Source organism: Amblyomma americanum, chromosome 8 (genome assembly GCF_052857255.1).
Source record: "Amblyomma americanum isolate KBUSLIRL-KWMA chromosome 8, ASM5285725v1, whole genome shotgun sequence".
In the NCBI taxonomy this organism is placed as follows: domain Eukaryota; kingdom Metazoa; phylum Arthropoda; class Arachnida; order Ixodida; family Ixodidae; genus Amblyomma; species Amblyomma americanum.
In genome coordinates, this window is record NC_135504.1 from 43,793,347 (window position 1) to 43,865,435 (window position 72,089).

At 42.9% G+C, this 72,089-nt stretch overlaps 3 long non-coding RNA genes and 2 other non-coding genes across 7 annotated transcripts; 3 read left to right on the forward strand and 2 right to left on the reverse strand.

Annotated features, from left to right (window-relative positions):
* Window positions 1–9,310: 9,310 nt before the first annotated feature.
* Window positions 9,311–44,890, forward strand: LOC144100270 (uncharacterized). The gene is made up of 4 exons (XR_013307583.1): window positions 9,311–9,341; window positions 35,901–35,956; window positions 40,273–40,330; window positions 44,678–44,890. It is a non-coding gene; the product is annotated as an uncharacterized LOC144100270 (long non-coding RNA).
* On the forward strand, window positions 13,917–18,549 carry LOC144100272 (uncharacterized). The gene is made up of 2 exons (XR_013307584.1): window positions 13,917–13,974; window positions 18,337–18,549. It is a non-coding gene; the product is annotated as an uncharacterized LOC144100272 (long non-coding RNA).
* Window positions 24,096–24,169, reverse strand: TRNAS-UGA (transfer RNA serine (anticodon UGA)). The gene has a single exon. It is a non-coding gene; the product is annotated as a tRNA-Ser (tRNA).
* TRNAS-UGA (transfer RNA serine (anticodon UGA)) lies at window positions 26,607–26,680 on the reverse strand. Its single transcript has one exon. It is a non-coding gene; the product is annotated as a tRNA-Ser (tRNA).
* Window positions 44,891–56,462: 11,572 nt separating the features above from the next.
* On the forward strand, window positions 56,463–65,722 carry LOC144100273 (uncharacterized). Of its 3 annotated transcripts, none has more exons than XR_013307587.1 (4): window positions 56,463–56,636; window positions 56,794–56,849; window positions 61,125–61,182; window positions 65,531–65,722. It is a non-coding gene; the product is annotated as an uncharacterized LOC144100273 (long non-coding RNA). The 3 variants fall into 3 exon arrangements; XR_013307586.1 differs by having other exon boundaries at window positions 56,467–56,561; XR_013307585.1 differs by having other exon boundaries at window positions 56,468–56,641.
* The last annotated feature ends 6,367 nt before the right edge of the window (window positions 65,723–72,089 follow it).

Below are 72,089 nucleotides of genomic sequence, written 5' to 3' on the forward strand. Positions count from 1 at the left end.
ACGGTGTACAAGGGGAGCTTTGAACGCCCCTTCCGTAAAACGCGAATCTGTAAAACGCGAAAACGGGAAATTTCGGCTCGTGCGCATAAGGCTTCTTAACCAATTCATTAAAAAAATTGTTTCATTCCAGCACATCATTGTGTAGCAAATATATTATTGTTTTCAATGATACGCAGAATACAGAATATATGTCGCTTAGTAAAGAAAATTATCTTTGATTCGCAAAATTTGAATGAAAGAAAAAAGGAGAAAAATTCACGATTTTCGTTCTGTGCGTTACAGTGCGTTCTGTGCGTTACATGTATTCAAAGTTACAAAACTCCTCACCCTAAACTTTCCAGCGAGCGAAAAAAATAGTCGATCACGTTCAGTGCGGTGCCAAGGTGGCCCATGAGCACAGCGGCTGTGCTGTGCCAAGGTGGTCCATGAGCACTGCTTGGTTTCCTCTCCCTTTCCATATTCTTATGCTTTTGTGTTTTCAGATTTGTCCGGTGAGCCCTGCAGTGCACTTTGGTGCGAGGATTGTTCTTCTGCTGTGGCTGCTGTTTAGAGCCGTTCCTGTTTTTTGGCCAGGGAGCCCTTAGTTAACAATATCGGGATATCATCCATGTAAAATTCACGTCTTATACTTTGAATGTATTGAAGTTTTCTTGCGAGGCCGATCATGGTGGTAGTGAAGAGAGTGGTTGAGATTACCCTTTCCTTACAGGTCCTCTGTTTCAGGAGGTGAAAAGTTAGTGTTCCCAGCTTTCCGAGATATAGCTATGCTGTTTTTTGGTGCAGGAATCTTCGTGCGGAATTTTTCAGGGGCGATAGAAAGAAAGGCGAACAGGGCGGTGCATACAGGCTCCACCGTTCGCATCTCCTTTCAGCATGTTCTTACTTCGGTTTTATCAAAAAGATGCTAAGTAGCCCATGACACATACCAGGACGGTTCTAACGTCTTTTTCTTACTACTCAGGATGAAAAAAATTACAACAGAGGAGCGCGTAGGCACCACGTTGTTCCTGTTTCTTTCCTCCATAATAGCACGTTTGCTCCCCACAGTTTGTGTTTACTAGTCCTTCCAAGATTCGTCGGTGGCTCACATTGTCATAAGCCTCTTTGTTATCTATCGCTAGGACAACGCGTTCGCCTCCACTACCTTGCGATCTGAAGCTGTACCGGGAAAGCCCGAATCCCGAAAACCGGGACCCGAAGCTTCCCAAGCAGCACAAGTAATTGGCCCAATATCGTAATCGTATTGGCAAAGGTCGGCCTTACAAAGGACTAGGATGGGGCCATCCTGTTGCAATATTGGGCCGATGACCTGTGCTGCTTGGGTTCGCCCCGGCAAGAGATTGAGACCAGCCTAATACACCGAAAAGGAATTCATATTTATGAATGCTGCCTCATTTGCAGGCGCCGCACTCTACGCAGGCAACGTTAAGAAAGCATTAACAGTGGTGACCTATCCCAGATAGCAATAACATCCAGCGTGTCGATATCTCGCAGATCAATCACGGAAGCAGGGTACGAAGTCAATGCTCTCGCTACCCAAGAGAGAAGAAAATCAAGGAACCGCTGCCAATCTTGACAGATTATACAGATTAGATGTATACTCTATAAAAAACGCAAAATATATATAGATTAATTGAAGTATTATTATCCCACTGAGCAGCACTACACACACACACACACACACACACACACACACACACACACACACACACACATATATATATATATATATATATATATATATATATATATATATATCATGTTTCTTCAATTTTTGGTGATTTTACATTATATATATATATATATATATATATATATATATATATATATATATATATATATATATATATATATATATATATATATATATATATATATTAAGGAAGCTAACAGTCACCGAAATTAAGGTGCATAGGGGAATGTTTCTTTTTTTTAATATCTAATGCCAATCAACTAGTTTTTTTAAAGAAAATTATTTATAAAGCAGCAGAAAAAACAACCATGCCGCCGGTGCTCTTACCAACTTGGTAAGTTGGTAAGAGCACCGGACGCGATATTCGGAGGTCTTGGGTTCGGATCCCACCGGCGGCATGGTTGTTTTTTCTGCTGCTTTATAAGCAATATTCTTTTAAAAAAACTAATTGATTCGCATTAGATATTAACAAAAAGAAACATTCCCCTATGGACCTTAATTTCGGTGACTGTTAGCTTCCTTAATATGTTTGTCAAACGAGCCCCTCACTTCATTTGCCTTGTCTGCTAATATATATATATATATATATATATATATATATATATATATATATATATATATATATATATATATATATATATATATATATATAATGAATGCTGGTTCTTCAAGGTGCTGGGGTTTCACCCTGCGAAGAAAACGAAACGAAACAGAAAAGAAGACATTTAGCGCTTCGACTACTTGCCTGCTACGGTGTAGCTACTTAGTGTATGTGCGAAGAAAGCCGACAGTCACCGAACGGAGAGCACTGATAAACAATCCTCTCCGTTGTTTCCCGTTAGTTGACGCTGTGGAGATGTTTACTACTTTTTAATCGGCCAGTGCCGTGCATTCGCGACCTACGACTTGCACGCCATTTACTCATTTCCCTTTCGTGTTTGAAAACAAAGTTCGACGTCAACGCGTTCTCATCAACCATCGCTTTCCGGTGAATGTCTGTGTAATCACTGTTGAGAAAAATAAGGGGTAGCGAATATGCCACTTCAAGACATCATCATCATCAGCCTTACTACACCCACTGCAGGGCAAAGGCCTCTCCCATGTCTCTCCAATTAACCCTATCCTTTGCCAGCTGCATCCACCCTTTGCCTGCAAACTTCTTAATCTCATCCGCCCACCTAACCTTCTGCCGCCCCCTGCTACGCTTACTTTCTCTTGGAACCCACACCGTTACCCTTAAAGACCAGTGGTTATCTTGCCTTCGCATTACATGCCCTGCCCAAGCCCATTTCTTTCTCTTGATTTCGACCAGGATGTCATTAACCCGTGTTTGTTCCCTCACCCACTCTGCCCGCTTCCGATCTCTTAACGTTATACCTATCATTTTTCTTTCCATGGCTCGCTGCGTTGTCCTTAACTTAAGCTGAACTCTTTTCGTAAGCCTCCACGTTTCTGCCCCGTAGGTGAGTACCGGTAAGATTATGCTGTTGTACACTTTCCTCTTGAGGGAAATTGGTAAACTGCCACTCATGATCTGCGAGAATTTGCCATATGCGCTCCACCCCATTCTTATCCTTCTAGTTATCTATCTCTCATGATCCGGATCAGCTGTCACTACCTGCCCTAAGTAGACGTATTCCGGCACAATTTCTAGGCTCTCGCTGCCAATTGTGAACTGTTGTTCCCTTGCTAGGCTGTTGAACATTACCTTGGTTTTCTGCATGTTAATTTTTAGACCCATCGATCTGCTCTGCCTGTCTAGCTCGTTTATCATGATTTGCAGTTCACCTCCTGAGTGACTCAGCAAGGCAATGTCATCAGCAAATCGCAGATTATTTAGGTATTCTCCATTTATTCTTATTCCCAACTGTTCCCAATTCAGGCCTCGAAAAACCTCCTGCAAACATGCGGTGAACAGCATTGGCGAGATCGTGTCTCCTTGCCTGACGCCCTTCCTTATTGGAATTTTATTGCTGACTTTATGGAGGACTATAGTAGCTGTGCAGTTGCTATATATATCTTCCAGTATTTTGACATAAGGTCTTCTACCCCCTGATTACGCAATGCCTGTATGACTGCTGAGGTTTCCACTGAGTCGAATGCTTTCTCGTAATCAATGAAAGCTATATAGAGAGGGTGGTTATATTCTGCGCATTTTTCTTTCACCTGATTGATAGTGTGAATATGACCTATTGTGGAATATCCTTTACGAAAGCCTGCCTGATCATTTGGTTGATTAAAGTCTAACGTTGCCCTGACTCTATTAGCGATTACCTTAGTAAATACTTTCTAGGCAACGGATAGTAAGCTGATCGGCCTGTAATTTTTCAAGTCCTTGGCGTCTCCCTTCTTATGAATTAAGATAATGTTTGCATTCTTCCAAGCTTCTGGTACAGTCTAGGTCATAAGGCACTGCGTGTACAGGGTGGCTAGTTTTTCTAGCACGATGTCCCCTCCATCCTACAACAGATCTGCTGTTACCTGATCCTCCCCAGCTGCTTTTCCCCTTTTCATTGCTTCTAAGGCTTTCTTTACTTCATCTTTCGTTACTGGCGGGATGACGCATTGCTATGCACTGCTGTCTTTCTCATTAGCGCTCTGATTACATTGGCTACTGTACAGGTCTGTGTAGAACTCTTCGGCTACGTTAACTATCTTATCCATATTGCTAATGACATTGCCCTGCTTGTCTCTTAATGCATAAAACTGGTTTTTACCTATGCCTAGTTTCCTATTCACTGTTTTTAGGCTACCTCCGTTCTTTATAGCATGCTCGATTCTCTCCATATTAAACTTCCTTATGTCGGCTACCTTGCGCTTATTTATTAACTTTGATAGCTCCGTTAGCTCTATTCTATCGGTAGTGTTAGATGCCTTCATGTTTTGGCGCTTCTTAATCAGATCTTTCGTCACCTGAGATAGCTTCCCGGTATCTTTTCGAACTGTCCTACCGCCTACTTCTACTGCGCACTCCGTAATTATTGATGTCAGGTTAACGTGCATTGAATGAACATCAAGATCATCTTCCTCAGATAAAGCCGAATATCTCTTTTGCAGCGCTATCCTAAACTCCTGTGCTTTCCCTCTTATGGCTAACTCGTTAATGGTCTTCTTCTTCGCTAGCTTCTTCCGTTCCCTCTTCAAGTCTAAGCTAATTCTAGACCTTACCATTCTATGGTCGCTGCAACGCACCCTTCCGAGGACGGCCACATCCTGAATGATGCCAGGTTTAGCGCATAGTATGAAGTCGATTTCATTTTTAATCTCACCATTGGGGCTCTTCCAGGTCCACTTCCTGTTTTCTCGTTTGCGGAAGAAGGTATTCATGATCCGTAAATCATTTCTATCCGCGAATTCGACTAATAACTCTCCCCTGCTATTTCTAGAGCCTATCCCATAGTCACCTACCGCGTGGTCGTCAGCCTGCTTCTTGCCCACCTTCGCATTGAAGTCGCCCATCAGTACAGTGTACTGCGATTTTACTTTATTTATTGCTGATTCTACGTCCTCATAGAATCTTTCAACGGTCTGGTCATCATGGCTGGATGTGGGTGCGTAGGCCTGCACCACTTTCAGCTTGTACCTCCTATTCAGCCTAATTACTATAGCTGCTACCCTCTCGTGAATACTGTAGAACTCCTCTACGTTGCCAGCTATATCCTTATTAATGAGGAAACCCACACCTAGTTCTCGTCTATCCTCTAACCCGTGATAGCACAGCATGTGTCCGTCCTTTAGTACTGTATACGCCTCACCTGTCCTCCTAACTTCGCTAAGCCCTATCACATCCCATTTAATTCCCGCTATTTCCTCAAACAGCACTGCTAGGCTAGCCTCACTAGCTGAAGTTCTAGCGTTAAACGTTGCCAGGTTCAGATTCCAATGGCGGCCTGTCCGGAGCCACAGATTCTTAGCACCCTCCGCTGCGTCACAGGTCTGACCGCCGCCGTGGTCAGTTGCTCTGCAGCCGCTGGGGACTGAGGGCCGAGGGTTAATTGGTTTATTCATAGAAGGTTGTGGCCAAGTACTACACTAGGGTGGCCAAATCCTGCTCTGGTGAGGGAGTGCGTTGTCGGTTTTGGTCACCGAGATCAGGCCGCACTCCAGGCCTGGTAATGCAATTCCATCGACACGCGGATTTTTTTTGTTAAACCCGGTGGAGAATTGCGCGGCACCAGGATTTGAACCCCGGTCCTCTTGCACGCGAGGCGGATGTTCTACCTCTACGCCATCGCTACTTTTGCTTTCAAGACAATGTCGAACAATTCGTTGTCTGATATTTTTTGACTACCTTAGCTGGACCATTTTACCTCACAAAAAATTCTTTCTTTCGGGGTGGCAATCCGTTCGAGGTTTTTCATTTGTTTTACGCACAGCTCAGACGACCGGTACACAGTGGACGCAGTGAAATTGGTTCCTGATACTATAGGTGAGCAACTGATTTCTCAAATTTTTTCAGAGTTATGAAAAATTTCATAAAGGTTTCTGTACTGGGTGCACAACACAATATAACCAGGCGGAAACGATTTTCTTTTTTGATAAGAATTCACAAGCACTCACACAGCTTTCTCGCTGAGTTCTGTAGCATAGCAGTGCATACGATTGCCGCTGAGCTCTATTCACAAACACTGAAAAGAACCTAAACGTCAAGCGCTGCGCATGCTCTTTCAAGAAACACTGAACACGATTTTATTAGGCGTGAATTTGGTGCAAGAACTGCTAGTTAGCTTATCTAAGGCGCCTTTTTTTTAAGTAGTTTCACCATTTGCTTGGACAGCAAATGTTTTTTGGATATTTAGTTTTCATTTCCAGCGTCCCCGTGTAGCAGTCGATGACCGCCGTGGTGGCTCAGTGGTTAAGGGGTTCGGCTACTGGGCCAGAGTTCCCCGTTTCGATCCAGGCCACGGAGGCCGCGTTTTGATTGAGACGCAACGGAAAGCCACCCGTGTACTGTGCGATGTCAGTGCACGTTAAAGATCCTCAGATGGTCGAAAGTATTCTGGAGCCCTCCACTAATGCACCTCTTTCTTCCTTTTTCCTTTCATTACCTCCTTTATGCCTTTCCTTACGGCGCGGTTCAGGTGTCCAACGATATGTGTGACAGATAGTGTGCCATTTCCTTTCCTTAGATATAAATATTGTTTTTTTTTTAAATTTGCAACATCAAAGCACCAATACGGACCGAGCAGTGCCATCAAGACTGTTCCAGAACCTGTTTTTCTTTGCAAATGGAACGAAGAATATTCCAAGCTGTGTACATACAAAAAAAAGCATAATACCGCTTTGGCACAAAAAAATAGCAGAAAATGATTTCATCGCCAGATGCTTTTAGAATTCTACTTATATGTGCCAACAAAACCTTAAGCTGAGATAAAAAATTGATGCTGTGTTTTCTGTTCTCTATGACATCTACAATATGCGGGAACAAGCGAATCCTACTTTTAGAAGGCATTTCAGCTCTGCATTTAAGACGCGTACGAAATTTAGGCTGGAGAAATTCGGCGCAATTTATTGAGGAAAATAAAATGAACTCGACATAAAGCCTCTCCTGACAAACTATTGATCTTTTTTTCATTTTCGCACGTTCTATATGCCTTTGAGGGGGCAATTGGCGAAGTAAATAGACAATATGGTAGTTATTTCTCATTTTTCAATTGATACTTTGCCGTGAACCTCGGGTCTTCTTTTGTCTCGTAGCAAAAGTCACAGCAAAAATACAGTGCAAATGGAAACGAAACGTTTTCATCATGTGTAGTGTTAAAACCCTCTGAGCAAATCGCCCTTCTCATGGTCCTGGCACATCGTGGATTCCACGACTTTCTGGCAAGCGAACTCAAAGATCTTAAAATCGTTCGGTGTCATCGTGAAGCGGAGAGATCAGAGCCTCCGTTATTTGCATTATTGAATTTCTTTGACAAAAAGGATAAACAAGCGAGGCCATTAACAAACTGAACAAACGTAAAAAAAAATTTACGTTTTTTTCTCAGATTTTTTTTGCGCGATTGTTGTTTTCATCCCTTGCGCATTTCGTAAACGATGGCAGTATAATTATTGCGTTTCTTTTTGCATGAATATTTTGACCTTCAGTAGTGGAATAAAGCTGTAGATTTTTTTTCATATATACGCGGTATTGCTTTTAAGTTAATTTTTGAAGAAATGTTAGGTTCTTGATTTGCGTACTTCAGTTTGCCTTTAATTTGTTAAGTAATATCGTCAGTAAACAGCACAGAAAGTTCTGAGCATGACGAAAATAAAAGTTCAACAATTTCTTTTTACTGATTTCCATCATCAGAGACAACTTGAATAGTCTAAAATCTATTTTACTAAGCATCCACAAATTCAATTGCAAAAGAAAAAGCCACTCTGAAATTTACATAAAAGTTGAGATAACGGTGCCAAATTTAGTTATACTTTTTTAAATAACCAAAACCGCTTCGTTTCTAACGTCAAATGCCAGAGAGGTGCGTTCCGCTGGACGTTCAACACCACTCTATGCAAGCATTTTTTAAAAGCTAGGATCATTACTTTACTGGATGTTGTGCTAATTCTGCGGCTAGAAGCACGATTGGAGGATGGCTAAGCATGTTGTTGCCGCAGTGAATACTGAATAAAATTATTCAATTTCAAAATAATAGGATATTCAGCATAATACATCTGGAATTTTCTATATGAATGCAAATGCAATTCCACGCCCGGGAAAATATCATTCCGCACAGAGTAAGCAATGAACGCACCCACCCCAAGAGCACACCCTTCGCACGGTGGTGCGACGGAACAATTTTTCCTTTTCTCTAGTGTCAGCTCTCGGCACAATTGTAGCTGGACAATATTTACATTTTTTACAGCTGCACAAAGGGCTGCAAAACATGCCGAAATGGCTTGAAATCGGTAACCAATGCATTCAAGCCGAACGTACTAGAACAAGGCGCTGGTCGATAACGTCGTCATCATCGTGGACATGTCTAAAAACGTCCTCAATCTGGGTATCCGGGTACTGTAAATACCTTTCTGTTCGCACGGTACACGGTCCCATAGCCCTCTCATCTTGCGCCCCTTGCATCGCCCCATTTCCAGCGGAGCTGCCTGGAGTACAGTTAGGCCTAGTGAGGCTGGCTGAAAGTTTCCTGAACGATTAGTTTGACCCCTAATATTCAATTTCTGTCCATCTCTCTTCTTTGCACTACTTTCAAGATTCAAATTGAAAACGCATGCTTGAAAGACAAAGTTCATCCTGAAAAAATTACTCTTCAAATTTTCTTCGCAATTACAAATCTTGCTGGAACGTCGACTAGAAACTCCGATTTGCACTGTTGCCATTTCGACGCGTGGAGCTGCGGGAACATGCAATATTGCTCCTCTGATGGCTATCTGACTATGAAAAGGATCCTTCTTCTGAAAGCTATACAATGCCCACGCACTTTACATAAAGCAAATGGGATGTCACAAAGAAGTTTCAATATTATGATTGGCATAGCGCATCTATTAACCGAGATTAATGTCATCGCATGCATCTTGAACATTTAGCGTCCTGTTGGTAGCGGTTATAACTTCTGTGAGACAAGTGAATTTTTTTTAAAGTCCGTGCTCTTAGACGTCGCTTGATTTTTTATTACGTATACAACCAGGCAGGCGCTGCAGCAACAACCAAGTAGGCTGCCTGTATTGTTATCTCTACCGGTGCTGTTGAGGACTTTGCACTAAATATTGCCGACAGGAGCCATCAGTAGGGTTGAGTACTGCTGTTATTGCTGTAAAGAAACACTAAATATGTTCTAATAAGCTTTAACAAGGAAAATAATTTGCTGACGACCGCTGCTTGAAGTCTATCTTTATCGAGAGAGCCGTCTTTTAATCCCTGTAACTTTTTCTTATCAATCTAGATGCGCCCAGGTGGGATCTACCTGTTGCTTTTGGCCGCATTGCTTGCTATCTCGGAGTAAGTACAAAATTGCTGAAATTTTCACAAAAAGGCCCTACTCTATAAGCAAAACAAGTCACCCCATTGAAATGAGCGTCATAGTATTTTTGGTTGTGAATTGTTCACCTTAACGAGTGGAGCGCTGAGATCTTTTTAGATGGCCAGCGCTTAACTCTTTACTTATCGAGTCTATTCAAATGTTTCAATTTGAACGATGGCATCAGATATGCCATTCTGAGCAATCCCAGTCACTTCTGGGCAAGTAGCGCCATTGGGTGTGATGCAAAAATACTTTACTTCGCGTTCAGAGTCGGCATTTTCGTCAGCCGTAAGATAGAGTATTTTTAAGCTTCGCACAAGACCTGTGAGCACTGAGCGATCGCTCATGGCGCCCAAAGTTACGTCGTCTTCACGCACTGAGCCTGCTAACCACCGACGCTGTTGTTGTGATTTCAAGTCACTGGAACTAGACTTAGTAGAGGCGAGCGACAGCTTTGTGCAAACAGAGGAGGTCCATTGATCTTATTTAGTTCGAACAGCAATGACCGCTCCCCTTTGCTCGGACTATTGAGCAGTGCCCTTCACTCCCTTTCGTTTCCATCATTTCCGAAGAAATTCTCTGCTTTCAGGGCTTCTTTGGGAGCACTGGGCATGTTCTGAACTTTTTCTTGCTACCAGCACTGTAGCGTAGAGTTAGCTGCAGGATGGCGAGGTGTCCACCTTGACTCTACACTGTGCAGTAGCCCAAACCTTTGCGTGCGGGCAATTGTTTCTTCTTTCTTGCTGACCGGAATACTTACCGTGAACAGTTGTGTAACTTGGAATACTAAATATATTTCCATATTAAAGCAAAAATGCGTATTTTATAATTTTATTCCATTTTCCAACCCAGTGTGTAATATTTTTGTGCTACATTGTGAAATTTAGGCAAAGAGGCTTTTTTCGTAAACAACATATATTATTTATACTCGAAACACTACGACACGATGCCATAGCGGCAGAAAGGTTTTTGTGAGGTTTGACCTTTAGATAGAGCTTGGAGAAGCCCTAAATAAATAAATGACCAAAATGGACACTGCTGCGACTGGGATTCGAACCCGCGGCTGCCCAAAGAGATCTTCATTCTCTGGCCACTGCAAGAAAACACTAGGCTATCACCGCATATTTTAAAACATCCCATTCACTACACTGAAAGTATGTTATATTTAGATGAGCAATTTGCAAAGGTTTTAGGAAAAGCCAAGAAAGACACCTCAAAAAGACACAGCAGCAGACCACTGCACGGGTGGTAAGGCTGATCACATCACCAATAAGGAATGCCACTCCGGTTTAAAGTCGTTATGTTCCTACACATACCTCAGTTCAACAAACATTTGGCAGAAATCAAATTTTGTCGAAACAACTTATTTACCATTCCGATCCCTCCTTCTAGTTTTCCATAAGGTGTGTAGTCTAGTCAGAAAAAAAAAACATATCAAGAGGTTCATCAACACAATGCACTGCGGGGAGGTATCGAATGTATGAGAAGTCAAATAAATTCGCCATTTCAAAATTGCGACCTTAGAATTTTAGAGGCCCACGTACTGTGCGTTAAAAAACCCCAAGTGGTTGAAATTTCCGGAGCCCTTCACTACGGCGTCCCTAATAGCCTGAGCCGCTGTGGGACGTTAGGCCCCCATCAACCAAACCAAACAAAACCGATTGATGAACAATGTTATGTGAGTGTAGCGCAAAACAGGACAACTGACAAAGAAAGACGCACAAAACACTGGTACTAACTTCCGACAGACAGAAAGCTAGGTGACCAAGACTAACATGATCCGAGAGGGGAAAGAGGCGCATGCGTCCGGAAAAAATAATGAAAGTCAGGCTAATGAGGAACTACGCACATATACGAATAAACGATTGTCTAAGAAGGCCAGCTCTTTTTTGGACAGGGAGATTTACGGCTTGCTGACAGTTATCTTCGAAAGCCGCGATACGCGCTGCTTCAATAATTTGACGTGTTAACTGATCCCTGCGTCTGGCCACTATGGAGCACTTATGCAAAAATGGCACACAACCACACTCCTTACAGAGCAAAGCAAGGTTACGGCCAGTAAAAGTTCTCAAGTTGTTTTTGTGTTCACGAAACCTCTCATTCAAGCAACGACCAGATTGACCAACATACCGCTTGCCACAATAAGGTGGGATGTCATAAACAATGCCTTCTGTACATTTCACGAATTTTCCCCTGTTATTAATGGCGTACTGCAGCTTTTGGGGACGCGTATCGGTGGGCAAAGTATTTTTTTGGATAAAGTGCTTAGTTTTTCAGAGGCTGAAAAATCCACGCGAACATTCGCTTTCGTCCCAATTTTCTTCATATTGTGGGACAGGCAATGAAAGTAAGGAATGATGACAATTTTCTCTTTCTTTCTTTATGAAGGCACACACGGTAGTTCATGTTCCTGGCGCTTCTTCTTCTGTAGGCCTTCAGCGACAGAAACACAGATAGCAGCTGGGTAGTCTGCTTCTTACAACCTTGCGATTTGTTCGGGAAAGCTCTGTCTGATGAAGTGAGGGATGACATTTCTAGGGTATTTTTCAAGCATAAATTAACAATGCCTTGCTTTACGACCTCATAATGTGCAGATGGGTACAGGATTGTTATTGATGAAACATTATTCACTTGTTTCATGAAAATTATAGAGGCGGAAATTCAGAGATGACAAAAAATTGACCTTTTCTCTGAAGCTGTCTTCACAGGTAATGTTTCCGTATGCAACTTGTAGAAGATAGACATAGTGCGAGGTGAAACAAATTTTTCGCACCCGAATAAAGACATCATGTCCTGGCAATTCAAAGTAAATCGAGCGGTAAATAGTAGGAGGGAAAACTCTCGAAATGAAGTTTTCGCATAAGTGTTTTCTGGCGACACTGAAAATATGATCAGCGTTTAAAAACGGACTGTGTGAAGCCGCAATTAAAATATACCTCATGCTTAGACCCACACAAACAAGCACGTTAGTGAAGTTAGAGGACATAATCAGTCTGTCAAAACTGACTGCTCTGACTGTCTGACTGCTCAGTTAAGCGAACAACTTCGTCCACGCTAGGCTTGCCTGCGCAGAAAAACGCCAGATTATCTGCATCAGCTAATACTTTGATCTCGCTATCTAGCATAAGGAAACCTCGAATGGCACTCATACCTGACAATTTTGAACAAAAGCATTTTTGAGTGGGAAACCATTTTTCAACGCAATTTTCTCATATAATGCAAGATTTCACCATAACAATCAATATGTCCGCAGTTGACCCGATGGCAATCTTGAACTTTTTACTGCAAACGCTTTTACTATCGTCAAAAGCTTCCCCCTTTGTTTTTTATGGCAGCCATAATTTCTCGATGCGATCGTTGGAAACACCTAAAAATAAAGATTTTGCTACGTATCAGAAGAATAGATCATTGCCTTCAGTATTTCCAATAGAGCATCTTACAATAATCAAATATTCAAATTTTTTGTCGGTGAATGTTGTACATGACTCTGCATAATGATGAAACAGAGCACCATAAATTAGAGTGCAAAGCGAAGTGGCGATAATTTACACCTCTCTTTCATAGACGAAAAGATGGTCACAGTTTGTGATAGAGAACCATTCACAACCAAGCGTGCGGAACAATTATTGCAAGAAAAACGTGTTCGCCCGTAGACAACTGAACCAAGAATAGAGCGCTGTAATAGCGAGAACAGGAAGCTGTGGAATTTAGGTGAAAGACCTTCGCAAGGTCCGTGAAAATCGCAGTGGGAGGCCTCGCTGCTCAATTCGAAACCGGAGGATCAACGGGTCACGAAGCGGGCCGAAGAAACCCCCGACCGTCATCGCAGGTCGGCCACCTTTTACCCTGCTTTGAAGAGAAGCGCACCGCGGGGAGGGGAACACACCCCAAAAATATATTACGTTTGGTATGAATTAGCTCTATGCTCTCGCATTTATTTTTGTAGGCCGGCTGCTCACCGTCTCCGAATTTGCTTGTCTTCCGGAAAGCGAATGAACGATTCCAGCGAAACAGACAAGAAGGGAACAAAATATTTATGTGACGTACACATATGAACGAAAACAATCAAGTGTAACTTGACTGTAAATTTTAACTTGCCTTTCTCCTCTCTTACGAATGCTCTGTCCGTAACAAATGCATTGAGTAATGCAAATCTTTACTGTTTCCAGTAAGAATGCTCAGAAAACATGAATTAAATAAGACGCAATAAATGTTTCATAAGAAAGGTATATCGCTGTGGATATATTTCATTTGTGTCCTTTCAGGGGCGGGTTTGATCCAGAATTTCTGCCACGGCCGAGCATGCGATTTTGTCCAGCTGCAGTAAGCGGATTTTTTAAAAACTTCTTTGTAAATAACAGACACAAACACATTACTGTGTGTGACTAACAAAATCAATTGAAGTCGGAATATAAAAGCTGAGAAATATGAGTCAAATAGAACAGGAAAACATAATATACAAACCGAAGCTGTGATGCCTTATAAGCCTGTGTAATTGGGAAACTCTAAAAGCCTCATTTGACCGAAAATACTGTAGCAGCTTTTTTAGCCACGCAGCCCTGCGCTTTACTGCGAAATCTACAGAGTCAGCCGTTAGACGTGAATTCTTTTGAGGAATTATTTATTTGACTTATTGATTTCCGAGCCGCCGCGGTGGCTTAGTGGTTATGGTAAGACTTTCTGACGGGATAGTTGGTACATATTCATTTTTGGTAGGATATGCGCTAAAAAGATTTTCACAAGGAAAAACACGGTAGAGACGTCAGGAAAATAGCGCAACTTTCAACTTAAATGACGACAAAAGAAGCCAGGCATACTTATAAATCCACCGATATACAGAGACGAGCCGCATCAAAGAGCGTGAACCTAACAACCAAACAAGAGAAGGACCAATGGTGCATATTTTATTGAGATTATAAAAACCCAAGAATATATCAACAGGTGCCGAGGTATGGTAAAAGAGCACTCACATGGGCTGACAACAATGCGTAACAACATGAAAATACAGAGCTTCATGAAAGGTGACAGTGAAAATTATCAAGTGCATAACAACATGAAAAAATTCTGACAATGAAAATAAACAAGAGAGATTGGGGTAAAAACCGTGTAAAGGGCGGCAAAAAAAAGACATAAGCACATTTAAAATTCTCAAAGGAAACTAAAATACAGAGGAGCGAACGGGTTGAGAGACTAGATGTAACCATCCAAAAAGGATAGTTCATTCTTAGAAATGTTAACAGAAGACGTGCTAACGCCCTTCTCTTTTCCTAGGCTAATGAAAAAAGCCTGAATTTGTTCTCTCTAGGTCTTGGCCTTAAGCCTTAGATAGAAACTTAGCTTCATTAAACTTGGGATAGCATTTTTGGCAATTGCTGCAGTGTAACAGAAGTTTACCTCCAGATTTGTTCTTCAGGGTGAGGTTGTGCTTGCGAGCGCGCTCATTGAAACATTTCCCAGTTTGCCCCACATACACTTTGCCGCACGTCAAGTAAATCTCATACACAACATTGTCAGTGCATTGTTGTGTACGTGGTTTGATGCTTGAGGCCTTTTTAACACGCTTCTTCGTCACCATTGGACATAATTTCGCCAGTTTGCAGGGAGCCGAAAAAACCAGCTTAACACCGTGACGGCATGCAACTTTATTCAAATTGTGTGAAAGACCGTGCAGGTCAGGCATTACCTGCACAGCTTTCAGTTCTCTCTCGCGATCAGCATGGTCCGGTTTTTTTAATAATTTTTCAAAAGGTTTTCAGACATGCCGGTGACTAGATCGGCTGGGTAACCTGCAGATAAAATTCTGTCGGTCTGACACTGGAAGCTTTCACCCATCTTGTGCGCGCATGATTTTCTAATGCAGATTTCATTCAAAGAGATATTATGCCACGCTTTACCATCTTGGAGCGGACACTACCCCAGGACAAAAGTGATTTCATAGAGCACGGCTGATAAGCCCAAAACGCATGCGCATTTGAAAAAATAAGTCGTAGGGCAAGAAACGGGAGTAGATCTTGATATGCACGTTCATGCGTGAATTTCAGACCCCTCGCTAAAGAGCCAAAAGCAGTGAGAGTTTGGTTTACAAGTGTATCTGCGGCAGAATGTGTAGGTACATTAAGGTGGATAAGAAAGCCATCGGCGTATCTCGAAATACGTGCTATTCCTGTGTCCTGCAAGCTGACGTCAAGACGCTGGTCAATTGGCGCCAGAAATATTTCGGGTAGGACCGGTGCGACTGAAGAATTTATACAAATTCCCGCCTGTTGTAAGTAAAACTCTTCCCGGAAGCAAATAACAAATTGGCGAAATTTTGTCCGATGTTGAGCAAGAAGCGTGTTAAGGTCTGTAATGTCCAGCATCAGTGTACACACAATGCACTGCCAATGTTGTGTATGCGATTCCCTTTACGTGCGGCAAAGTGTGTCTGGGCCAAACCGGGAAATGTTTCCATGAGCGCGCCCGCAAGCACAACGTAACCCTGGAGAACAAATCCGGAGGTAACCTTCTGTTACACTGCAGCAGCTGCAAAAATGCTACCCCAAGTTTAATGAACCTTGGTTTCTAGCTAAGGCTCCGGGCAAGACCGAGAGAGAAGAAATTGAGGCCTTTTTAAATGACCTAAGAAAAGACAAGTGCGTTAGGACGCCTTCTATTAACCTTTCTAGGAATGAACTATCCTTTTTGGATAGTTACATCTAGTCTCTCAATCCGGTCGCTGCTCTGTATTTTAGTTTGCTTTTAGAATTTTTAATGTGCTTTTATCTTTTTTCTTGTGCAGCCCTTTACACGGTTTTTGTCCGCGTCTCTCTTGTATCCTTTCATTGTCAGAATTTTTTTATGTCGTTATGCATACCTTCTTGTTGTTACGCACTCTTTCTTTTCTTTCATGCAGCCGTGTATTCTCATGTTGTTATGCATTCTTGTCAACCCATGTGAATGCTTTTTTACCCTTCCTCGGCACGTGTTGATATGTTTACCGTATTGGGTTTTTTTTTATAATCTCATTTAGACATGCCCCATTGCTCTTTCTCATTTTTGTTTGTTAGGTTCACGCTCTTTGATGGAGCTCGTCTCTGTGGATACATAAGTGTGCCTGGCTTCTTAAGTCGTGATAAAAGTTGAAAGTTGCACTTGTTTCCTGTCGTCTCTACCTCATTTTTTCCTGTGAATGTCTTCTTAGCGCAAAGCCTATCAAAAGTGGTTACTGCGCTCGGCGCGGGGGCGAATTTCGATGGAGTGGAAATTCTAGAGGCCAGTGTACTGTGCGATATCAGTCCACGTTAGAGAACACCATGTGTTCGAAATTTCCGGAGCGCTTCACTACGGCGTCCCTTGCATCCTGAGTCGCTTTGAGACGGTAAGCCCTCTTAAAGTATAAACCATTAATTTCCTTTAAATACCCAAGGTAATATACATCGATTCAAGTGCATCAATTCCGTTGCCAGCTCACAAACTCGGCAGGTGGCGGCAGCCTACAAAAGTTGGCAGTTGGCAAAGTCCATAGTGTAAAATCTCTCTTCCTTCGTTGAGACAAGAGGAGGGAGAGAGAATATGCGAGAGGGAAGAGATAGGGGGGTGGAAGGCGATAAGTGGCCAGATCAGTATTCGCGGAATCCCCCAAGAATGCTTTGGATTAAAGGATGCAAACATGCATTCGCTATTAAAAAACTGTATTAACAGCCAGAGCGCCCCCCCCCCATCATTATCAGGTGCACTGTCTGGCAGCATGTGCCACCTTCACATGTAGATGGCACGGTACCAACCGACGCGTCACTACATTGACCCTTTTGACAAGCCAGAGATGGCTTTATTATGTCTATCGAAAGCCGCCGTGCTCTGGATCTATCTTGAGTTCCCGAGTTAGATCGGAAGTTCAGGCTTGAGGCATTAGTGGGCATGGGTATGCTTCGCGCCATCGCGAACCTCTGAAAACTTTAGCTGCAAACCTCCGAGAGTATACATGAAGAGAAACACAGCAAGGGCTTTTTTTGAGCTCATGCATTTTGGTTATTTACTCCACAAAAATAGAAAAACCAGAAAGCGGAATCTCGCGGTTCATGCACTGCCTGCTTAAAAGGACTAAATATGGTAAATTAGCGTCTGCACAAAGGTGTGATCCCACCAGCTACCTATGTTTGACGGTGTTCCAGACGACAGCGTGCACTAAAGAAGCCTCGTTCAACGAGACGCGAATTGTGGAATGAGTCCTCTGCAGATCCCAGCTAGGTGAGGTCCCCATTACCGTTATCAGGCCCTACCCTCAAAGGCGAAGCTTAAGTGGCTCTCCAATTTTTTGCTACAACCTGCTCTCTGGGAAGAGATGGACGTCGTGTGTTTTTTACTTATTTCTTAAAGCAAATCATTCGAAGCAGCACATTACGAAGTTATCGAGAAATATCTCATGAAAATCTCTACCCATTTGTTGAAGCCAATATTCCGCTTAATCCTGCACAAAATCCCCTCTCACCTATTACAGCATTACAATATGAGGACCATAAATCAGCACAAACATTCGGTATGAAAGCACAGTACCCACTTCGCATGAAAGGTTCTCATTCGTGTAAGAAAAACTAATTTTCCTTACGCAGGCCGTGTTTCAATGTGATTAGATAAACATTCTCTTGTATGTACAAAAGCCTTCCCGCATTTTTATTTTAACGCATTGCTCTGTTTACAACTTTCTAGTGTCACCCTGGACAGTGGAAATTGCCCTGCCATCCAGGATGTATATGCCGGAGAAGGAGGATGGAACGGAACCACCTTTTCTGCCTGCATAAAGACTCTTTCGTCCCAGGTTATATTGAATAGTTGGGAGCAGGCACACTACGTTACGTATGCTGAATATGCAGGGCCTGCATGCTTTCTATAAAAGGGAGCAAATAAAATAGGCTCGCTGGATATTGCGCTCTATTTTAATAGCAGACGCTTAAGATTCCGAATACCTGCGTTGACGGAAACCTGACTGCACAGAAGGATCACAGGCGACTATAAAATTTTTCGGCAGATGGGACATACTGTGTTATGGTAAGCACGTCTTCACATGAGCTCTTCAAGAATTTGTCATGCATGACAATGAACGATTGACATAAAAAGTAAAGAAAAATATTCATAAAGAATAAAAAATTCATGTAATAATACCAGCATACGGATGTGTTCAGACAAGGATGGCAACCGAGGTTCCATCCGCATTTGTTTTTTCTATGAAAATTTTGTGTGATCGCTAAATATATTGAAGCGAAGATGTTGGACCCGGTCTTCAAGAAACGGTGTAGTTTTCTTCAAGAAACATGCGTATATCACAACAGAACGCAAAACGTTACTTTTGCGATTTCGCAGTAAAGCAAGACCAGATCGCCACAGGAAAAGAAAAATTAGAACCTCAGCTTTTTTTACCGTCTATAAAAAAATCATGTTGCGACTCGAATGTTTACATTCCGCAGGAGAAAAATCGCACATACGGTGTACAAGGGGAGCTTTGAAAGCCCCTTCCGTAAAACGCGAAAACGCGAATCTGTAAAACGCGAAAACGGCCAATTTCGGCTCGTGCGCATAAGGCTTCTTAACCAATTCATTAAAAAATTGCTTCATTCCAACACATCATTGTGTAGCAAATATATTATTGTTTTCAATGATACGCAGAATACAGAATATATGTCGCTTAGTAAAGAAAATTATCTTTGATTCGCAAAATTTGAATGAAAGAAAAAAGGAGAAAAATTCACGATTTCCGTTCTGTGTGTTACAGTGCGTTCTGTGCGTTACATGTATTCAAAGTTACAAAACTCCTCACCCTAAACTTTCCAGCGAGCGAAAAAAATAGTCAATCATGTTTTGTGCGGTGCCAAGGTGGCCCATGAGCACAGCGGCTGTGCTGTGCCAAGGTGGTCCATGAGCACTGTTTGGTTTCCTCTCCCTTTCCATATTCTTATGCTTTTGTGTTTTCAGATTTGTCTGGTGAGCCCTGCAGTGCACTTTGGTGCGAGGATTGTTCTACTGCTGTGGCTGCTGTTTAGAGCCGTTCCTGCTTTTTGGCCAGGGAGCCCTTAGTTAACAATATCGGTATATCATCCGTGTAAAATTCACATCTTATACTTTGAATGTTTTGAAGTTTGCTTGCGAGGCCGATCATGGTGGTAGTGAAGAGAGTGGTTGAGATTACCCTTTCCTTAGAGGTCCTCTGTTTCAGGAGGTGAAAAGTTAGTGTTCCCAGCTCTCCGAGATTTAGCTATGCTGTTTTTTGGTGTAGGAATCTTCGTGCGGAATTTTTCAGGGGCGATAGAAAGAAAGGCGAACAGAGCGGTGCATACAGGCTCCACCGTTCGCATCTCCTTTCAGCATGCTCTTACTTCGGTTTTATCAAAAAGATTCTAAGTAGCCCATGACACATACCAAGACGGTTCTAACGTCTTTTTCATACTACTCAGGATGAAAAGCAATTAGAACAGAGGAGCGCGTAGGCACCACGTTGTTCCTGTTTCTTTCCTCCATGATAGCACGTTTGCTCCCCACAGTTTGTGTTTACTAGTCCTTCCAAGATTCGTCGGTGGCTCACATTGTCATAAGCCTCTTTGTTATCTATCGCTAGGACAACGCGTTCGCCTCCACTACCTTGCGATCTGAAGCTGTACCGGGAAAGCCCGAATCCCGAAAACCGGGACCCGAAGCTTCCCAAGCAGCACAAGTAATTGGCCCAATATCGTAATCGTATTGGCAAAGGTCGGCCTTACAAAGGACTAGGATGGGGCCATCCTGTTGCAATATTGGGCCGATGACCTGTGCTGCTTGGGTTCGCCCCGGCAAGAAATAGGGACTAGCCTAATACTCCGAAAAGGAATTCATATTTATGAATGCTGCCTCATTTGCAGACGCCGCACTCTACGCGGGCAACGTTAAGAAAGCATTAACAGTGGTGACCTATCCCAGATAGCAATAACATCCGGCGTGTCGATATCTCGCAGATCAATCACGGAAGCAGGGTACGAAGTCACTGCTCTCGCTACCCAAGAGAGAAGAAAATCAAGGAACCGCTGCCAATCTTGACAGATTATACAGATTAGATGTATACTCTATAAAAAACGCAAAATATATATAGATTAATTGAAGTATTATTATCCCACTGAGCAGCACTACACACACACACACACACACACACACACACACACACACACACACACACACACACACACACACACACACACACACATATATATATATATATATATATATATATATATATATATATATATATATATATATATATATATATATATATATATATATATATATATATATATATATATATATATATATATATATAGGCTTATGAAGGGAGCCAACAGTCACCGAAAACTACGGGGCATAGGGGAATGTCTAATTGTTTTAATGTGTAGTTCTGATCAGTGGGATAATAATACTTCTATTAATCTATCGCTTAAAGAAAATTACTTATAAAGCAGCAGATCGGACAGCCGTCCCCGTAGCTCCGTTGGTGGATCACCCGACGCGGTATTCAGAGGTCGTGGGTTGGGATCCCACCAGCGGCATGTTTGTTTTTTCTGCTGTTTTGTAAGGAATTTTCTAAGCGATAGATTAATCCAAGTATTATTATCCCACTGATCAGCACTACATATTTAAAAAAATTGAACATTCCCCTATGCACCTTGGTTTCGGTGACTGTTGGCCCTTCAAAAGCTTATCAAACGGGCCCCTCATTTCCTTAACTTTGCCTGCTAATATATATATATATATATATATATATATATATATATATATATATATTTATGAAGGGAGCCAACAGTCACCGAAACGAAGGTGCATAGGCGAACGTTAATTTTCTTTTTTATTAATGTGTTATGCTTATCAGTGGGATAATAATACTTAAATTAATAAATCGCTTAAAGAAAATTACTTATAAAGCAGAAGAAAAAACAACCATGCCGCCGGTGGGATCCGAACCCACGACCTCCGAATATCGCGTCCGGTGCTCTTACCAACTGAGCTACGGCGACGGCTGTCCAATCTGCTGCTCTCGTGGGTATTTATGTTTACTGGGTGTAAGCGAGCCTTGAGAGTGTTCACCAGCGCCACCCTCGACCATAGCGGCGGACGTAGCACGTCCTGTAACACCGCGAGCGTGACGTAGAACGTCATCTGACGGTGAGGGCGGAAACTGTGCGAGAGCCCTCTTATGCTACCTGTGGCATCAAGACTGCCAGAACCGAGACCCTCGTTAAGCTATTAGCAGACAAGTTAAAGGAAATGAGGGGCCCGTTTGACAAATTTATGAAGGGAGCCAACAGTCACCGAAACGAAGGTGCATAGGGGAACGTTAATTTTCTTTTTTATTAATGTGTTATGCTTATCAGTGGGATAATAATACTTAAATTAATAAATCGCTTAAAGAAAATTACTTATAAAGCAGAAGAAAAAACAACCATGCCGCCGGTGGGATCCGAACCCACGACCTCCGAATATCGCGTCCGGTGCTCTTACCAACTGAGCTACGGCGACGGCTGTCCAATCTGCTGCTCTCTTGGGTATTTATGTTTACAGGGTGTAAGCGAGCCTTGAGAGTGTTCACCAGCGCCACCCTCGACCATAGCGGCGGACGTAGCACGTCCTGTAACACCGCGAGCGTGACGTAGAACGTCATCTGACGGTGAGGGCGGAAACTGTGCGAGAGCCCTCTTATGCTACCTGTGGCATCAAGACTGCCAGAACCGAGACCCTCGTTAAGCTATTAGCAGACAAGTGAAAGGAAATGAGGGGCCCGTTTGACAAATTTATGAAGGGAGCCAACAGTCACCGAAACGAAGGTGCATAGGGGAACGTTAATTTTCTTTTTTATTAATGTGTTATGCTTATCAGTGGGATAATAATACTTAAATTAATAAATCGCTTAAAGAAAATTACTTATAAACCAGAAGAAAAAACAACCATGCCGCCGGTGGGATCCGAACCCACGACCTCCGAATATCGCGTCCGGTGCTCTTACCAACTGAGCTACGGCGACGGCTGTCCAATCTGCTGCTCTCGTGGGTATTTATGTTTACTGGGTGTAAGCGAGCCTTGAGAGTGTTCACCAGCGCCACCCTCGACCATAGCGGCGGACGTAGCACGTCCTGTAACACCGCGAGCGTGACGTAGAACGTCATCTGACGGTGAGGGCGGAAACTGTGCGAGAGCCCTCTTATGCTACCTGTGGCATCAAGACTGCCAGAACCGAGACCCTCGTTAAGCTATTAGCAGACAAGTTAAAGGAAATGAGGGGCCCGTTTGACAAATTTATGAAGGGAGCCAACAGTCACCGAAACGAAGGTGCATAGGGGAACGTTAATTTTCTTTTTTATTAATGTGTTATGCTTATCAGTGGGATAATAATACTTAAATTAATAAATCGCTTAAAGAAAATTACTTATAAAGCAGAAGAAAAAACAACCATGCCGCCGGTGGGATCCGAACCCACGACCTCCGAATATCGCGTCCGGTGCTCTTACCAACTGAGCTACGGCGACGGCTGTCCAATCTGCTGCTCTCGTGGGTATTTATGTTTACTGGGTGTAAGCGAGCCTTGAGAGTGTTCACCAGCGCCACCCTCGACCATAGCGGCGGACGTAGCACGTCCTGTAACAACGCGAGCGTGACGTAGAACGTCATCTGACGGTGAGGGCGGAAACTGTGCGAGAGCCCTCTTATGCTACCTGTCGCATCAAGACTGCCAGAACCGAGACCCTCGTTAAGCTATTAGCAGACAAGTTAAAGGAAATGAGGGGCCCGTTTGATAAATTTATGAAGGGAGCCAACAGTCACCGAAACGAAGGTGCATAGGGGAACGTTAATTTTCTTATTTATTAATGTGTTATGCTTATCAGTGGGATAATAATGCTTAAATTAATAAATCGCTTAAAGAAAATTACTTATAAAGCAGAAGAAAAAACAACCATTCCGCCGGTGGGATCCGAACCCACGACCTCCGAATATCGCGTCCGGTGCTCTTACCAACTGAGCTACGGCGACGGCTGTCCAATCTGCTGCTCTCGTGGGTATTTATGTTTACTGGCTGTAAGCGAGCCTTGAGAGTGTTCACCAGCGCCACCCTCGACCATAGCGGCGGACGTAGCACGTCCTGTAACACCGCGAGCGTGACGTAGAACGTCATCTGACGGTGAGGGCGGAAACTGTGTGAGAGCCCTCTTATGCTACCTGTGGCATCAAGACTGCCAGAACCGAGACCCTCGTTAAGCTATTAGCAGACAAGTTAAAGGAAATGAGGGGCCCGTTTGACAAATTTATGAAGGGAGCCAACAGTCACCGAAACGAAGGTGCATAGGGGAACGTTAATTTTCTTTTTTATTAATGTGTTATGCTTATCAGTGGGATAATAATACTTAAATTAATAAATCGCTTAAAGAAAATTACTTATAAAGCAGAAGAAAAAACAACCATGCCGCCTGTGGGATCCGAACCCACGACCTCCGAATATCACGTCCGGTGCTCTTACCAACTGAGCTACGGCGACGGCTGTCCAATCTGCTGCTCTCGTGGGTATTTATGTTTACTGGGTGTAAGCGAGCCTTGAGAGTGTTCACCAGCGCCACCCTCGACCATAGCGGCGGACGTAGCACGTCCTGTAACACAGCGAGCGTGACGTAGAACGTCATCTGACGGTGAGGGCGGAAACTGTGCGAGAGCCCTCTTATGCTACCTGTGGCATCAAGACTGCCAGAACCGAGACCCTCGTTAAGCTATTAGCAGACAAGTTAAAGGAAATGAGGGGCCCGTTTGACAAATTTATGAAGGGAGCCAACAGTCACCGAAACGAAGGTGCATAGGGGAACGTTAATTTTCTTTTTTATTAATGTGTTATGCTTATCAGTGGGATAATAATACTTAAATTAATAAATCGCTTAAAGAAAATTACTTATAAAGCAGAAGAAAAAACAACCATGCCGCCGGTGGGATCCGAACCCACGACCTCCGAATATCGCGTCCGGTGCTCTTACCAACTGAGCTACGGCGACGGCTGTCCAATCTGCTGCTCTCGTGGGTATTTATGTTTACTGGGTGTAAGCGAGCCTTGAAGTGTGTTCACCAGCGCCACCCTCGACCATAGCGGCGGACGTAGCACGTCCTGTAACACCGCGAGCGTGACGTAGAACGTCATCTGACGGTGAGGGCGGAAACTGTGCGAGAGCCCTCTTATGCTACCTGTGGCATCAAGACTGCCAGAACCGAGACCCTCGTTAAGCTATTAGCAGACAAGTTAAAGGAAATGAGGGGCCCGTTTGACAAATTTATGAAGGGAGCCAACAGTCACCGAAACGAAGGTGCATAGGGGAACGTTAATTTTCTTTTTTATTAATGTGTTATGCTTATCAGTGGGATAATAATACTTAAATTAATAAATCGCTTAAAGAAAATTACTTATAAAGCAGAAGAAAAAACAACCATGCCGCCGGTGGGATCCGAACCCACGACCTCCGAATATCGCGTCCGGTGCTCTTACCAACTGAGCTACGGCGACGGCTGTCCAATCTGCTGCTCTCTTGGGTATTTATGTTTACAGGGTGTAAGCGAGCCTTGAGAGTGTTCACCAGCGCCACCCTCGACCATAGCGGCGGACGTAGCACGTCCTGTAACACCGCGAGCGTGACGTAGAACGTCATCTGACGGTGAGGGCGGAAACTGTGCGAGAGCCCTCTTATGCTACCTGTGGCATCAAGACTGCCAGAACCGAGACCCTCGTTAAGCTATTAGCAGACAAGTTAAAGGAAATGAGGGGCCCGTTTGACAAATTTATGAAGGGAGCCAACAGTCACCGAAACGAAGGTGCATAGGGGAACGTTAATTTTCTTTTTTATTAATGTGTTATGCTTATCAGTGGGATAATAATACTTAAATTAATAAATCGCTTAAAGAAAATTACTTATAAAGCAGAAGAAAAAACAACCATGCCGCCGGTGGGATCCGAACCCACGACCTCCGAATATCGCGTCCGGTGCTCTTACCAACTGAGCTACGGCGACGGCTGTCCAATCTGCTGCTCTCGTGGGTATTTATGTTTACTGGGTGTAAGCGAGCCTTGAGAGTGTTCACCAGCGCCACCCTCGACCATAGCGGCGGACGTAGCACGTCCTGTAACAACGCGAGCGTGACGTAGAACGTCATCTGACGGTGAGGGCGGAAACTGTGCGAGAGCCCTCTTATGCTACCTGTCGCATCAAGACTGCCAGAACCGAGACCCTCGTTAAGCTATTAGCAGACAAGTTAAAGGAAATGAGGGGCCCGTTTGACAAATTTATGAAGGGAGCCAACAGTCACCGAAACGAAGGTGCATAGGGGAACGTTAATTTTCTTATTTATTAATGTGTTATGCTTATCAGTGGGATAATAATACTTAAATTAATAAATCGCTTAAAGAAAATTACTTATAAAGCAGAAGAAAAAACAACCATTCCGCCGGTGGGATCCGAACCCACGACCTCCGAATATCGCGTCCGGTGCTCTTACCAACTGAGCTACGGCGACGGCTGTCCAATCTGCTGCTCTCGTGGGTATTTATGTTTACTGGCTGTAAGCGAGCCTTGAGAGTGTTCACCAGCGCCACCCTCGACCATAGCGGCGGACGTAGCACGTCCTGTAACACCGCGAGCGTGACGTAGAACGTCATCTGACGGTGAGGGCGGAAACTGTGTGAGAGCCCTCTTATGCTACCTGTGGCATCAAGACTGCCAGAACCGAGACCCTCGTTAAGCTATTAGCAGACAAGTTAAAGGAAATGAGGGGCCCGTTTGACAAATTTATGAAGGGAGCCAACAGTCACCGAAACGAAGGTGCATAGGGGAACGTTAATTTTCTTTTTTATTAATGTGTTATGCTTATCAGTGGGATAATAATACTTAAATTAATAAATCGCTTAAAGAAAATTACTTATAAAGCAGAAGAAAAAACAACCATGCCGCCTGTGGGATCCGAACCCACGACCTCCGAATATCACGTCCGGTGCTCTTACCAACTGAGCTACGGCGACGGCTGTCCAATCTGCTGCTCTCGTGGGTATTTATGTTTACTGGGTGTAAGCGAGCCTTGAGAGTGTTCACCAGCGCCACCCTCGACCATAGCGGCGGACGTAGCACGTCCTGTAACACAGCGAGCGTGACGTAGAACGTCATCTGACGGTGAGGGCGGAAACTGTGCGAGAGCCCTCTTATGCTACCTGTGGCATCAAGACTGCCAGAACCGAGACCCTCGTTAAGCTATTAGCAGACAAGTTAAAGGAAATGAGGGGCCCGTTTGACAAATTTATGAAGGGAGCCAACAGTCACCGAAACGAAGGTGCATAGGGGAACGTTAATTTTCTTTTTTATTAATGTGTTATGCTTATCAGTGGGATAATAATACTTAAATTAATAAATCGCTTAAAGAAAATTACATATAAAGCAGAAGAAAAAACAACCATGCCGCCGGTGGGATCCGAACCCACGACCTCCGAATATCGCGTCCGGTGCTCTTACCAACTGAGCTACGGCGACGGCTGTCCAATCTGCTGCTCTCGTGGGTATTTATGTTTACTGGGTGTAAGCGAGCCTTGAGAGTGTTCACCAGCGCCACCCTCGACCATAGCGGCGGACGTAGCACGTCCTGTAACACCGCGAGCGTGACGTAGAACGTCATCTGACGGTGAGGGCGGAAACTGTGCGAGAGCCCTCTTATGCTACCTGTGGCATCAAGACTGCCAGAACCGAGACCCTCGTTAAGCTATTAGCAGACAAGTTAAAGGAAATGAGGGGCCCGTTTGACAAATTTATGAAGGGAGCCAACAGTCACCGAAACGAAGGTGCATAGGGGAACGTTAATTTTCTTTTTTATTAATGTGTTATGCTTATCAGTGGGATAATAATACTTAAATAATAAATCGCTTAAAGAAAATTACTTATAAAGCAGAAGAAAAAACAACCATGCCGCCGGTGGGATCCGAACCCACGACCTCCGAATATCGCGTCCGGTGCTCTTACCAACTGAGCTACGGCGACGGCTGTCCAATCTGCTGCTCTCGTGGGTATTTATGTTTACTGGGTGTTATGTTTCTTCAATTTTCGGTGATTTTACATTACATATATATATATATATATATATATATATATATATATATATATATATATATATATATATATATATATATATATATATATATATATATATATATATATATATATATATATATATAATAAGGAAGCTAACAGTCACCGAAATTAAGGTGCATAGGGGAATGTTTCTTTTCTTTATTATCTAATGCCAATCAACTAGTTTTTTTAAAGAAAATTATTTATAAAGCAGCAGAAAAAACAACCATGCCGCCGGTGCTCTTACCAACTGTACCAACTGTGTTTATTCCATAAATATGTTCAGACCCGTCCTTCGTTGTTACCTCTGGCATCACCTTTCCGCTCTTCACAACGCTTACACAATCAACTCAGCTTCAACCGGATATATGGGAAGACCCTGTCGTTTAATTCCTCTGCATTACCTAGAGCAATAAAACTCTGGAATGATCTTCCTGACAACATAATCTCTTTCATTGATCCTGGTGAGTTTAAAAAACATCTATGTATACATTTATTGCCATAGTGATGTTCGAAATGTACAACAGTTTCATTTGTTCTTAACGTTGTTTCGTGTCTGATGTTATTTTAACTCGGTTTTGTATAAATTTCGTGTTCCTTTCTTGTATTTGACTTGTACCGCGTTCTTGCACCGATATTATGGTTTTTTTTTTCCATCTGTATGTACATCTGTATTTGCCCCCCTCACCCAATGCTCTTCGGGGCCTGTGAGGTACTAATAAATAATAATAATAATAATAATAACTTGGTAAGTTGGTAAGAGCACCGGACGCGATATTCGGAGGTCGTGGGTTCGGATCCCACCGGCGGCATGGTTGTTTTTTCTGCTGCTTTATAAGTAATTTTCTTTAAAAATAACTAATTGATTGGCATTAGATATTAAAAAAAAGAAACATTCCCCTAACGAGCCCCTCACTTCATTTGCCTTGTCTGCTAATATATATATATATATATATATATATATATATATATATATATATATATATATATATATATATATATATATATATATATATATTAGTGTATGTGCGAAGAAAGCCGACAGTCACCGAACGGAGAGCACTGATAAACAATCCTCTCCGTTGTTTCCCGTTAGTTGACGCTGTGGAGATGTTTACTACTTTTTAATCGGCCAGTGCCGTGCATTCACGACCTACGACTTGCACGCCATTTACTCATTTCCCTTTCGTGTTTGAAAACAAAGTTCGACGTCAACGTGTTCTCATCAACCATCGCTTTCCGGTGAATGTCTGTGTAATCACTGTTGAGCAAAATAAGGGGGAGCGAATATGCCACTTCAGACATCATCATCCTCAGCCTTACTACACCCACTGCAGGGCAAAGGCCTCTCCCACGTCTCTCCAATTAACCCTATCCTTTGCCAGCTGCATCCACCCTTTGCCTGCAAACTTCTTAATCTCATCCGCCCACCTAACCTTCTGCCGCCCCCTGCTACGCTTACTTTCTCTTGGAACCCACTCCGTTACCCTTAAAGACCAGCGGTTATCTTGCCTTCGCACTACATGCCCTGCCCAAGCCCATTTCTTTCTCTTGATTTCGACCAGGATGTCATTAACCCGTGTTTGTTCCCTCACCCACTCTGCCCGCTTCCGATCTCTTAACGTTATACCTATCATTTTTCTTTCCATGGCTCGCTGCGTTGTCCTTAACTTAAGCTGAACTCTTTTCGTTAGCCTCCACGTTTCTGCCCCGTAGGTGAGTACCGGTAAGATTATGCTGTTGTACACTTTCCTCTTGAGGGAAATTGGTAAACTGCCACTCATGATCTGCGAGAATTTGCCATATGCGCTCCACCCCATTCTTATCCTTCTAGTTATCTCCCTCTCATGATCCGGATCAGCTGTCACTACCTGCCCTAAGTAGACGTAATCCGGCACAATTTCTAGGCTCTCGCTGCCAATTGTGAACTGTTGTTCCCTTGCTAGGCTGTTGAACATCACCTTGGTTTTCTGCATGTTAATTTTTAGACCCATCGATCTGCTCTGCCTGTCTAACTCGCTGATCATGATTTGCAGTTCACCTCCTGAGTGACTCAGCAAGGCAATGTCATCAGCAAATCGCAGATTATTCTCCATTTATTCTTATTCCCAACTGTTCCCAATTCAGGCCTCGAAAAACCTCCTGCAAACATGCGGTGAACAGCATTGGCGAGATCGTGTCTCCTTGCCTGACGCCCTTCCTTATTGGAATTTTATTGCTGACTTTGTGGAGGACTATAGTAGCTGTGAAGTTGCTATATATATCTTCCAGTATTTTGACATAAGACTCTTCTACCCCCTGATTACGCAATGCCTGTATGACTGCTGAGGTTTCCACTGAGTCGAATGCTTTCTCGTAATCAATGAAAGCTATATAGAGAGGGTGGTTATATTCTGCGCATTTTTCTATCACCTGATTGATAGTGTGAATATGATCTATTGTGGAATATCCTTTACGAAACCCTGCCTGATCATTTGGTTGATTAAAGTCTAACGTTGCCCTGACTCTATTAGCGATTACCTTAGTAAATACTTTGTAGGCAACGGATAGTAAGCTGATCGGCCTGTAATTTTTCAAGTCCTTGGCGTCTCCCTTCTTATGAATTAAGATAATGTTTGCATTCTTCCAAGCTTCTGGTACAGTCGAGGTCATAAGGCATTGCGTATACAGGGTGGCTAGTTTTTCTAGCACGATGTCCCCTCCATCCTTCAACAGATCTGCTGTTACCTGATCCTCCCCATCTGCTTTTCCCCTTTTCATTGCTTCTAAGGCTTTCTTTACTTCATCTTTCGTTACTGGCGGGATGACGCATTGCTATGCACTGCTGTCTTTCTCATTAGCGCTCTGATTACATTGGCTACTGTACAGGTATGTGTAGAACTCTTCGGCTACGTTAACTATCTTATCCATATTGCTACTGACATTGCCCTGCTTGTCTCTTAATGCATACATCTGGTTTTTACCTATGCCTAGTTTCCTCTTCACTGTTTTTAGGCTACCTCCGTTGTTTATAGCATGCTCGATTCTCTCCATATTAAACTTCCTTATGTCGGCTACCTTGCGCTTATTTATTAACTTTGATAGCTCCGTTAGCTCTATTCTATCGGTAGTGTTATATGACTTCATGTTTTGGCGCTTCTTAATCAGATCTTTCGTCACCTGAGATTGCTTCCCGGTATCTTTTCGAACTGTCCTACCGCCTACTTCTACTGCGCACTCCGTAATTATTGATGTCAGGTTATCGTGCATTGAATGAACATCAAGACCATCTTCCTCAGTTAAAGCCGAATATCTGTTTTGCAGCGCTATCCTAAACTCCTGTGCTTTCCCTCTTACAGCTAACTCGTTAATGGTCTTCTTCTTCGCTAGCTTCCTCCGTTCCCTCTTCAAGTCTAAGCTAATTCTAGACCTTACCATTCTATGGTCGCTGCAACGCACCCTTCCGAGGACGGCCACATCCTGAATGATGCCAGGTTTAGCGCATAGTATGAAGTCGATTTCATTTTTAATCTCAACATTGGAGCTCTTCCAGGTCCACTTCCTGTTTTCTCGTTTGCGGAAGAAGGTATTCATGATCCGTAAATTATTTCTATCCGCGAATTCGACTAATAACTCTCCCCTGCTATTTCTAGAGCCTATCCCATAGTCACCTACCGCGTGGTCGTCAGCCTGCTTTTTGCCCACCTTCGTTTGAAGTCGCTCATCAGTACAGTGTACTGCGATTTTACTTTATTCATTGCTGATTCTACGTCCTCATAGAAGCTTTCAACGGTCTGGTCATCATGGCTGGATGTGGGTGCGTAGGCCTGCACCACTTTCAGCTTGTACCTCCTATTACGCCTAATTACTATAGCTGCTACCCTCTCGTGAAAACTGCAGAGCTCCTCTACGTTGCCAGCTATATCCTTATTAATGAGGAAACCCACACGTAGTTCTCGTATATCCTCTAACCCGTCATAGCACAGTATGTGTCCGTCCTTTAGTACTGTATACGCCTCACCTGTCCTCCTAACTTCGCTAAGCCCTATCACATCCCATTTAATTCCCGCTATTTCCTCAAACAGCACTGCTAGGCTAGCCTCACTAGCTAAAGTTCTAGCGTTAAACGTTGCCAGGTTCAGATTCTAATGGTGGCCTGTCCGGAGCCACAGATTCTTAGCACCCTCCGCTGCGTCACAGGTCTGACCGCCGCCGTGGTCAGTTGCTCTGCAGCCGCTGGGGACTGAGGGCCGAGGGTTAATTGGTTTATTCATAGAAGGTTGTGGCCAAGTACTACACCAGGGTGGCCAAATCCTGCTCTGGTGAGAGAGTGCGTTGTCGGTTCTGGTCACCGAGATAAGGCCGCACTCCAGGCCTGGTAATGCAATTCCATCGACACGCGGATTTTTTTTGTTAAACCCGGTGGAGAATTGCGCGGCACCAGGATTTGAACCCCGGTCCTCTTGCACGCGAGGTGGATGTTCTACCTCTACGCCATCGCTACTTTTGCTTTCAAGACAATGTCGAACAATTCGTTGTCTGATATTTTTTGACTACCTCAGCTGGACCATTTTACCTCACAAAAAATTCTTTGTTTCGGGGTAGCAATACGTTCGAGGTTTTTCATTTGTTTTACGCACAGCTCAGACGACCGGTACACAGTGGACGCAGTGAAATTGGTTCCTGATACTATAGGTGAGCAACTGATTTCTCAAATTTTTTCACAGTTATGAAAAATTTCATTAAGGTTTCTGTACTGGGTGCACAACACGATATAACCAGACGGAAACGATTTTCTTTTTTGATAAGCATTTACAAGCACTCACACAGCTTTCTCGCTGAGTTCTGTTGCATAGCAGTGCATACGATTGCCGCTGAGCTCTATTAACAAACACTGAAAAGAACCTAAACGTTAAGCGCTGCGAATGCTCTTTCAAGAAACACTGAACACGATTTTATTAGGCGTGAATTTGGTGCAAGAACTGCTAGGTTACTTATCTAAGGCGCCTTTTTTTAAGTAGTTTCACCATATGCTTGGACAGCAAATGTTTTTTGGATATTTAGTTTTCATTTCCAGCGTCCCCGTGTAGCAGTCGATGACCGCCGCGGTGGCTCAGTGGTTAAGGGGTTCGGCTACTGGGCCAGAGTTCCCCGTTTCGATCCAGGCCATGGAGGCCGCGTTTTGATTGAGACGCAACGGAAAGCCACCCGTGTGCTGTGCGATGTCAGTGCACGTTAAAGATCCTCAGATGGTCGAAAGTATTCTGGAGCCCTCCACTAATGCTCCTCTTTCTTCCTTTCTCCTTTCATTACCTCCTTTATGCCTTTCTTTACGGCGCGGTTCAGGTGTCCAACGATATGTGTGACAGATAGTGTGCCATTTCCTTTCCTTAGATATATATATTGTTTTTTTTTTAAATTTGCGACATCAAAGCACCAATACGGACCGAGCAGTGCCATCAAGACTGTTCCAGAACCTGTTTTTCTTTGCAAATGGAACGTAGAATATTCCAAGCTGTGTACATACAAAAAAAAGCATAATACCGCTTTGGCACAAAAAAATAGCAGAAAATGATTTCATCGCCCGATGCTTTTAGAATTCTACTTACATGTGCCAACAAAGCCTTAAGCTGAGATAAAAAATTGATGCTGTGTTTTCTGTTCTCTATGACATCTACAATATGCGCGAACTAGCGAATCCTACTTTTAGAAGGCATTTCAACTCTGCATTTAAGACGCGTACGAAATTTAGGCTGGAGAAATTCTGCGCAATTTATTGAGGAAAATAAAATGAACTCGACATAAAGCCTCTCCTGACAAACTATTGATCTTTTTTCATTTTCGCACGTTCTATATGCCTTTGAGGGGGCAGGTGGCGAAGTAAATAGACAATATGGTAGACATTTCCCATTTTTCAATTGATACTTTGTCGTGAACCTCGGGTCTTCTTTTGTCTCGTAGCAAAATTCACAGCAAAAATACAGTGCAAATGGAAACAAAACGGTTTCATCATGTGTAGTGTTAAAACCCTCTGAGCAAATCGCACTTCTCATGGTCCTGGCGCATCGTGGATTCCACGACTTTGTGGCAAGCGAACTCAAAGATCTTAAAATCGTTCGGTGTCATCGTGAAGCGGAGAGATCAGAGCCTCCGTTATTTGCATTATTGAATTTCTTTGGCAAAAAGGATAAACAAGCGAGGCCATTAACAAACTGAACAAACGTAAAAAAAAATTACGTTTTTTTTCTCAAATTTTTTTTTTGCGCGATTGTTGTTTTCATCCATTCCGCATTTCGTAAACGATGGCAGTATAATTATTCCGTTTCTTTTTGCATGAGTATTTTGACCTTCAGTAGTGGAATAAAGCTGTAGATTTTTTTTCATATATACGCGGTATTGCTTTTAAGTTAATTTTTGAAGAAATGTTAGATTCTTGATATGCGTACTTCAGTTTGCCTTCAATTTGTTAAGTAATATCTTCACTAAACAGCACAGAAAGTTCTGAGCATGACAAAAATAAAAGTTCAACAATTTCTTTTCACTGATTTCCATCATCAGAGACAACTTGAATAGTCTAAAATCTATTTTACTAAGCATCCACAAATTCAAGTGCAAAAGAAAAAGCCAGTCTGAAATTTACATAAAAGTTCAGATAACGGTGCCAAATTTAGTTATATTTTTTTAATTAACCAAAAGCGCTTCAATTCTAACGTCAGATGCCAGAGAGGTTCGTTCCGCTGGACGTTCAACACCACTCTATGCAAGAATTTTTTAAAAGCTAGGATCATTACTTTACTGGATGATGTGCTAATTCTGCGGCTAGAAGCACGTTTGGAGGATAGCTAAGCATGTTGTTGCCGCAGTGAATACTGAATAAAATTATTCAATTTCAAAATAATAGGATATTCAGCATTATACATCTCGAATTTTCTATATGAATGCAAATGCAATTCCACGCCCGGGAAAATATCATTCCGCACAGAGTATGCAATGAACGCACCCACCCCAAGAGCACACCCTTCGCACGGTGGTGCGACGGAACAATTTTTCGTTTTCTCTAGTGTCAGCTCTCAGCACAATTGTAGCTGGACAATATTTACATTTTTTACAGCTGCACAAAGGGCTGAAAAACATGCCGAAATGGCTTGAAATCGGTATCCAATGCATTCAAGCCGAACGTACTAGAACAAGGCGCTGGTAGATAATGTCGTCATCATCGTGGACATGTCTAAAAACGTCTTCAATCTGGGTATCCGGGTATTGTAAATACCTTTCTGTTCGCACGGTACACGGTCCTATAGCCCTCTCATCTTGCGCCCCTTGCATCGCCCCATTTCCAGCGGAGCTGCCTGGAGTACAGTTAGGCCTGGTGAGGCAGGCTGAAAGTTTCCTGAACGATTAGTTTGACCCCTAATATTCAATTTCTGTCCATCTCTCTTCTTTGCACTACTTTCAAGAGTCAAATTGAAAACGCATGCTTGAAAGACAAAGTTCATCCTGAAAAATTTACTCTTGAAATTTTCTTCGCAATTACAAATCGTGCTGGAACGTCGACTAGAGACTCCGAATTGCACTGTTGCCATTTCGACGCGTGGAGCTGCGGGAACATGCATTATTGCTCCTCTGATGGCTATCAGACTATGAAAAGGATCCTTCTTCTGAAAGCTATACAATGCCGACGCACTTTACATAAAGCAAATGGGATGTCACAAAGAAGTTTCATTATTATGATTGGCATAGCGCATCTATTAATCGAGCTTAATGTCATCGCATGCATCTTGAACATTTAGCGGCCTGTTGGTAGCGGTTCTTAACTCTGTGAGACAAGTGCAATTTTTTTTTAAAGTGCGTGCTCTTAGTCGTCGCTTGATTTTTTATTACGTATACAACTAGGCAGGCGCTGCAGCAACAGCCAAGTAGGCTGCCTGTATTGTTATCTCTACCGGTGCTGTTGAGGACTTTGCACTAAATATTGCCGACAGGAGCCATCAGTAGGGTTGAGTACTGGTGTTATTGCTGGAAAGAAACACTAAATATGTTCTAATAAGCTTTAACAAGGAAAATAATTTGCTGACGACCACTGCTTGAAGTTTATCTTTATCGAGAGAGCCGTCTTTTAATCCCTGTAACTTTTTCTTATCAATCTAGATGCGCCCAGGTGGGATCTACCTGTTGCTTTTGGCCGCATTGCTTGCTATCTCCGAGTAAGTACAAAATTGCTTCAATTTTCACAAAAAGGCCCAACTCTATAGGTTAAACAAGACACCCCATTGAAATGAGCGTCATAGTATTTTTGGTTGTGAATTGTTCACCTTAACGAGTCGGGCGCTGAGATCTTTTTAGATAACCAGCGCTTAACTGTCTACTTATCGCGTCTATTCAAATGGTTCCATTTGAACGATGGCATCAGATATGCCATTCTGAGCGATCCTAGTCGCTTCTGGGCAAGTAGCGCCATTGGGTGTGATGCAAAAGTACTTTAATTAGCGTCCAGAGTCGGTATTTTCGTCAGCCGTAAGATGGAGTATATTTAGGCTTCGCACGAGACCTGTGAGCACCGAGCAATTGCTCAAGCATGGCGCCCAAAGTTACGTCGTCTTCACGCGCTGAGTCTCCTAACCACCTACGCTGTTGTTGTGATTTGAAGTCACCGAAACTTGACTTAGTGGACGCGAGCGACAGCTTTATGCAAACAGAGGAGGTCCATTGATTTTATTTAGTTCGAACAGCAATGATCGCTCCTCTTTGCTCGGACTATTGAGCGGTGCCCTTCTCTCACTTTCGTTTCCATCATTGCCGAAGAAATTCTCTGCTTTCAGGACTTCTTTGAAAGCACTTGGCATGTTCTGAACTTTTTCTTGCTACCGGAACTGTAGCGTAGAGTTAGCTGCGGGATGCAAGGTTTCCACCTTGACTCTACACTGTACAGTAGCCCAAACCTTTGCTTGCGGGCAATTGTTTCTTCTTTCTGGCTGACCGAATTGTTTACCGTGAACAGTTGTTTAACTTGGAATACTAAATATGTTTCCATACTGAAGAAAAAATGTGTATTTTATCATTTTATTCCATTTTCATACTGTGTATGTTTAATTTTTTGTGCTAAATTGTGAAATTTAGGCAAAGAGTCTTCTTTCGTAAACAACATACATTATTTCTACTCGAAACACTACAACACGAGGTCGAAGCGGCAGAAAGGTTTTCGTGAGACTTGACCTTTAGATTGAGCTTGGTTAAGCCATAAATAAATAAATGACCAAAATGGACACTGCTGCGACTGGGATTCGTACCCGCGGCTGCCCAACGAGATCTTCATTCGCTGGCCACTGCAAAAAAACACTAGGCTATCACCGCATATTTTAAAACATCCCATTCATTACACTGAAAGTGTGTTATATTTAGATGAGCAATTTACAAAGGTTTAAGGAAATGCCACGGAAGACATCTCAAAAAGACACAGGAACAGACCACTGCACGGGTGGTAAGCCTGATCACATCACCAATAAGGAATGCCACTCCGGTTTAAAGTCCTCCGTTTCCTACACACGCTTCAGTTCGACAAACCTTTTGCTAGAAATCAAATTTCGCCGAAACAACTTATTCACCATTCCGATCCCTCATTCTAGTTTTCCATAAGGTGTGTAGTCTAGTCAGAAAAAAAACATATTAAGAGGTTCATCAACACAATGCACTGCGGGGAGGTATCGAATGTATGAGAAGTCAAATAAATTCGCCATTTCAAGTTCCGCGTCAAGAAATCCCGAAACAAAATTGCGTCCTTAGAATTTTAGAGGCCCGCGTACTGTGCGTTAAAAAACGCCAAGTGGTTGAAATTTCCGGAGCCCTTCACTACGGCGTCCCTAATAGCCTGAGCCGCTGTGGGACGTTAGGCCCCCATAAACCAAACCAAACCAAACAAAACCGATTGATGAACAATGTTATGTGAGTGTAGCGCAAAACAGGACAACGGACAAAGAAAGACGCACATAACACAGGTACTAACTTCCGACTGACAGAAAGCTAGGTGACCAAGACAAACATGATCCGAGAGGGGAAACAGGCGCATGCGTCCGGAAAAAATAATGAAAGTCAGACTAATGAGGAACTACGCACATATACGAATAAACGATTGTCTAAGAAGGCCAGCTCTTTTTTGGACAGGGAGATTTACGGCTTGCTGACAGTTATCTTCGAAAGCCGCGATACGCGCTGCTTCAATAATTTGACGTGTTAACTGATCCAGGCGTCTGGCCACTATGGAGCACTTATGCAAAAATGGCACACAACCACACTCCTTACAGAGCAAAGCAAGGTTACGGCCAGTAAAAGTTCTCAAGTTGTTTTTGTGTTCACGAAACCTCTCATTCAAGCAACGACCAGATTGACCAACATACCGCTTGCCACAATAAGGTGGGATGTCATAAACAATGCCTTCTGTACATTTCACGAATTTTCCCCTGTTATTAATGGCGTACTGCAGCTTTTGGGGACGCGTATCGGTGGGCAAAGAATTTTTTTGGATAAAGTGCTTAGTTTTTCAGAGGCTGAAAAAACCACGCGAACATTCGCTTTCGTCCCAATTTTCTTCATATGGTGGGACAGGCAATGAAAGTAAGGAATGATGACAATTTTCTCTTTCTTTCTTTCTGAAGGCACTCACGGTAGTTGATATTCCTGGCGCTTCTTCGTCAGTAGGACTTCGGGGACAGAAACACAGATAGCAGCTGGGTAGCCTGCTTCTTACAACCTTGCGATTTGTTCGTGAAAGCTCTGTCTGATGAAGTGGGGGATGACATTTCTAGGGTATTTTTCAGGCATAAATTAACAATGCCTTGCTTTACGACCTCATAATGTGCAGATGTGTACAGGATTGTTATCGATAAAACATTATTCAATTGTTTCATGAAAATTATAGAGGCGGAAATTCAGAGATGACAAAAAATTGACCCTTTTTCTGAAGCTAAGCCTTCACAGGTAATGGTTCCGTATGCAAATTGTAGATGAGAGCCTTAGTGCGAGGTGAAACTAAAATTTTTCGCACCCGAATAAAGGCATCATGTCCTGGCAATTCAAAGTAAATCGAGCGGTAAATAGTAGGAGGGAAAAGTCTCGAAATGAAGTTTTCGCATAAGTGTTTTCTGGCGACACTGAAAATATGATCAGCGTTGAAAAACGGACTGTGTGAAGCCGCAATTAAAATAGACCTCATGCTTAGACCCACACAAACAAGCACGGTAGTGAAGTTAGAGGACATAATCAGTCTGTAAAAACTGACTGCTCTGACTGTCTGACTGCTCAGTTAAGCGAACAACTTCGTCCACGCTAGGCTTGCCTGCGCAGAAAACGCCAGATCATCTGCACCAGCTGATCTTTTGGTCTCGTATAAGGAAACCTCGAATGGCACTCATACCTGACAATTTTGAACAAAAGCATTATTGAGCGGAAAACCATTTTTCAACGCAATTTTCTCATATAATGAAAGATTTCACTATAACAATCAATATGTCCGCAGTTGACCTGATGGCAATCTTGAACTTTTTCTGCAAACGCTTTTACTATCGTTAAAAGCTTCCCCCTTTGGTTTTTATGGCAGCTATAATTTCTCGATGCGATCGATGGAAACACCTAAAAATAAAGATTTTGCTACGTATCAGAAGAATAGATCATTGCCTTCAGTATTTCCAATAGAGCATCTTACAATAATCGAACATTCAAATTTTTTGTCGGTGAATGTTGTACATGACTCTGCATAATGCCGAAACGGAGCACCATAAATTAGAGTGCAAAGCGAAGTGGCGATAATTTACACCTCTCTTTCATAGACTAAAAGATAGTCACGGTTTGTGATAGAGAACCATTCACAACCTAGCGTGCGGAACAATTATTGCAAGAAAAACGTGTTCGCACGTAGACAACTGAACCAAGAATAGCACGCTGTAATAGCGAGAACAGGAAACTGTGAGATTTAGGTGAAAGACCTTCGCAAAATTAGTGAAAATCGCAGTGGGAGGCCTCGCTGCTCAATTCGAAGCCGGAGGTTCAACGGGTCACGAAGCGGGCCGAAGAAACCCCCGACCGTCATCGCAGGTCGGCCACCTTGTACCCTGCCTTGATGAGAAGCGCACCTCGGGGAGGGGAACACACCCCAAAAATATATTACGTTTGGTATGAATTAGCTCTATGCTCTCGCATTTATTTTTGTAGGCCGGCTGCTCACCGTCTCCGAATTTGCTTGTTTTCCGGAAAGCGAATGAACGATTCCAGAGAAACAGACAAGAAGGGAACAAAATATTTATGTGACGTACACATATGAACGAAAACAATCAAGTGTAACTTGACTGTAAATTTTAACTTGCCTTTCTCCTCTCTTACGAATGCTCTGTCCGTAACAAATGCATTGAGTAATGCAAATCTTTACTGTTTCCAGTAAGAATGCTCAGAAAACATGAATTAAATAAGACGCAATAAATGTTTCATAAGAAAGGTATATCGCTGTGGATATATTTCATTTGTGTCCTTTCAGGGGCGGATTTGGTCCGGAATTTCTGCCACGGCCTAGCATGCGATTTTGTCCAGCTGCAGTAAGCTGATTTTTTAAAAACTTTTTTGTAAATAACAGACACAAACACATTACTGTGTGTGACTAACAAAATCAATTGAAGTCGGAATATAAAAGCTGAGAAATATGATTCAAATCGAACAGGAAAACATAATATACAAACCGCTGTTGTGATGCCTTATAAGCCTGTGTAATTGGGAAACTCTAAAAGCTTGATTTGACCGATAAAGCTGTAGCAGCCTTTTTAGCCACGCAGCCCTGCGCTTTACTGCGAAATCTACAGAGTCAGCCGTTAGACGTTAATTCTTTTGAGAAATTATTTATTTGACTTATTGATTTCCGAGCCGCCGCGGTGGCTTAGTGGTTATGGTAAGGCTTGCTGACGGGATAGTTGGTACATATTCATTTTTGAGAGGATATGCGCAAAAAAGATTTTCACAAGGAAAAACACGGTAGCGACGTCAGGAAAATAGCGCAACTTTCAACTGAAATGACTACAAAAGAAGCCAGGCATACTTATATATCCACCGATATACAGAAACGAGCCGCATCAAAGAGCGTGAACCTAACAACCAAACAAGAGAAGGACCAATGGTGCATATCTAATTGAGATTATAAAAACCCAAGAACATATCAACAGGTGCCGAGGTATGGTAAAAGAGCATTCACATGGGGTGACAATATTGCATAAAAACATGAGAATACAGAGCTTTATGAAAGCTGACAGTGAAAAGAAACAAGTGCATAACAACATGAAAAGATTCTGACAATGAAAATAAACAAGAAAGATTGGGATAAAAACCGTGTAGAGGGCGGCAAAAATGACATAAGCACATTTAAAATTCTAAAAGCAAACTAAAATACAGAGCACCGAACGGGTTGAGAGACTAGATGTAACCATCCAAAAATGATAGTTCATTCTTATAAATGTTAACAGAAGACGTGCTAACGCCCTTCTCTTTTCCTAGGCTAATGAAAAAAAGCCTCAATTTGTTCTCTGTCGGTCTTGGCCTCAGCCTTAGATAGAAACTTAGCTTCATTAAACTTGGGATAGCATTTTTGGCAATTGCTGCAGTGTAACAGAAGGTTACCTTCAGATTTGTTCTTCAGGGTGAGGTTGTGCTTGCGGGCGCGCTCATTGAATCATTTCCCGGTTTGCCCCACATACACTTTGCCGCACGTCAAGTAAATCTCATACACAACATTGTCAGTGCATTGTTGTGTACGTGGTTCGATGCTTGAGGCCTTTTTAACACGTTTCTTCGTCACCATTGGAAATAATTTCGCCAGTTTGCAGAGAGCCGAAAAAACCACCTTAACACCGTGACGGCATGCAAGTTTCTTCAAATTGTGTGAAAGACCGTGCAGGTAACGCATTACCTGCACAGGTTTATGTTCTCTCTCCCGTTTAGCATAGTCCGGTTTTCTAATTTTTTGCAAAATGTTTACAGACATGCCGGTGACGAGATGGGCTAGGTAACCTGCAGATAAAATTTGGTCGGTCTGGCACTGGAAGCTTTCACCTATATTGTGAGCGCATGATTTTTCTAATGCAGATTTCATTCAAAGATACACAATGCCACGCTTTACCTTCTTGGAGTGGGCACTACCACAGGAAAAAAGTGACTTCTTTGAGCACGGCTGATAAGCCTAAAACACATGAGCATCGGTAAAAATATGTTGTAGATCTAGAAACGGGAGTCGATCTTGATATGCACGTTCATGCGTGAATTTCAGACCCCTCGCTAAAGAACCAAAAGCAGTGAGAGTTTGGTTTACAAGTGTATCTGCGGCAGAGTGTGTAGGTACAATAAGATGGATAAGATAGTCATCGACGTATCTGAAAATACGTGCTATTCATGTGCCCTGCAAGCTGGCTTCAAGGTGCCGGGAAAATGATGCCAAAAATATTTCGCATGGAACCGGTGCGACTGACGAACCCGTACGAATTCCCGCCTGTTGTAAGTGAAAATCTTCCCGGAAGCAAATAACAAATTGGCGAAATTATGTCCGATGGTGACCAAGAAGCGTGTTAAGAAGGCCTGTAATGTCCAGCACCAAACCGTGTACACACAATGCACAATGACGTGTGGCAAAGTGTATGTGGGGAAAACCGGGAAATGTTTCATTGAGCTCACCCGCAAGCACAACGTCACCTTGAAGAACAAATCTGGAGGTAAGCTTCCGTTACACTGCAGCAGTTGCCGAAACTGCTACCCCAAGTTTAATGAAACTATGTTTCTAGGGAAGGGTCAGGATAAGACCTAGAGCAAAGTAATTGAAGACTTTTTCATTGAGTTAAAGAAAGACAAGTGAGTTAGCACGCCTTCTATTCACCTTTCTTGGAATGAACTATCCTTTTTGGGCAGTTAACCCGTTCGCTGCTCTGTAATATAGTTTGTTTTTAAAGTTTTAAATGGGTTTTTTTCTTTTTTGCCGCCCTTAACTGGGTATTTATCCCCGTCTCCCTTGTATTTTTTTTCATTGTAAAAATTTTTTTCTGTTGTTATGCATATTTTCATGTTGTTATGCACTTGTTTCTTTTCGCTGTCATCTTTCATGCAGCCCTGTATTCTCATGTTGTTACGCATTGTTGTCAACCCATGTGAATGCTTTTTTACCCTTCCTCGGCACGTGTTGATATGTTTACCGTATTGGGTTTTTTATAATCTCACTTAGACATGCCCCATTGCTCTTTCTCTTGTTTGTTTGTTAGGCTCACGCTCTTTGATGGAGCTCGTCTCTGTGGATACATAAGTGTGCCTGGCTTCTTTTGTCGGGATAAAAGTTGAAAGTTGCGCTTCTTTCCTGGCGTCTCTACCTCATTTTTTCCTGTGAATGTCTTTTTAGCGCAAAGCCTATCAAAAGTGGTTACTGCGCTCGGCGCGGGGGCGAATTTCAATGGAGTGGAAATTCTAGAGGCCAGTGTACTGTGCGATATCAGTCCACGTTAGAGAACCCCATGTGTTCGAAATTTGCGGAGCGCTTCACTACGGCGTCCCTTGTATCCTGAGTCGTTTTGAGACGGTAAGCCCTCTTAAAGTATAAACCATTAATTTCCTTTAAATACCCAAGGTAATATACATCGATTCAAGTGCATCAATTCCGTTGCCAGCTGAAAAACTCGGCAGGTGGCGGCAGCCTACAAAAGTTGGCTGTTGGCAAAGTCCATAGTGTAAAATCTCTCTTCCTTCGTTGAGACAAGAGGAGGGAGAGGGAATATGCGAGAGGGAAGAGATAGGGGGTGGAAAGCGATAAGTGGCCAGATCAGTATTCGCGGAATCCCCCAAGAATGCTTTCGTTTAAAGGATGCAAACATGCGTTCGCTATTAAAAATCTGTATTAACAGCCACAGCGCCCCCCTCCTCCCCATCATTATCAGGTGCACTGTCTGGCAATATGTGCCACCGTCACATGTAGATGGCATGGTACCAAGCGACGCGTCACTACATTGACCCTTTTGACAAGCCAGAGATGGCTTTTCAGCGTCACTTATGTCTATCGAAAGCCGCAGTGCTCTGGCTCTATCTTGAGTTCCCGAGTTAGATCGAAAGTTCAGGTTTGAGGCATTAGTGGGCATGGGTATGCTTCGCGCCATCGCGAACCTCTGAAAACTTCAGCTGCAAGCCTCCGAGAGTATGCATGAAGAGAAACACAGCAAGGGCTTTTTTTGAGCTCATGCATTTTGGTTATTTACTCCAGAAAAATAGAAAAACGAGAAAGCGGAATCTCGCGGTTCATGCACTGCCTGCTTAAAAGGACTAAATATGGTAAATTAGCGTCTGCACAAAGGTCTGATCCCACCAGCTACCTAAGTTTGACGGTGTTGCAGACGACAGCGCGCTCTAAAGAAGCCTCATTCCATGAGACGCGAATTGTGGAATGAGTCCTCTGCAGATCCCAGCTAGGTGAGGTCCCAATTACCGTTATCAGGCCCTACCCTCAAAGGCGAAGCTTAAGTGGCTCTCCAATGTTTTGCTACAACCTGCTCTCTGGGAAGAGATGGACGTCGTGTGTTTTTTACTTATTTCTTAAAGCAAATCATTCGAAGCAGCACATTACGAAGTTATCGAGAAATATCTCATGAAAATCTCTACCCATTTGTTGAAGCCAATATTCCGCTTAATCCTGCACAAAATCCCCTCTCACCTATTACAGCATTACAATATGAGGACCATAAATCAGCACAGAAACAGTCGGTATGAAAGCACAGTGCGCACTTCGCATGAAAGGTTCTCATTCGTGTAAGAAAAACTAATTTTCCTTACGCAGGCCGTGTTTCAATGTGATTAGATAAACATTCTCTTGTATGTACAAAAGCCTTCCCGCATTTTTATTTTAACGCATTGCTCTGTTTACAACTTTCTAGTGTCACCCTGGACAGTGGAGATTGCCCTGCCATCCAGGATGTATATGCCGGAGAAGGAGGATGGAACGGAACCACCTTTTCTGCCTGCATAAAGACTCTTTCGTCCCAGGTTATATTGAATAGTTGGGAGCAGGCACACAATGTTACGTATGCTGAATATGCAGGGCCTGCATGCTTTCTATAAAAGGGAGCAAATAAAATAGGCTCGCTGGATATTGCGCTCTATTTTAATAGCAGACGCTTAAGATTCCGAATAACTGCGTTGACGAAAACCTGATTGCACAGAAGGATCACAGGCGACTATAAAATTTTTCGACAGATGGGACTTACTGTGTTATGGTAAGCACGTCTTCACATGAGCTCTTCAAGAATTTGTCATGCAAGACAATGAACGATTGACACAAAAAGTAAAGAAAAATATTCATAAAGAATAAAAAATTCATGTAATAATACCAGCCTACGGATGTGTTCAGACAAGGATGGCAACCGAGGTTCCATCTGCATTTGTTTTTTCTATGAAAATTTTGTGTGATCGCTAAATATTTTGAAGCGAAGATGTTGGACCCGGTCTTCAAGAAACGGTGTAGTTTTCTTCAAGAAACATGCGTATATCACAACAGAACGCAAAACGTTACTTTTGCGATTTCGCAGTAAAGCAAGACCAGATCGCCACAGGAAAATAAAAATTAGAACCTCAGCTTTTTTTACCGTCTATAAAAAATCATGTTGCGACTCGAATGTTTACATTCCGCAGGAGAAAAATCGCACATACGGTGTACAAGGGGAGCTTTGAACGCCCCTTCCGTAAAACGCGAAAACGCGAATCTGTAAAACGCGAAAACGGGAAATTTCGGCTCGTGCGCATAAGGCTTCTTAACCAATTCATTAAAAAATTGTTTCATTCCAGCACATCATTGTGTAGCAAATATATTATTGTTTTCAATGATACGCAGAATACAGAATATATGTCGCTTAGTAAAGAAAATTATCTTTGATTCGCAAAATTTGAATGAAAGAAAAAAGGAGAAAAATTCACGATTTCCGTTCTGTGCGGTACAGTGCGTTCTGTGCGTTACATGTATTCAAAGTTACAAAACTCCTCAGCCTAAACTTTCCAGCGAGCGAAAAAAATAGTCGATCACGTTCTGTGCGGTGCCAAGGCGGCCCATGAGCACAGCGGCTGTGCTGTGCCAAGGTGGTCCATGAGCACTGCTTGGTTTCCTCTCCCTTTCCATATTCTTATGCTTTTGTGTTTTCAGATTTGTCCGGTGAGCCCTGCAGTGCACTTTGGTGCGAGGATTGTTCTACTGCTGTGGCTGCTGTTTAGAGCCGTTCAGCTTTTTGGCCGGGGAACCCTTAGTTAACAATATCGGGATATCATCCGTGTAAAATTCACGTCTTATACTTTGAATGTTTTGAAGTTTTCTTGCGAGGCCGATCATGGTGGTAGTGAAGAGAGTGGTTGAGATTACCCTTTCCTTAGAGGTCCTCTGTTTCAGGAGGTGAAAACTTTGTGTTCTCAGCTCTCCGAGATTTAGCTATGCTGTTTTTGGTGTAGGAATCTTCGTGCGGAATTTTTCAGGGGCGATAGAAAGAAAGGCGAACAGAGCGGTGCATACAGGCTCCACCGTTCGCATCTCCTTTCAGCATGCTCTTACTTCGGTTTTATCAAAAAGATGCTAAGTAGCCCATGACACATACCAGGACGGTTCTAACGTCTTTTTCTTACTACTCAGGATGAAAAGAAATTAGAACAGAGGAGCGCGTAGGCACCACGTTGTTCCTGTTTCTTTCCTCCATGATAGCACGTTTGCTCCCCACAGTTTGTGTTTGCTAGTCCTTCCAAGATTCGTCGGTGGCTCACATTGTCATAAGCCTCTTTGTTATCTATCGCTAGGACAACGCGTTCGCCTCCACTACCTTGCGATCTGAAGCTGTACCGGGACCCGAAGCTTCCCAAGCAGCACAAGTAATTGGCCCAATATCGTAATCGTATTGGCAAAGGTCGGCCTTACAAAGGACTAGGATGGGGCCATCCTGTTGCAATATTGGGCCGATGACCTGCGCTGCTTGGGTTCACCCCGGCAAGAAATAGGGACTAGCCTAATACACCGAAAAGGAATTCATATTTATGAATGCTGCCTCATTTGCAGACGCCGCACTCTACGCAGGCAACGTTAAGAAAGCATTAACAGTGGTGACCGATCCCAGATAGCAATAACATCCGGCGTGTCGATATCTCGCAGATCAATCACGGAAGCAGGGTACGAAGTCATTGCTCTCGCTACCCAAGAGAGAAGAAAATCAAGGAACCGCTGCCAATCTTGACAGATTATACAGATTAGATGTATACTCTATAAAAAACGCAAAATATATATAGATTAATTGAAGTATTATTATCCCACTGAGCAGCACTACACACACACACACACACACACACACACACACACGCACACACACACACACACACACACACACATATATATATATATATATGTTACGAACGTAGGTTGCGAAGGTAGGTCGAAGAATCTGCTCTAACGACCTAGACTTTCACGAAAAATCCGAACACATGCGCAACGTGCTCTTAACACAGCGCTATCCACGTTCCCTTATTGATGACGCCATAAGCAGAGCTTCAAATCTTAACCGTAGTCAAATACTCCAGGGGCACCAAATAGATAACCGAAATGATTACACTACAAACCTTATCCTCACATTTAACAGTAACGCACCGAACATAAACAGAATTCTTAATAAGCACTTTAACATTCTCCAGCAAAGTCAACGACTATCGAAAATATTTACATGCGCACCCCGCGTGATTTACAGGCGTGCCAAAAACATTCAGAACCACCTAGTCCACTCCAAGGAACACAAAACCCCAAAATATGGATGCCAGCCCTGTGGTAAGGGTCGCTGCAAAGTTTGCAAGCACATGCAGACTACGTGTTCCGCAACTAGTACGAGGTCAGTTTTCCAGCATTCAATCAACGGTAACTTTGACTGCGACTCATCAAACATTATTTACCTTCTTGAATGCACTTTGTGTAACCAGCAATACATAGGACAGACAAACACTGCATTCCGCATTCGATTTAACAATCACCGCGCACACGCCAAGTCTCTCCAAAACCTTCCCCTATCCAAGCATGTAAACGCAGAAGGACACCCTTTTGACCAACTAAAAGTAACAATTATTCAAGGGGGCTTCAAAAACAGGCGAGAACGTGAACAGCGTGAATCCTATTTTATCCACAAGTTTAATATTATTCAAGAAGGTCTTAACGAAAAGCCTGGTACCCTTTCTTTTATTCACGACCTCCAAACAAAATAATACTACACTTCTCGTTAATTGGCTAACTCAGATATACCTTTTATAACTCCTTGTGTATATCCCAGGCAATCATACCCCTCCTTACTTACACTATCCTGCCTCGTGCAGTATTGATAAGTTTTTGACGTTCTTTCCTTACATTTTCCGACAATCTGAAATCTTTGCACACAGCTAGCCCAGCCCTCCTCCCCTACAAACAAGTATTCCCGGCGAGGTCGGTTCAACGACCCACCCACGGAGAGGGGTGCACCGTTCAGTGAAACCCAGACCCCGTGAGTAAGTTCTTAGACATGTGCTCGTTAACGTAGCCCACTCCTTCCTTAACGTTCTAGCCCTCGGCTCACCGGAAATTAGTGAGACCCCCAAAAGGCGCCTGGTTTGGCCTGTTCGTCACTGCCAGTGTCATTTGCGCAGCGGCTCCTCTTTGGCCACGCATCTGCAGCGGCGCCCTTTGTGTTTGTGCATTTTGTTTGTGTGTTTTGTTTCCGTGCTGCCCATGTCCCCCGCACCGTCTTCCTCTCCCTTTCTCTCGTTTCGCCATCTCCTTTTGTACCCCACCCTTCCTTACTATACTAGTTTTCCCCTCTTTTTTTTCTTTTATTTCTATTTTTTTGCTTCCTCCCCCAATATTGTCCCGGTCTACTCCCCGCACCCCCATCTTTATTTTCTTTTTTTCAGTTTTTTGAACCGTTGTTGCTATTTGCGTGTTACACTCCTTTCTCCCTCCTCTTGAGCTCACAAACTTAAAACGTCCATCTGACGCGAGACCACTACAGTCCTGAAGAAGACCGCACCGCGGTCGAAACGTTGATAAATAAAAGTGTCTTTGTAGAAGTGCCCACTTCTCTTAAATCTATATATATATATATATATATATATATATATATATATATATATATATATATATATATATATATATATATATATATATCCTGTCATGTTTCTTCAATTTTTGGTGATTATATATATATATATATATATATATATATATATATATATATATATATATATATATATATATATATATATATATATATATATATATATATATATATATATGTATATATATATATATATTAAGGAAGCTAACAGTCACCGAAATTAAGGTGCATAGGGGAATGTTTCTTTTTTTTAATATCTAATGCCAATCAACTAGTTTTTTTTAAAGAAAATTATTTATAAAGCAGCAGAAAAAACAACCATGCCGCCGATGCTCTTACCAACTTGGTAAGTTGGTAAGAGCACCGGACGCGATATTCGGAGGTCTTGGGTTCGGATCCCACCGGCGGCATGGTTGTTTTTTCTGCTGCTTTATAAGTAATTTTCTTTAAAAAAAACTAATTGATTGGCATTAGATATTAAAAAAAGAAACATTCCCATATGGACCATAATTTCGGTGACTGTTAGCTTCCTTAATATGTTTGTCAAACGAGCCCCTCACTTCATTTGCCTTGTCTGCTAATATATATATATATATATATATATATATATATATATATATATATATATATATATATATATATATATATATATATATATATATATATATATATATTTATATAATGCATGCATGTTCTTCAAGGTGCTGGGGTTTCACCCTGCGAAGAAAACGAAACGAAACAGAAAAGAAGACATTTAGCGCTTCGACTACTTGCCTGCTACGGTGTAGCTACTTAGTGTATGTGCGAAGAAAGCCGACAGTCACCGAACGGAGAGCACTGATAAACAATCCTCTCCGTTGTTTCCCGTTAGTTGACGCTGTGGAGATGTTTACTACTTTTTAATCGGCCAGTGCCGTGCATTCGCGACCTACGACTTGCACGCCATTTACTCATTTCCCCTTTCGTGTTTAAAAAAAAGTTCGACGTCAACGTGTTCTCATCAACCATCGCTTTCCGGTGAATGTCTGTGTAATCACTGTTGAGAAAAATAAGGGGGAGCGAATATGCCACTTCAAGACATCATCATCATCAGCCTTACTACACCCACTGCAGGGCAAAGGCCTCTCCCATGTCTCTCCAATTAACCCTATCCTTTGCCAGCTCCATCCACCCTTTGCCTGCAAACTTCTTATTCTCATCCGCCCACCTAACCTTCTGCCGCCCCCCTGCTACGCTTACTTTCTCTTGGAACCCACTCCGTTACCCTTAAAGACCAGCGGTTATCTTGCCTTCGCATTACATGCCCTGCCCAAGCCCATTTCTCTCTCGTGATTTCGACCAGGATATCATTAAACCGTGTTTGTTCCCTCACCCACTCTGCCCGCTTCCGATCTCTTAACGTTATACCTATCATTTATCTTTCCATGGCTCACTGCGTTGTCCTTAACTTAAGCTGAACTCTTTTCGTTAGCCTCCACGTTTCTGCCCCGTAGGTGAGTACCAGTAAGATTATGCTGTTGTACACTTTCCTCTTGAGGAAAATTGGTAAACTGCCACTCATGATCTGCGAGAATTTGCCATATGCGCTCCACCCCATTCTTATCCTTCTAGTTATCTCCCTCTCATGATCCGGATCAGCTGTCACTACCTGCCCTAAGTAGACGTATTCCGGCACAATTTCTATGCTCTCGCTGCCCATTGTGAACTGTTGATCCCTTGCTAGGCTGTTGAACATTACCTTGGTTTTCTGCATGTTAATTTTTAGACCCATCGATCTGCTCTGCCTGTCTAACTCGTTGATCATGATTTGCAGTTCACCTCCTGAGTGACTCAGCAAGGCAATGTCATCAGCAATTCGCAGATTATTTAGGTATTCTCCATTTATTCTTATTCCCAACTGTTCCCAATTCAGGCCTCGAAAAACCTCCTGCAAACATGCGGTGAACAGCATTGGCGAGATCGTGTCTCCTTGCCTGACGCCCTTCCTCATTGGAATTTTATTGCTGACTTTGTGGAGGACTATAGTAGCTGTGCGTTGCTATATATATCTTCCAGTATTTTGACATAAGGCTCTTCTACCCCCTGATTACGCAATGCCTGTATGACTGCTGAGGTTTCCACTGAGTCGAATGCTTTCTCGTAATCAATGAAAGCTATATAGAGAGGGTGGTTATATTCTGCGCATTTTTCTATCACCTGATTGATAGTGTGAATATGATCTATTGTGGAATATCCTTTACGAAAGCCTGCCTGATCATTTGGTTGATTAAAGTCTAACATTGCCCTGACTCTATTAGCGATTACCTTAGTAAATACTTTGTAGGCAACGGATAGTAAGCTGATCGGCCTGTAATTTTTCAGGTCCTTGGCGTCTCCCTTCTTATGAATTAAGATAATGTTTGCATTCTTCCAAGCTTCTGGTACAGTCGAGGTCATAAGGCACTGCGTGTACAGGGTGGCTAGTTTTTCTAGCACGATGTCCCCTCCATCCTTCAACAGATCTGCTGTTACCTGATCCTCCCCAGCTGCTTTTCCCCTTTTCATTGCTTCTAAGGCTTTCTTTACTTCATCTTTCGTTACTGGCGGGATGACGCATTGCTATGCACTGCTGTCTTCCTCATTAGCGCTCTGATTACATTTGGCTACTGTACAGGTCTGTGTAGAACTCTTCGGCTACGTTAATTATCTTATCCATATTGCTAATGACATTGCCCTGCTTGTCTTTTAATGCATACATCTCGTTTTTACCTGCGCCTAGTTTCCTCTTCACTGTTTTCTTTATAGCATGCTCGATTCTCTCCATATTAAACTTCCTTATGTCGGCTACCGTGCGCTTATTTATTAACTTTGATAGCTCCATTAGCTCTATTCTATCGGTAGTATTAGATGCCTTCATGTTTTGGCGCTTCTTAATCAGATCTTTCGTCACCTGAGATAGCTTCCCGGTATCTTTTCGAACTGTCCTACCGCCTACTTCTACTGCTCACTCCGTAATTATTGATGTCAGGTTATCGTGCATTGAATGAACATCAAGATCATCTTCCTCAGTTAAAGCCGAATCTCTGTTTTGCAGCGCTATCCTAAACTCCTGTGCTTTCCCTCTTACGGCTAACTCGTTAATGGTCTTCTTCTTCGCTAGCTTCTTCCGTTCCCTCTTCAAGTCTAAGCTAATTCTAGACCTTGCCAATCTCTGGTCGCTGCAACGCACCCTTCCGAGGACGGCCACATCCTGAATGATGCCAGGTTTAGCGCATAGTATGAAGTCGATTTCATTTTTAATCTCACCATTGGGGCTCTTACAGGTCCACTTCCTGTTTTCTCGTTTGCGGAAGAAGGTATTCATGATCCGTAAATTATTTCTATCCGCGAATTCGACTGATAACTCTCCCCTGCTATTTCTAGAGCCTACCCCATAGTCACCTACCGCGTGGTCGTCAGCCTGCTTCTTGCCCACCTTCGCATTGAAGTCGCCCATCAGTACAGTGTACTGCGATTTTACTTTATTCATTGCTGATTCTACGTCCTCATAAAAGCTTTCAACGGTCTGGTCATCATGGCTGGATGTGGGTGCGTAAGCCTGTGCCACTTTCAGCTTGTACCTCCTATTCAGCCTAATTACTATAGCTGCTACCCTCTCGTGAATACTGTAGAACTCCTCTACGTTGCCAGCTATATCCTTATTAATGAGGAAACCCACACCTAGTTCACGTCTATCCTCTAACCCGTGATAGCACAGTATGTGTCCGTCCTTTAGTACTGTATACGCCTCACCTGTCCTCCTAACTTCGCTAAGCCCTATCACATCCCATTTAATTCCCGCTATTTCCTCAAACAGGACTGCTAGGCTAGCCTCACTAGCTAAAGTTCTAGCGTTAAACGTTGCCAGGTTCAGATTCCAATGGCGGCCTGTCCGGAGCCACAGATTCTTAGCACCCTCCGCTGCGTCACAGGTCTGACCGCCGCCGTGGTCAGTTGCTCTGCAGCCGCTGGGGACTGAGGGCCGAGGGTTAATTGGTTTATTCATAGAAGGTTCTGGCCAAGTGCTACACTAGGGTGGCCAAATCATGCTCTGGTGAGGGAGTGCGTTGTCGGTTTTGGTCACCGAGATCAGGCCGCACTCCAGGCCTGGTAATGCAATTCCATCGACACGCGGATTTTTTTTGTTAAACCCGGTGGAGAATTGCGCGGCACCAGGATTTGAACCCCGGTCCTCTTGCACGCGAGGCGGATGTTCTACCTCTACGCCATCGCTACATTTGCTTTCAAGAGAATGTCGAACAACTCGGTGTCTGATATTTTTTGACTACCTCAGCTGGACCATTTTACTTCACAAGAAATTCTTTCTTTCGGGGTGGCAATCCGTTCGAGGTTTTTCATTTGTTTTACGCACAGCTCAGACGACCGGTACACAGTGGACGCAGTGAAATTGGTTCCTGATACTATAGGTGAGCAACTGATTTCTCAAATTTTTTCACAGTTATGAAAAATTTCATAAAGGTTTCTGTACTGGGTGCACAACACGATATAACCAGGCGGAAACGATTTTCTTTTTTGATAAGCATTTGCAAGCACTCACACAGCTTTCTCGCTGAGTTCTGTAGCATAGCAGTGCATACGATTGCCGCTGAGCTCTATTCACAAACACTGAAAAGAACCTAAACGTCAAGCGCTGCGCATGCTCTTTCAAGAAACACTGAACACGACTTTATTAGGCGTGAATTTGGTGCAAGAACTGCTAATTTACTTATCTAAGGCGGCTTTTTTTAAGTAGTTTCACCATATGCTTGGACAGCAAATGTTTTTTGGGTATTTAGCTTTCATTTCCAGCGTCCCCGTGTAGCAGTCGATGACCGCCGCGGTGGCTCAGTGGTTAAGGGGTTCGGCTACTGGGCCAGAGTTCCCCGTTTCGATCCAGGCCACTGAGGCCGCGTTTTGATTGAGACGCAACGGAAAGCCACCCGTGTACTGTGCGATGTCAGTGCACGTTAAAGATCCTCAGATGGTCGAAAGTATTCTGGAGCCCTCCTCTAATGCACCTCTTTCTTCCTTTCTTCTTTCATTACCTCCTTTATGCCTTTCCTTACGGCGCGGTTTAGGTGTCCAACGATATGTGTGACTGATAGTGTGCCATTTCCTTTCCTTAGATATAAATATTGTTTTTTTTTAAATTTGCGACATCAAAGCACCAATACGGACCGAGCAGTGCCATCAAGACTGTTCCAGAACCTGTTTTTCTTTGCAAATGGAACGAAGAATATTCCAAGCTGTGTACATACAAAATAAAGCATAATACTGCTTTGGCACAAAAAAAATAGCAGAAAATGATTTCATCGCCCGATGCTTTTAGAATTCTACTTACATGTGCCAACAAAACCTTAAGCTGAGATAAAAAAATTGATGCTGTGTTTTCTGTTCTCTATGACATCTACGATATGCGGGAACTAGCGAATCCTACTTTTAGAAGGCATTTCAACTCTGCATTTAAGACGCGTACGAAATTTAGGCTGGATAAATTCTGCGCAATTTATTGAGGAAAATAAAATGAACTCGACATAAAGCCTCTCCTGACAAACTACTGATCTTTTTTCATTCTCGCACGTTCTATATGCCTTTGAGGGGGCAGGTGGCGAAGTAAATAGACAATATGGTAGACATTTCCCATTTTTCAATTGATACTTTGTCGTGAACCTCGGGTCTTCTTTTGTCTCGTAGCAAAAGTCACAGCAAAAATACAGTGCAAATGGAAACAAAACGTTTTCATCATGTGTAGTGTTAAAACCCTCTGAGCAAATCACCCTTCTCATGGTCCTGGCGCATCGTGGATTCCACGACTTTGTGGCAAGCGAACTCAAAGATCTTAAAATCGTTCGGTGTCATCGTGAAGCGGAGAGATCAGAGCCTCCGTTATTTGCATTATTGAATTTCTTTGACAAAAAGGATAAACAAGCGAGGCCATTAAAAAACTGAACAAACGTAAAAAAAATTTACGTTTTTTTCTCAGATTTTTTTTTGCGCGATTGTTGTTTTCATCCCTTCCGCATTTCGTAAACGATGGCAGTGTAATTATTCCGTTTCTTTTTGCATGAATATTTTGACCTTCAGTAGTGGAATAAAGCTGTAGATTTTTTTTCATATATACGCGGTATTGCTTTTAAATTAATTTTTGAAGAAATGTTAGATTCTTGATTTGCGTACTTCAGTTTGCCTTTAATTTGTTAAGTAATATCTTCACTAAACATCACAGAAAGTTCTGAGCATGACGAAAATAAAAGTTCAACAATTTCTTTTTACTGATTTCCATCATCAGAGACAACTTGAATAGTCAAAAATCTATTTTACTAAGCATCCACAAATTCAAGTGCAAAAGAAAAAGCCACTCTGAACTTTACATAAAAGTTAAGATAACGGTGCCAAATTTAGTTAAACTTTTTTAAATAACCAAAAGCGCTTCAATTCCAACGTCAATTGCCAGAGAGGTGCGTTCCGCTGGACGTTCAACACCACTCTATGCAAGCATTTTTTAAAAGCTAGGATCATTACTTTACTGGATTTTGTGCTAATTCTGCGGCTAGAAGCACGTTTGGAGGATGGCTAAGCATGTTGTTGCCGCAGTGAATACTGAATAAAATTATTCAATTTCAAAATAATAGGATATTCAGCATTATACATCTCGAATTTTCTATATGAATGCAAATGCAATTCCACGCCCGGGAAAATATCATTCCGCACAGAGTAAGCAATGAACGCACCCACCCCAAGAGCACACCCTTCGCACGGTGGTGCGACGGAACAATTTTTTGTTTTCTCTAGTGTCAGCTCTCGGCACAATTGTAGCTGGACAATATTTACATTTTTTACAGCTGCACAAAGGGCTGCAAAACATGCCGAAATGGCTTGAAATCGGTAACCAATGCATTCAAGCCGAACGTAATAGAACAAGGCGCTGGTCGATAACGTCGTCATCATCGTGGACATGTCTAAAAACGTCCTCAATCTGGGTATCCGGGTACTGTAAATACCTTTCTGTTCGCACGGTACATGGTCCCACAGCCCTCTCATATTGCGCCCCTTGCATCGCCCCATTTCCAGCGGAGCTGCCTGGAGTACAGTTAGGCCTGGTGAGGCAGGCTGAAAGTTTCCTGAAAGATTATTTTGACCCCTAATATTCAATTTCTGTCCATCTCTCTTCTTCGCACTACTTTCAAGAGTCAAATTGAAAACGCATGCTCGAAAGACAAAGTTCATCCTGAAAAATTTACTCTTCAAATTTTCTTCGCAATTACAAATCGTGCTGGAACGTCGAATAGAAACTCCGAATTGCACTGTTGCTATTGCGACGCTTGGAGCTGCGGGAACATGCATTATTGCTCCTCTGATGGCTATCTGACTATGAAAAGGATTCTTCTTCTGAAAGCTATACAATGCCCACGCACTTTACATAAAGCAAATGTGATGTCACACAGAAGTTTCAATATTATGATTGGCATAGCGCATCTATTAACCGAGCTTAATGTTATCGCATGCATCTTGAACATTTAGCGGCCTGTTGGTAGCGGTTCTAACCTCTGTGAGACAAGTACAATTTTTTTTTTGAAGTCCGTGCTCTTAGACGTCACTTGATTTTTTATTACGTATACAACTAGGCAGGCGCTGCAGCAACAACCAAGTAGGCTGCCTGTATTGTTATCTCTACCGGTGCTGTTGAGGACTTTGCACTAAATATTGCCGACAGGAGCCATCAGTAGGGTTGAGTACTGGTGTTATTGGTGGAAAGAAACACTAAATATGTTCTAATAAGCTTTAACAAGGAAAATAATTTGCTGAAGACCACTGCTTGAAGTCTATCTTTATCGAGAGAGCCGTCTTTTAATCCCTGTAACTTTTTCTTATCAATCTAGATGCTCCCAGGTGGGATCTACCTGCTGCTTTTGGCCGCATTGCTTGCTATCTCCGAGTAAGTACAAAATTGCTGAAATTTTCACAAAAAGGCCCTACTCTATAAGCAAAACAAGACACCCCATTTAAATGAGCGTCATAGTATTTTTGGTTGTGAATTGTTCACCTTAACGAGTGGGGCGCTGAGATCTTTTTAGATGGCCAGTGCTTAACTGTCTACTTATCGCGTCTATTCAAATGGTTCAATTTGAACGATGGCATCAGATATGCCATTCTGAGCAGTCCCAGTCGCTTCTGGGCAAGTAGCGCCGTTGGGTATGAATCAAAAGTACTTTACTTCGCGTTCAGAGTCAGCATTTTCGTCAGCCGTAAGATGGAGTATATTTAAGCTTCGCACGAGACCTGTGAGCACTGAGCGATCGCTCATGGCGCCCAAAGTTACGTCGTCTTCACGCACTGAGCCTGCTAACCACCGACGCTGTTCTTGTGATTTGAAGTCACCGAAACTTGACTTAGTGGACGCGAGCTACAGCTTTGTGCAAACAGAGGAGGTCCATTGATTTTATTTGGTTCGGACAGCAATGACCGCTCCTCTTTGCTCGGACTATTGAGCGGTGCCCTTCTCTCACTTTCGTTTCCATCATTGCCGAAGAAATTCTCTGCTTTCAGGGCTTCTTTGGAAGCACTGGGCATGTTCTGAACTTTTTCTTGCTACCAGAACTGTAGCGTAGAGTTAGCTGCAGGATGGCGAGGTGTCCACCTTGACTCTGCACTGCGCAGTAGCCCAAATCTTTGCGTGCGGGCAATTGTTTCTTCTTTGTGGCTGACCGAATTGTTCACCGTGAACAGTTGTTTAACTTGGAATACTAATTATGTTTCCATATTAATACAAAAATGCGTATTTTATAATTTTATTCCATTTTCCAACCCAGTGTGTAATATTTTTGTGCTACATTGTGAAATTTAGGCAAAGAGGCTTCTTTCGTAAACAACATACATTATTTCTACTCGAAACACTACGACCCGAGGTCGAAGCGGCAGAAAGGTTTTTGTGAGGTTTGACCTTTAGATAGAGCTTGGTGAAGCCCTAAATAAGTAAATGACCAAAATGGACACTGCTGCGACTGGGATTCGAACCCGCGGCTGCCCAAAGAGATCTTCATTCTCTGGCCACTGCAAGAAAACACTAGGCTATCACCGCATATTTTAAAACATCCCATTCACTACACTGAAAGTGTGTTATATTTAGATGAGCAATTTGCAAAGGTTTTAGGAAAAGCCACGAAAGACACCTCAAAAAGACACAGCAGCAGACCACTGCACGGGTGGTAAGGCTGATCACATCACCAATAAGGAGTGCCACTCCGGTTTAAAGTCGTTATGTTCCTACACATACCTCAACTCAACAAACATTTGGCAGAAATGAAATTTTGTCGAAACAACTTATTTGCCATTCCGATCCCTCCTTCTAGTTTTCCATAAGGTGTGTAGTCTAGTCAGAAAAAAAAACATATCAAGAGGTTCATCAACACAATGCACAGCGGGGAGGTATCGAATGTATGAGAAGTCAAATAAATTCGCCATTTCAAGGTCCGCGTCAAGAAATCCCAAAACAAAATTGCGTCCTTAGAATTTTAGAGGCCCGCGTACTGTGCGATGTCAGTGCACGTTAAAAAACCCCAAGTGGTTGAAATTTCCGGAGCCCTTCACTACGGCGTCCCTCATAGCCTGAACCGCTGTGGGACGCTAGACCGCCATAAGCCAAATCAAACCAAACCTATTGATGAACAATGTTATGTGAGTGTAGCGCAATACGGGACAAGGGACAAAGAAAGACGCACACAACACAGGTGCTAACTTCCGACTGACAGAAACCTAGGTGACCAAGACGAACATGATCCGAGAGGGGAAACAGGCGCATGCGTCCGGAAAAAATAATGAAAATCAGATTAATGAGGAACTACGCACATATGCGAATAAACGATTGTCTAAGAAGGCCAGCTCTTTTTTTGGACAGGGAGATTTACGTCTTGCTGGCACAGTTATCTTCGAAAGCCGCGATACGCGCTGCTTCAATAATCTGACGTGTTAACTGATCCCGGCGTCAGGCCACTATCGAGCACTTATTCAAAAATGGCACACAACCACACTCCTTACAGTGCAAAGCCAGGTTACTGCCAGTAAAAGTTCTCATGTTGTTTATATGTTCACGAAACCTCTGATTCAAGCAACAATGCCTTCTGTGCATTTCACGAATTTTCCCCTGTTAATGGCGTACTGCAGCTTTTGTAAACGCGTATCGGCGGGCAAAGCATTTTTTTTTTTTGGATAGCGTGCTTAGTTTTTCAGAGGCTGAAAAATCCACGCGAACATTCGCTTTCGTCCCAATTTTCTTCAGATTGTGGGACAGGCAATGAAAGTAAGGAATGACGACAATTTTGTCTTTCTTTCGTTCTGAAGGCACACACGGTAGTTCATGTTCCTGGCGCTTCTTCTTCTGTAGGCCTTCAGCGACAGAAACACAGATAGCAGCTGGGTAGCCTGCTTCTTACAACCTTGCCAGTTGTTCGTGAAAGCTCTGTCTGATAAAGTGGGGGATGACATTTCTACGGAATTTTTCACGCATAAATTAACAATGCCTTGCTGTACGACCTCATAATGTGCAGATGTGTACAGGATTGTTGTCGATGAAACATTATTCAATTGTTTCATGAAAATTATAGAGGCGGAAATTCAGAGATGACAAAAAATTGACCCTTTTTCTGAAGCTAAGCCTTCACAGGTAATGGTTCCGTATGCAAATTGTAGATGAGAGCCTTAGTGCGATGTAAAAGTAACATTTTTTTGCACCTGGATAAAGACATCATGTCCTGGCAATTGAAAGTAAATCGAGCGGTAAATAGTAGGAGGGAAAAGTCTCGAAATGAAGTTTTCGCATTAGTGTTTTCTGGTGACACTGAAAATATGATCACCGTTGAAAAACGGACTGTGTGAAACCGCAATTAAAACTAGATCTCCTGCATAGACCCACACAAACAAGCACGGTAGTGAAGTTAGAGGACATAATCAGTCTGTCAAAACTTACTGCTTTGACTGTCTGACTGCTCAGTTAAGCGAACAACTTCGTCCACGCTAGGCTTGCCTGCGCAGAAAACGCCAGATCATCTGCACCAGCTGATCTTTTGGTCTCGCTATAAGGAAACCTCGAATGGCACTCATATCTGACAATTTTGAACAAAACATTATTGAGCGGGAAACCATTTTTCAACGCAATTTTCTCATATAATGAAAGATTTCACCATAAAAATCAATATGTCCGCAGTTGACCCGATGGCAATCTTGAACTTTTTCTGCAAACGCTTTTACTATCGTCAAAAGCTTTCCCCATTGGTTATTATGGCAGCCACAATTTCTGGATGCGATCGATGGAAACACCTAAAAATAAAGATTTTACTACGTATCAGAAGAATAGATCATTGCTTTCAGTATTTTCAATAGAGCATCTTACAATAATCCAAATTTTCAAAATTTTTGTCGGAGAATGTAGTACATGACTCTGCAGAATGCTGAAACAGAGCACCATAAATTAGAGTGCAAAGCGAAGTGGCGATAATTTACACCTCTCTGTCATAGACGAAAAAATGGTCACGGTTTGTGATAGAGAACCATTCACAACCTAGCGTGCGGAACAATTATTGCGAGAAAAACGTGTCCGCACGTAGACAACTGAACCAAGAATAGCACGCTGTAATAGTGAGAACAGGAAACTGTGGGATTTAGGTGAAAGACCTTCGCAAAGTTAGTGAAAATCGCAGTGGGAGGCCTCGCTGCTCAACTCGAAACCGGAGGATCAACGGGTCACGAAGCGGGCCGAAGAAACCCCCGACCGTCATCGCAGGTCGGCCACCTTGTACCCTGCCTTGATGAGAAGCGCACCTCGGGGAGGGGAACACACCCCAAAAATATATTACGTTTGGTATGAATTAGCTCTATGCTCTCGCATTTATTTTTGTAGGCCGGCTGCTCACCGTCTCCGAATTTGCTTGTTTTCCGGAAAGCGAATGAACGATTCCGGAGAAACAGACAAGAAGGGAACAAAATATTTATGTGACGAACACATATGAACGAAAACAATCAAGTGTGCCTTGACCGTGAATATTAACTTCCCTTTCTCCTCTCTTACGAATGCTCTGTACGTAACAAATGCATTGAGTAATGCAAATCTTTACTTTTCCAGTAAGAATGCTCAGAAAACATGAATTAAATAAGACGCAATAAATGTTTCATACGAAAGGTATATCGCTGTGGATATATTTCATTTGTGTCCTTTCAGGGGCGGATTTAATCCAGAATTTCTGCCACGGCCTAGCATGCGATTTTGTCCAGCTGCAGTAAGCGAATTTTTTTAAAACTTTTTTGTAAATAACAGACACAAACACATTACGGTGTGTGACTAACAAAATCAATTGAAGTCGGAATATAAAAGCTGAGAAATATGATTCAAATAGAACAGGAAAACATAATATACAAACCGCAGCTGTGATGCCTTATAAGCCTGTGTAATTGGGAAACTCTAAAAGTCTCATTTGACCGAAAAAGCTGTAGCAGCTTTTTTAGCCACGCAGTCCTGCGCTTTACTGCGAAATCTACAGAGTCAGCCGTTAGACGTTAATTTTTTTGAGAACTTATTTATTTCACATTGATTTCCGAGCCGCCGCGGTGGCTTAGTGGTTATGGTAAGGCTTGCTGACGGGATAGTTGGTACATATTCATTTTTGGTGGGATATGCGCTAAAAAGATTTTCACAAGGAAAAACACGGTAGAGACGTCAGGAAAATAGCGCAACTTTAAACTGAAATGACGACAAAAGAAGCCAGGCATACTTATATATCCACCGATATACAGAAACGAGCCGCATCAAAGAGCGTGAACCTAACAACCAAACAAGAGAAGGACCAATGGTGCATATCTAATTGAGATTATAAAAACCCAAGAATATATCAACAGGTGCCGAGGCATGGTAAAAGAGCATTCACATGGGCTGACAATATTGCATAAAAACATGAGAATACAGAGCTTTATGAAAGCTGACAGTGAAAAGAAACAAGTGCATAACAACATGAAAAGATTCTGACAATGAAAATAAACAAGAAAGATTGGGATAAAAACCGTGTAAAGGGCGGCAAAATTGACATAAGCACATTTAAAATTCTAAAAGCAAACTAACATACAGAGCACCGAACGGGTTGAGAGACTAGATGTAACCATCCAAAAATGATAGTTCATTCTTATAAATGTTAGCAGAAGGCGTGCTAATTTACTTCTCTTTTGCTAGGCTAATGAAAAAAGCCTGAATTTGTTCTCTCTAGGTCTTTGCGTCAGCCTTAGATAGAAACTTAGCTTCATTAAACTTGGGGTAGCATTTTTGGCAATTGCTGCAGTGTAACAGAAGGTTACCTCCAAATTTTTTCTTTAGGGTAAGGTTGTGCTTGCGGGCGCGCTCACTGAAACATTTCCCGGTTTGCCCCACATACACTTTGCCGCACGTCAAGTAAATCTCATACACAACATTGGCAGTCCGTTGTGTGTACGTGGTTCGATGCTTGAAGCCTTTTTAACACGTTTCTTCGTCACCATTGGAAATAATTTCGCCAGTTTGCAGAGAGCCGAAAAAACCAGCTCAACACCGTGACGGCATCCAAGTTTCTTCAAATTGTGTGAAAGACCGTGCTGGTAAGGCATTACCTGCACAGGTTTATGTTCTCTCTCCCGTTTAGCATACTCCGGTTTTTTAATTTTTTGCAAAATGTTTTCAGACATGCCGGTGACGAGATGGGCTAGGTAACCTGCAGATAAAATTTGGTCGGTCTGGCACTGGAAGCTTTCACCTATATTGTGCGCGAATGATTTTCCTAATGCAGATTTCATTCAAAGAGACACAATGCCACGCTTTACCATCTTGGAGTGGGCACTACCACAGGAAAAAAGTGACTTCTTTGAGCACGGCTGATAAGCCTAAAACACATGAGCATCTGTAAAAATAAGTTGTAGATCTAGAAACGGGAGTCGATCTTGATATGCACGTTCATGCGTGAATTTCAGACCCCTCGCTAAAGAACCAAAAGCAGTGAGAGTTTGGTTTACAAGTGTATCTGCGGCAGAGTGTGTAGGTACATTAAGATGGATAAGATAGTCATCGACGTATCTGAAAATACGTGCTATCCATGTGCCCTGCAAGCAGGCTTCAAGGTGCCGGGAAAATGATGCCAAAAATATTTCGCATGGAACCGGTGCGACTGACGAACCCGTACGGATTCCCGCCTGTTGTAAGTGAAAATCTTCCCGGAAGCAAATAACAAATTGGCGAAATTATGTCCGATGGTGACCAAGAAGCGTGTTAAGAAGGCCTGCAATGTCCAGCACCAAACCGTGTACACACAATGCACAATGACGTGTGGCAAAGTGTATGTGGGGAAAACCGGGAAATGTTTCAATGAGCTCACCCGCAAGCACAACGTCACCTTGAAGAACAAATCTGGAGGTAAGCTTCCGTTACACTGCAGCAGTTGCCGAAACTGCTACCCCAAGTTTAATGAAACTATGTTTCTACGGAAGGGTCAGGATAAGACCTAGAGCAAAGCAATTGAAGACTTTTTCATTGAGTTAAAGAAAGACAAGTGACTTAGCACGCCTTCTATTCACCTTTCTTGAGATGAACTATCCTTTTTGGGTAGTTAACCCGTACGCTGCTCTGTATATTAGTTTGTTTTTAAAGTTTTTAATGGGTTTTTTTCTTTTTTTGCCACCCTTAACTGGGTTTTTATCCCCGTCTCTCTTGTTGTTTTTTTCATTGTAAGAAATTTTTTCTGTTGTTATGCATATTTTCATGTTGTTATGCACTTGTTTCTTTTCGCTGTCATCTTTCATGCAGCCCTGTATTCTCATGTTGTTACGCATTGTTGTCAACCCATGTGAATGCTTTTTTACCCTTCCTCGGCACGTGTTGATATGTTTACCTTATTCGGTTTTTTATAATCTCACTTAGACATGCCCCATTGCTCTTTCTCTTGTTTGTTTGTTAGGTTCACGCTCTTTGATGGAGCTCGTCTCTGTGGATACATAAGTGTGCCTGGCTTCTTAAGTCGTGATAAAAGTTGAAAGTTGCGCTTCTTTCCTGTCGTCTCTACCTCATTTTTTCCTGTGAATGTCTTTTTAGCGCAAAGCCTGTCAAACGTGGCTACTGCGCTCGGCGCGGGGGCGAATTTTGATGGAGTGGAAATTCTAGAGGCCAATGTACTGTGCGATATCAGTCCACGTTAGAGAACCCCATGTGTTCGAAATTTCCGGAGCGCTTCACTACGGTGTCCCTTGTATCCTGAGTCGCTTTGAGACGGTAAGCCCTCTTAAAGTATAAACCATTAATTTCCTTTAAATACCCAAGGTAATATACATCGATTCAAGTGCATCAATTCCGTTGCCAGCTGACAAACTCGGCAGGTGGCGGCAGCGTACAAAAGTTGGCAGTTGGCAAAGTCCATAGTGTAAAATCTCTCTTCCTTCGTTGAGACAAGAGGAGGGAAAGAGAGAATATTCGAGAGAGAAGAGATAGGGGGGTGGAAGGCGATAAGTGGCCAGATCAGTATTCGCGGAATCCCCCAAGAATGCTTTCGTTTAAAGGATGCAAACATGCATTCGCTATTAAAAAACTGTATTAACAGCCAGAGCGCCCCCCCCCCCCCCCATCATTATCAGGTGCACTGTCTGGCAATATGTGCCACCTTCACATGTAGATGGCACGGTACCAACCGACGCGTCACTACATTGACCCTTTTGACAAGCCAGAGATGGCTTTTCAGCGTCACTTATGTCTATCGAAAGCCGCCGTGCTCTGGCTCTATCTTGAGTTCCCGAGCTAGATCGGAAGTTCAGGTTTGAGGCATTAGTGGGCATCGGTATGCTTCGCGCCATCGCGAACCTCTGAAAACTTCAGCTGCAAATCTCCGAGAGTATTCATGAAGAGAAACACATAAAGGGCTTTTTTGGAGCTCATGCGTTTTGGTTATTTACTCCAGAAAAATAGAAAAACCAAAAAGCGGAGTTCGGCGGTTCATGCACTGCCTGCTTAAAAGGACTAAATATGGTAAATTAGCGTCTGCACAAAGGTCTGATCCCACCAGCTACCTACGTTTGACGGTGTTGCAGACGACAGCGTGCACTAAAGAAGCCTCGTTCAACGAGACGCGAATTGTGGAATGACTCCTCTGCAGATCCCAGCTAGGTGAGGTCCCCATTACCGTTATCAGGCCCTACCCTCAAAGGCGAAGCTTAAGTGGCTCTCCAATTTTTTGCTACAACCAGCTCTCTGGGAAGAGATGGACGTCGTGTGTTTTTTACTTATTTCTTAAAGGAAATCATTCGAAGCAGCACATTACGAAGTTATCGAGAAATATCTCATGAAAATCTCTACCCATTTGTTGAAGCCAATATTCCGCTTAATCCTGCACAAAATCCCCTCTCACCTATTACAGCATTACAATATGAGGACTATAAATCAGCACAGAAACATTCGGTATGAAAGCACAGTACGCACTTCGCATGAAAGGTTCTCATTCGTGTAAGAAAAACTAATTTCCCTTACGCAGGCCGTGTTTTAATGTGATTAGATAAACATTCTCTTGTATGTACAAAAGCCTTCCCGCATTTTTATTTTAACGCATTGCTCTGTTTACAACTTTCTAGTGTCACCCTGGACAGTGGAAATTGCCCTGCCATCCAGGATGTATATGCCGGAGAAGGAGGATGGAACGGAACCACCTTTTCTGCCTGCATAAAGACTCTTTCGTCCCAGGTTATATTGAATAGTTGGGAGCAGGCACACTACGTTACGTATGCTGAATATGCAGGGCCTGCATGCTTTCTATAAAAGGGAGCAAATAAAAATCTCGCTGGTTATTGCGCTCTATTTTAATAGCAGACGCTTAAGATTCCGAATAACTGCGTTGACGGAAACCTGTTTGCAAAGAAGGATCACAGGCGACTATCAGATTTTTCGGAACATGGGACATAGTGTGTTAAGGTAAGCATGTCTTGACATGGTCGCTTCAAGAATTTGTCATGCATGCCAATGAAGGATTGACATAAAAACTCAGGAAAAATATTCATAAAGATTTAAAAAATTCTTGTATTAATACCAGCATACAGATGTGTTCACACAATCAAGGCAACCGAGGCTACATCCGAATTTGTTTTTTGATGAAAATTTTATGTGATCGCTAAATATGTCGAAGCGAAGATGTTGGACCCGGTCTTCAAGAAAAGGTGTAGTTTTCTTCAAGAAATATGCGTATATCACAACAGAACTCAAAATGTTACTTTTGCATTTTCGCAGTAAAGCAAGATCAGATCGCCACAGGAAAATAAAATATAGAACCTCAGTTTTTTTAACGTCTATAAAAAAAAATCATGTTGCGACTCGAATGTTTAGATTCCGCAGGAGAAAAATTGCACAAACCGTGTACAAGGGGAGCTTTGAACGCCCCTTCCGTAAAACGCGAATCTGTAAAACGCGAAAACGGGAAATTTCGGCTCGTGCGCAAAAAGCTTCTTAACCAATTCATTAAAAAAATTGTTTCATTCCAGCACATCATTGTGTAGCAAATATATTATTGTTTTCAATGATACGCAGAATACAGAATATATGTCGCTTAGTAAAGAAAATTATCTTTGATTCGCAAAATTTGAATGAAAGAAAAAAGGAGAAAAATTCACGATTTCCGTTCTGTGCGGTACAGTGCGTTCTGTGCGTTACATGTATTCAAAGTTACAAAACGCATCACCCTAAACTTTCCAGCGAGCGAAAAAAATAGTCGATCATGTTCTGTGCGGTGCCAAGGTGGCCCATGAGCACAGCGGCTGTGCTGTGCCAAGGTGGTCCATGAGCACTGCTTGGTTTCCTCTCTCTTTCCATATTCTTATGCTTTTGTGTTTTCAGATTTGTCCGGTGAGCCCTGCAGTGCACTTTGGTGCGAGGATTGTTCTACTGCTGTGGCTGCTGTTTAGAGCCGTTCCTGCTTTTTGGCCAGGGAGCCCTTAGTTAACAATATCGGGATATCATCCGTGTAAAATTCACGTCTTATACTTTGAATGTTTTGAAGTTTTCTTGCGAGGCCGATCATGGTGGTAGTGAAGAGAGTGGTTGAGATTATCCTTTCCTTAGAGGTCCTCTGTTTCAGGAGGTGAAAAGTTAGTGTTCCCAGCTCTCCGAGATTAAGCTATGCTGTTTTTTGGTGTAGGAATCTTCGTGCGGAATTTTTCAGGGGCGATAGAAAGAAAGGCGCACAGAGCGGTGCATACAGGCTCCACCGTTCGCATCTTCTTTCAGCATGCTCTTACTTCGGTTTTATCAAAAAGATGCTAAGTAGCCCATGACACATACCAGGACGGTTCTAACGTCTTTTTCTTACTACTCAGGATGAAAAGCAATTGGAACAGAGGAGCGCGTAGGCACCACGTTGTTCCTGTTTCTTTCCTCCATGATAGCACGTTTGCTCCCCACAGTTTGTGTTTGCTAGTCCTTCCAAGATTCGTCGGTGGCTCACATTGTCATAAGCCTCTTTGTTATCTATCGCTAGGACAACGCGTTCGCCTCCACTACCTTGCGATCTGAAGCTGTACCGGGAAAGCCCGAATCCCGAAAACCGGGACCCGAAGCTTCCCAAGCAGCACAAGTAATTGGCCCAATATCGTAATCGTATTGGCAAAGGTCGGCCTTACAAAGGACTAGGATGGGGCCATCCTGTTGCAATATTGGGCCGATGACCTGTGCTGCTTGGGTTCGCTCCGGCAAGAAATAGGGACTAGCCTAATACACCGAAAAGGAATTCATATTTATGAATGCTGCCGCATTTGCAGACGCCGCACTCTACGCAGGCAACGTTAAGAAAGCATTAACAGTGGTGACTGATCCCAGATAGCAATAACATCCGGCGTGTCGATATCTCGCAGATCAATCACGGAAGCAGGGTACGAAGTCATTGCTCTCGCTACCCAAGAGAGAAGAAAATCAAGGAACCACTGCCAATCTTGACAGATTATACAGATTAGATGTATACTCTATAAAAAACGCAAAATATATATAGATTAATTGAAGTATTATTATCCCACTGAGCAGCACTACACACACACACACACACACACACACACACACACACACACACACACACACACACACACACACACACACACACACACACACACACACACACACACACACACACACACACACACACATATATATATATATATATATATATATATATATATAGGCTTATGAAGGGAGCCAACAGTCACCGAAAACTACAGGGCATAGGGGAATGTCTAATTGTTTTAATGTGTAGTTCTGATCAGTGGGATAATAATACTTCTACTAATCTATCGCTTAAAGAAAATTACTTATAAAGCAGCAGATTGGACAGCCGTCCCCGTAGCTCAGTTGGTAGAGCACCCGACGCGGTATTCAGAGGTCGTGGGTTGGGATCCCACCAGCGGCATGTTTGTTTTTTCTTCTGTTTTGTAAGTAAATTTTTAAGCGATAGATTAATCCAAGTATTATTATCCCACTGATCAGCACTACATATTTAAAGAAAAATTGAACATTCCCCTTTGCACCTTGGTTTTGGTGACTGTTGGCCCTTCATAAGCTTATCAAACGGGCCCCTCATTTCCTTAACTTTGCCTGCTAATATATATATATATATATATATATATATATATATATATATATATATATATATATATATATATATATATATATATCCTGTTATGTTTCTTCAATTTTTGGTGATTTTACATTATATATATATATATATATAGGGGTGCACCGTTCAGTGAAACCCAGACCCCGTGAGTAAGTTCTTAGACATGTGCTCGTTAACGTAGCCCACTCCTTCCTTAACGTTCTAGCCCTCGGCTCACCGGAAATTAGTGAGACCCCCAAAAGGCGCCTGGTTTGGCCTGTTCGTCACTGCCAGTGTCATTTGCGCAGCGGCTCCTCTTTGGCCACGCATCTGCAGCGGCGCCCTTTGTGTTTGTGCATTTTGTTTGTGTGTTTTGTTTCGGTGCTGCCCATGTCCCCCGCACCGTCTTCCTCTCCCTTTCTCTCGTTTCGCCATCTCCTTTTGTACCCCACCCTTCCTTACTATACTAGTTTTCCCCCCTTTTTTATTTTATTTCTATTTTTTTGCTTCCTCCCCCAATATTGTCCCGGTCTGCTCCCCGCACCCCCATCTTTATTTTCTTTTTTTCAGTTTTTTGAACCGTTGTTGCTATTTGCGTGTTACACTCCTTTCTCCCTCCTCTTGAGCTCACAAACTTAAAACGTCCATCTGACGCGAGACCACTACAGTCCTGAAGAAGACCGCACCGCGGTCGAAACGTTGATAAATAAAAGTGTCTTTGTAGAAGTGCCCACTTCTCTTCAATCTTTATTCTGCGGAGCCAACGCAACCTACGTTCGTAACATTCTCTACAATGGCTCCTGCTCGCACTTCATCAAGACACGTCCTTTGAAAATTCCCCGTCGAGAGCCCAACTACCGCCATCATCGGGGACTCTCAAGTTAAATACTTACATCAGCACTTTGATCCTGCAATCCTGCACACCCCATCATTTATCTGCCAACCTGGTGCCAAAATTGAAGACATCCCCAACCTCCTGGATTGGGTACCACGAGGTGTGTCGGACATCGTCCTTCACGTCGGAAGCAACGACGTCGCAATCATGGATGCCGCCACCGCCGCAGACCGGTACGTGGAACTAATACATCAAATCAGAATAAGAAGACCGGATGTCATTAACATTTTTGCAACGCTCGTGCTTCCTCGGGCTCCAAATTTGCGAAGGAATTCAACCAACAGGCCTCAAGTGGTAAAGATCAACCAGAAGGCCCAGACCTTTAATGCCCTTCTTGTCGACATCTGCCGACGAGAGCAGAACACCTTCTTCGTAGACCACCAAATGGAAATGTTCCACCCTAGCACAGTTCTGTCTGCAGATGGCGTGCACCCCAGCTTCGGTGGAGTCTCGCTGCTGTCATGGAATATCTATAATTTACTCCTCCAAATTCGCCACCTCACATTGGGGCAATGGAGAGACTACGCGCCACAACATCCACAGCCTCGGCAGCAACAAAATTCGATGAGTACTCCAGAGCCTCGAACATTTGCACAAATCATAGGCCAAAATGCTATGTCTACTAGACAAGCAGCAGCCAGCCGTCCAGACATCACCACCAGGCCACCACTCAACTCCCGGACATCGAGGGGACACTGCAGTGCCGCACTAAAACAGCCACACCAGACCACCAGTGGCACAGCAGCAGCACATTCCCCTACAGCAAGCACCTCAGCCCAGGCGAGCACATCAAACAAGCCATCGTGTCGAGAGGCAAGCCCGAAGACAGGTATGCAACCGAGGCAAAAACCTGCCGTGGATTCTACACCAGAACAGCAACCCATCACCAGCAGCCCGTCATATAACTGTGGACTGATCCCCAGCACCCCTGTTTTATCATATGACCTCCGGAATCGTTGTGGTTCCGCCCAGCGAGTGCGCCGGGACTGATACACAGGCCGCGTGAGTACTCCGCCTCCCTTGTTCTCATATCACCGGCAGCCCTGTTTCAAATCTTCAGCTTTTCTTAAATTACGAAAAATAATTGATAAGCGGCTTAGACATGACCTTCATGTTAAAACCTTAAAAACGTACCTTCGGGCTAATATCGTACCGAAAGGTCTACAAGTGAAGCTGATACCAGCAATGAATAATCTATCAGAAGGAGACAAAAAGCAATGGAACGACATAATAAAATCAGCTTCCCTAGAGTTACTCAAAATCACAATTCGGCACTCTGAGAAAGCTTCGGTGATACTGGGAAAGGAGGAGCGTCGGGCTCGGAATAATCTTCTTGTTTCCGCGCTGGAGGCCGAGGAACTAGAACGTTTCAAAACAAAAAAAAACTTCAGAAATTGGCATAATCAAAATTAGAAAATTTACACGGGACAAAGTTCCTCATGACGAATGGATGAAAGAAGTACTAAGTGCGGTTGGATCGAATTCTCCCAACCCCGATATCACTCAGTCAAAGGTCAGCCAAGGGCAAACACTCTCAAAACAGGGCCATCACAGTGTAGACAACATCACCAATCTATCTCTAACACCGCTCACAGAGTATGAGCGAGCCGTCCTATCTAGAGGGCTGACTTTTTGCCCCCGCACAGGCAAATTCAATGAATTCCAACTCCTGAAAGATCTTGACGACTTCGCCAGAAAACTTCGCCTGAGAGAATACTTTTTTGATAAGCCCGGAAACCCCCACCAAAACACGGACTTCCACCCAGCAAACCAAAATTGGACTCCCAACATCGGGCGGGAAAAACACTTGGATATCTATATTAAGGCAGTTCAAAATGACATTGTTGAAAATTTTAAGAACCGCAGGTTAGGACCAGACAATCTTTCTAAAAGAGAACGTACTGCTCTCGAGGCGCTCAGCAACCTTACCGACATCGTCATAAAGCCAGCTGATAAGGGCGGAGGCATTGTTATCTTGAACAGGGATGACTATATAGCAGAAGGCATCCGACAGCTTTCTGACAACCATTCTTATAAACAACTGCATGGCGACCCCACCGACGAGCACTCAAAAGCTATATCTGACATTCTCCTCGACCTCATAAAACACAATGAAATCTCCCCGAAACTATGCAAGGCACTCACGGCTACCCATCCTTCTCCTGGGCGTTTCTACATGCTCCCTAAATTACATAAAGCCGGTATTCCTGGACGGCCAATAATTTCAGGAATCGGCACTCTCACAGAACCAATATCAAAGTACATTGACACTCTAATTAGCCACATTCCAGCCACACATCCATCCTACATCAAAGATACAAACCACTTTCTCCGCCAGATAGACAATATAACATTACCAGAAGGAGCCTTTCTTGTGACCATGGATGTAACATCTTTATACACAAATATTCCCCATGCCGACGGCATTGCAGCCCTTTTAGAATCTTATGAACAGCAGAAACCTCATGAATCTCCAAGCCCAAACGTGTTAGGAACACTAGCCAAAATTGTGTTAGAATATATTAGCTTCGAATTTGATCTTCAATATTATCTGCAAGTAAGTGGCACCGCTATGGGAACAAGAATGGCCCCAAATTATGCCAATATCTTCATGCATCATATAGAGTCAAAATTTCTTTCTTGTACAATTCAGCCGTACTTTTACAAG